Genomic DNA, 72,089 nt, shown 5'->3' with positions numbered 1-72,089 from the left:
CGCTGAGGCCTCATGAGCTTTTTCCTGACCATGTTCTCTTCTTAACATGGAGTAGTGAAGTGAAAGACATATAGAACTGTAAAATAAACTGACGTGAGATTATGAAGGGCAAAAGCAGCAATGGAAGGACATTTCCCAAGGAGAATAAAGATGTCAGGGAAACAGAAAGGAACCATGGGTAGAGGATAAAGAAAGGTCTCTAGAAAGCTAGACAGTAAGGTACAGGTTCTACATGGGGGGGAAATATGGAGTAGGGTGAGCTTCAACTAAAGATCAAGAAAGGAGAGTAATACACAGAGTGAGGGAAGAAGAAGAGATAAATAACACTAAGGATATTTGAGAAAGCCATAGGGAATCAAATACGCTTACATAAAAGACACACACAGACACAGAGTTTAAGTGCAGTTATAGCACTTGGTGGGTGGTGTCCTACCCCAAGCGCCGTAGACTCTCTAACACTTTAGTGTCATGGACATAGGAAACCTCTCTCCCAGCTGCTGGTCATTTGGTTCAAAAGGCTTCCTAAATAATGTGGGCTATCCACTTTATCTTGGTTGCCTCTCAGAACTTGAAGGTAAGACCCTTTTGTTAAGACCCTGCATATTTCAGACACAGAATTTGAAGAAATCTAGCTGAATATGACTAAGATGCCTCCTCCCTGAGGATTAGCCCTCATAATAGCCAATGATTCTGGGCAAACTGCCAACGGAGAAAAGCAATCAATAGTCCTACCCAACTGTAAAGCCTATGAAATACAAAGCCCAGTCTGGCGAGAAATTCCCAATAGTGTAAATACTACTATTCCAAATAGTAGTAGTTTGATAGTTGAGAGTAACCAACATCTAAGTGGACTTAAGCTTGCTCAGTAGGTGACAATTCATGACTAGTACAAAAACATCAAGCCAAGTACATGTGACTGGAGGGGTCACAGACCCTAGAGAAGAAGCTACTACAGCCATTTTCTTAAAGCAGAAAAATTCCGAATTATATTCTAAATATTTACCCCTATACACACAGAGAAAGGTAGTTCTCATCCATCACCAGGGAAGCTTCATTTTGCAGCGGATGCACACCCTTAACCAAAGCCACAACAGGTAAAAAGTGCAGAAAATAACTGATCATGGGTGCCCAACCCTAGGTGGTACATCTACAAGATAAGGCCTCACTAAGGCTCAAGGAAAGGGATGGAAGAGACCACGGGAAAGTTGTAAGAGCCAGAGAACCCCTATGCCTGCTGGAAAACAGTGTCTTCTAAGTAATTGTGACAGGGAAGTTGAAACCATGAAGTTTTAACAACATGCTTATCTCAGCAAGACTGAATGATGACGGCACTAGTCAACACTCAAAAGCAGAAAGAGGGAATTTCGCTCAGCCCTGCCCCTAGCTGTTGTCAGTCATGTGTGCTGGAAGAGGGAGAGTCTGCTTCCTCCAGGGGCTAATGCTATGAGATACCTCAGATGACCCCAAGTGGCCAGCCCTGAACACCTGTCTGTATATACAACCAACAGTAAATGGACTCAGTAGGTTACATGCAACCTCAGTAGTCTCATGCAACCTCCGACTTTATTCAGGGCATTATACTGTGAGGGTTAAGAAGGGTCACGCGAGTAAACTGTATCAGTCACATGTTGCTCCACCTGGGAGGAGCATGAGTGCGTGATCCAAGAACAATTCTGTGTTTCTGAAGAAATGGAGATCACAAGACCCTTGGCATCCTGGAGTTTTCCCACAAGCTCTGAGAAATCGACTCACACAACTCCATTCTTAGACCGTGTTCTGGCACAGTGGAAATGCTGGAAATACAATGGGTATCCCTGAAATTCTCAAAACAACAAAAGAAACCACATCAAAGTAAATTTAGAATTTTAAATAAAATGGTACAGTAGGGAAAAACTCCAGTGAAGCTGTGGACCTCTGAAGGCTGAGAATGCAAAAGGCCAATCCTGTGCTCTGTGAACAGGTAACTATTAAAGACCTGAGATGAAAGGTGGTTTTGTGACTTCATGTTTTAAAACTGTCCTGTTGGTAGTGTCTGTGACAGACGCGGATGAAAGAAGCTTCCACTAAGGTTATGAATCTGAGTTTGCTTTGTTAAAAGGCAGGAGAGTTGCCACCTTATGCCAGATTCTATGCTAAGCACTTTCCACGTAATAGCAGAAGTTGCTATCTCTAGCTGTCTAGGAACAGAAGTTCCAGAAGGTGGCCTCAAGAAAGAGAAAAACAAAAAGTTTTGGTCCTTGTCTTTGTTGACAGCTACAGTGAATAGTGCTTATACGTTGGAATATAAGTAATATGCTGTAAAGACCCCCACATAAGACATGAATTCCAGAAACCATATGCACCCAAATATATGGCCTGAAAAGTTTCCCTGGAGTTTTAAGAAACCTCAGGCTTAACTGGAGTTCCTGACCTCAGCGTGAAAAGGGTTTCAGGACTAGTTTACTGAAACAAAGTTGATGGTTTCATTAACCATTTTAGCATAGGCTTAAACATAAGAGTGAAAAGAATGAGGCTCTCAGAACAAAGTAAGACCCAACCTAGTGGACACGTGTTTCACAAAATGAGAAAGAGAAATCTCTCTTCTCTCTGTCTCTGTGTCTCCATCTCTGTCTCTCTCTCTCTCAAAAAAATGTATGAGATAGCGCCAAAGGTGCCTTGAATAAAATAAAATCCAATAAGTTAAATCCAAAACCAATATGGTTGCACCGAGGATTTAGCACACTTCCTTTTCCAGTAAATGAGTTTTCTATTGAGATCCCTATAAAACTGCAGTTACCACTCCTGAAGGAGAAGGAAAGGCATTAGGAGCTTGTTATCTGTGCTGGTATCCTCAGGGTGGAATTTTTGATTATGTAGTGCCCACAGGCCACAACTGGGTTCTCTGGAGAGCTGCTTTTCTCTTTATTGCCATGCTCCCCCCTCCAATTTTGTCAGCTTTTTTATCCTGCCTTACTTTCAGTATCTTGTTTTTGATATGGACTTACCATCAGGAGGAAAGACTAACCACAGTCATCCAAGGAGAAAGCAACATGCGGGGATGTGATCAGATTGACCTACCTGCTGCGACTGGGTCAGATTCACTTAGCTTCAGGACAGCTAGACTCTAGGAAACCATCTAACCCTCTGCTTACCCCAGAGTACTCCCACTCATTGAACAGGCAGTCTGTTTTCCTAATGCATTATTAAAATGAGAAAAAAAAAAACTCTACAGTTTGTTTTTCTTTGAATGGGGAACACATTCAAGTAAAATATCCTTCTCTTCCTAATGCAAATTCTTCCTTATAACGTACAGGCTTCTTTTCCACTATCCCTGGGGCGGGGGGGGGGGGAGTGGGAAGGAGACCACTTAAGTACTGCCTTCCCGTGCTTATTTTGTTACCTTGACATTCACTCTGGCAATTTCTCTTTTGCAAGCTAAATATAACCCCTGGTCCATAATGTTTTTCTATATCTATATATCTATTTATAGTTATATATAATTATAGTTATATATATGATTACATTGCGTGTTTATGTATATACATTATACATACAATATACAGTATATATAATGGTAATTTCCCAAGTCCTTAAATTATTCTCACTCTAAGTCTTCGAACATTTAAAAATTCCTCTCAAACTTTTACCCACATCCTCTTTAATATTGCAGATTTAGCCATGTATGTGGCTTGATAAGGAATTGCTCATAGCAGCACCTTTGTCCCAGGATTCACCCTTTAGCCCACCCACTGTATTTCAGAAGATTTAGATACTTAGTGAGTTAAGAGGTTCTTTCTGTTTTCAGAAGACAAAGAGAGTTTTGTGCTATTGCTCAAAAGCTACATGAATAACATGAAAACAAAGAGTTTCTCAATTACAATATGTCCTTTATGGTTTTGGAATTTGTGTTTGGTTTGCCATAATCCACCAAAATTCATCTGGACAGAAGGGCATGGGAAAGAGTAGTGGCTTTTGTTTTTTACTTTTTCAAGGGCAGTCTCAGAAAAATTAGCAAACAGGGATGGATGCACCCTCCCAGAATAGGAGTTCAGAGGGAAAAAAAAAATGGCTTTGAGTTAGGCCTAAAGAGAAACAAGCTTGGAGAATGCAGTTGGCTGTCACAAACCCTCAATGAATAAATAAATGAAAGAAAGAATATAGATAGGTAGGTAGATAGATAGATTCATACATACATACATGCATACATACATACATATGTACATACAAAGGTACATAGACAGATACATAGTAGGTAGTAAGTAGGTAGGTAGATCGATTTATATGGGGTCCAAATGCTTAGATTCAAGAGATTCATACTGAAAGACATGAAGGTATTTTACGGATGTTTATTTGTTCCCAAATATTCTGAAAAATCATTTCAAGAAAAGAAAATGCCTTTTGGCAGGCAGGATGCCCTGAGGGCTGGGTTATTCTTGGTGTGTGCTTTACTATTTTAAGGAAAAAAAGAAAAAGAAAGAAAGAAGAAAATGAAGGAAGGAAGGAACTTGGAGCTCATTAATATTATAAACTAATTCCAGGGAAGAAAGAAACAGAAAGGAATATCATTACATGCTAATACATATTGCAAACAGTTCCTAAGCCTGGAGGCACTATATTTGAAAATGATGTTTTCTTTGTTTGGTAAAGTGGTAGGGACATATAATTTAGGCTCAAAAGTCTTTTGTCTCATACAAAGAACAACTTCCTGTAATAAATAGGAATTATTCTCAGCATATAAAAGACTATTTACCTATTGAAAAGGAAGAGGCACAGATACTTCCCAAAGGAGAAAAAACAAATAACTCTCCATTAAATACAATGCTCCATCTCACTCCTGAGATAGTAACTAGAAATTAAATCTACATAAAAAGACTGTACTAATCAGATTAGTAAATATGAAAAAGTCTTAGGAACTACCATTGAGAAAGGTGTGCTTAAACAGGCCGCTTCAGAATTGCTGGTGAGAGTACAAGTAAGTACAGGCAATATGCTATGAGGACAGCTTTCAAGTATATACGCCCTTTTACCTAGCACTGTCTCTAAGTTTACCCTGAAGATATATTTCCACACTGGTGAATGTTTTATGTTTAAGGGTTTTAAATTGCAACATTAAAAAAAAAACACGCCACAAAATTCAAAACCATGTAACTCTTCATTAGTAGGAGCTGATTTGGATAAAAATAATTCATACAAATTATGCAATACCATTTTGAAGGAACATGAGATATTTATGTACCTATCTGGAATGACTTCCACACAAAAGTAAGTGAAAGAAGGTACAGAGAACCTTCTACATGAAACTGGTAGAGGTGGGATTGTATATAAAACTAAACTGGAGGTAGTAACTCTTGAGATAACAAACCTAATACTTTACAAGCAGACTGTCAAAAATGAAAGGGAGGAGACGAGAGACAAATATCGGAGACAGATTTGGAAACGACGACACACTGAACATGGAAACACTTTTTCAACTATAAAGTAATATGAAAAATTTTAAAAATTGGATGCACATAGCAATATTGAATAGTCCTTGAATGATCCTTGAAATGAAACATAAAGCTTTTATGCTGAATTTTTTAAATTGAAACTTGATCCTGAAGTCCAACAACTTAAGACTCTTAACCTGTTTATTTGCCATTTATTCCAGCTTCTACAAACGATGTTTAACCATAAACACACAAAGGAATCAAATTGGTGCCACATATTGAATTAGTAAACTGTGTTAGTGCCACAACTGAATATTTGACAGAGAGTAGCTGAAGGGGAATAAGATTTATTTTGGCTCACAGTTTAAAGTGACCCGGTCCACCATCATAAGGTGCTCATCACTGTAGGCAGGTATGCGAGTGGGCAAATCAGGATGCAGAGCAACAAAGCACCAGGGCTTCACCGGATCCGTCTTTTCACTCTGTACTGAACCCCAGCCCTGGGATGCTGACACCCACACTCAGAGTAGGTCTCCTTTCTTCATACAAGCCTGCCTGGAGACAGCCACACAGACACACCCAAAAGCGTCTCATTAATCCCCTGGGTATTTCTTAAGCTGACGAAGTTAATCAAATTAGCTGCCACACCATCATACATGACCTTCAAAGACAGCTGAGTGTAATTCAAAACACACATTTAATTTGTTAGTAGAGCCATGATCTCCAAGAACTTTACTGTGTGGATCTGATGACAAATGAGAGAACTTCTTAAAAATTTATCCCAATCATGGGAAAATTTTATGTGCAAGTTTTATGCTTCACATTGGCCCAAACAGCGATGAACATCTGCCTCAAATACATACTCAAATGTGGGTAATAAGGAGGATTCACTCATTGGGTCGACTCATTTTGACCAGTGGTGTGTGGGCCACTTTGCTGAATTCTGAGATGACGACTAGATCTAGTGAGAAAGGCTTCCACAGCTGTGCTTTGTACAAATGTGATCAGAAAGAAGGAAACAAGCGTCCAGGCCTCCTTCTGAAGGCACTTCAGAAACACGCCTTTCTTTCTACACCCTTCCTCTTCCTTCTTCTTTTTGAGCCCCTCACAGGTTTTTTTTTTTTTTTCCTACAAAACCGTGTAGAAATGAAGACCGTGAGGTGTATGCCTGGTCTGAGAAAGAAAGAAGCACTTTCCTCCCTAGGATTCTCTACAAAAGGTGAGCTGGTCTGCAGCACTGATTATTAAAATAAAAAGGGAGAGGAGTAGGGAAAAAACACATGACCTTTTTCGTGTCAGTATTATTATATTGCATTCACATGTCAATGAAATTCAAGAACTGCCCTATCGGCAGCTTATTTAAATTAACACAAGGATCCAAAGATAAATAGTATCCTATGTCTGTACTTGTGATTCAAATGAGTTCCCAATATGGCTATCTTGAATGTGACACATTTTGAAAAGTCCAGAGTGATAGGAAAGGAGCCAGAGGGGAACTCATAGAAAGTAGCACATCAACAACTTTGTGCAGATGGAGCAAATCTTGAAGGGCGCATCTAGGTGAATCAGTTTTGGAGAGTGGATAAGACCCAAGCAGGAGGAGTCCAGAAAAGGCTTTGAAAGCAGAAAAATGAACATTGAACTTCTAAATTCCACTGTCAAGCAAAAGCCCTTGCCTTTCCTGTTTATAAAGGTCATAAAAATCATTTGAAGATTTTTTTTTTACCATAGTAGTGAAACCTTCAAGGAAGCTGTTTAAGGAGGTTATACTCATAGCATGGTCCATACAGATGGAAAGTCTAGAAGTCAGTGCTACAAACATTATTTGTAGCATTTATTTAAAGAGCATTTGTAGCTCTTCTGTGGTGATAAAGATTATGATGAAGGCAATAGGGCAATAGCATGGAAATGCAAAAGAAAGCATATATTATAAAATATGTTGGACAGTAAAAATGGGCATGGCATAACAACCGGTGACTATGAGACATGAAGGAGTCAGGGTTGGGGTTTGGGATTTAGCTCAGTGGTAGAGTGCTTGCCTAGCAAATGCAAAGCCTTTGGTTCAGTCCTCAGCTCTGGGGGAAAAATAAAAGGAGTCAAGGTTGAGAGAACTAGAAGTCGAGGAAACACTTCCCCCATGTTCTTCTGAGTGTGCAAATACACGTACCTTCTTTCTCAGTCTGTTATCTGTTATTGCTAGTCACTCACACACCTCCTTTTCCAGACTGTGATCTGCTGAAAGTAAATATCACGCTTTGGTTGTGACATACATAGTACAAAATGTTGGTATGTATTCAACCATGAAGGGAAAGGGAGAGAAGGAAGGGCAAGATGCATCTGCTTCAGATTGTGAGACCAGCAAGAACCTTTATGCATGGTCAGTTGGAAGTTACAGAATATGGTTCAAAAGACAAATTTATATTTACACATTCAGATTCACTTTTTTCTAAGATTACCTTTAGTATAGTCAACTCAGTATGAACACCACATATACATTCTCAACACTAAGACTCAACTGGAAAACTATCTCTCACCCATGACTCCCTACTCCCATCAGAGACAAAAGTTTATTCCCTAAAATTACTGTTTCCAGTAAGAACTTTGGAGGGCTACCTATTAACAGCAAACACAGGCTTAAAATGCGTAACTTTGATCTTTCAGTGAAACTTTACAGAGTGATTTCTAGGTGAATAAACACGACTGTAGAAAGACTATTAAGAAACTGCTTATTCCTTCAAAGTCCATAGCAGCAAAGCCTTCTAGGGTTGAACCAATTCTAGATTCTCAGATATTCTAAACCAGAACACCTGAGCAAAGGAATAATATGAAGTCACACCCAATGGTAATGACAGATGAAAAGACACGCCCAAACTCTAAGTAACAAGAGGTAACCTACAAATTGCACAAAGATGGCCAACATGTTTTTCTTTTATTCATACCTTAATATGGTAAAAAAATTATATAAAAATATTAACAGTTTTTGTAAGTTGTGTTTTCATAGATATATGCACTTATTTTACTTTCCACTTTTATTTATTTATGAGTTTTTCATCAAACAACTACATCATGGGTAATGTCTATATTTTCAATTGAAGAGGATATAAATTTCATTATATTCAGTTGTGTATGTCTGGGGCACAACACATAATCTTACATAAAAATGTTCAGTAGTTATTGAATGGACAAATATTAAATACACATCCACATTTTATTGTTATGATTTAAATATCATTTGTGGTATAATATGGATTATATAATAATAAATACATATACTTAAAGCAAGAGTCATGGTAATCATAAGCACAGAAAGGAGTGATATGCTGCTAACATGACCTGCCTCTGAAGAAACAGGATCCCATCGGTCAGGTTCACTACAGCCGTAGAGATCCACCTTGTCACCACGTAGCCCCAGAAGAGCCCAGAGCTCTGCCAAGGGAAGCAGGCAGCATAGTGTGCTGTGTCTCAGTTGCCTCACTCTCACCTGCGGGTCTAAGAAGTCCAGGCTAGAGGCCAACAGGACTGACTCAGCTTCCTTAATCTGCCTGCAGGGATTTTAGTGAACCTCCCCCCGCCCCCACACACACACCTGTGAGTCCCTGCCATGTATGCTGCAGGTTTATGTCTCTCAAATCTTCATATGGTGAAATCCTAGGTGACAGTGTTAAACAGTGGGACCCTCGGGAGGTTATTAGGTCATAAGGTTAAGTTACTATAATTAGGATTTATGACTTTAAATATGAGACCCTGACAAATCTCTCATCTCCCAACACACGCACACGCACACGCACACACACACACACACCAGATCGGGGCAAAGCCATAAGGTTCCTGAACCTGGAGCAGACCCTCAATGGATAACAAGCAGTGTAGTATCCTGACTGTGAACCGTCTTGCCTTCAGAACCATGAAAAATAAATGTCTATTGCATATAAGTTGCTCAGCTACATGTTGCTTTTGGATCCTGAGAAACAACTCTATCACTAACATAGTCTGTAAATTTTATCAAATCATAGTTTTTGTTTTACTTGAGATTTACAAATTCTGAAACTAAAAGTCATCAAGATAGAAGATCAAATGAGAGATTATTGAGAAAACACTAAGTGAAATAAGTAGGTGTTAAAAAAATATGAAATGTGCTGATTTTATTCCTGGTGACTAATAGAAGGAAGTTTTTACCATAAATTCAACCTCCAACGTATATTAGATACTTCTGTGGTGTGTGGTAGGGTAGAAAGCAGATGTTCAGTTTGTTCAGCTCCCTCTGAAGGAGCAAGGAAACCCTATTCACCCCTACAGAGCCTCTATCTACCTCTGCAGCAGAAGCCACAAGAGACAAGGAACCAAATGGAGATGAACAACAGCCAGCCCTTACTATGGCTTGCTGTGCTCACCAGGGAAGTTGTTTGTCAGGTTCTTACTTATGAGGGAAAGGCCTGGCAATCCTCATGTGCTATAATCTACTCAGATTTCCCCGGCTCTCCACGCCTACAGCGCTATACATATCACCAGCCAAAACATATCATCTTGTTTGCAATGATTAAAAACTAACGCTTCAACTAAAACTACAATCTCAGGGAGAAAGAGATCCGTGCTGGACTCAGTTTCACCTTCAGCCCACAACAGAACATCTACCATGCAGTATGTGCTCAGCAAATAATTGAAAAGCAACTACGGTGGGACTCACACACAGAAGACAACAAAAATATCATGGTTCAGGTATGCTGCACATTATCTTTAAAGGAAGCTAAATGGTTTTAAAAGAAGCTACAGAATTGGGATGCCTGAAAGTATGAATTACTTTTGTTCACCCCAATGCAGAGAGAGGCTCTCTCCAGACTTCTTTCACTGACGTTATGGCCAGAATGCAGCAGGCAGCATTCTATCCTCACCATGAAATACCATCATCTGTTTTAGAAATGAAGGATAAAGCATGTTACCAAATTTGGGTCGACTCTGTAGCAAGATAATGTCTGATTTTTGGACTGAATTCCAAAGGGAATGTTTTTACAAGCTGTTTTCTGCCTCTAGAAGTGTTCTCCCCCATCTTTTAATATGCATCTGCAACCCCTCAATGCTTTCTACATTCCCCAATCTCCCTCACTACAACCAAAAGATGTACATAAACTTCTGAATTGATTTACATTGGTGAGGCTCTCTGGCTGTTTACTGGCATGTAATATATTTGCATGGCTTTTCCTACACAAATTTTCTTTGATAATTTAGTCCAGTGAATGTTCAAAGGGAAGAAGGAAAATTTCCCATGGCCATGGCTTCTGCCTTGCCACAAGCCCAACAAAAGACTATGTGACAAAATCTTTGAAGCCACGAACCCAATCAAACCTCTTTTCAATTACTTTCTCAGATGTTTATTTAGTCACAACAGTAGAAATCTATGGAATAACACATAGTTGTGAAGAAATCCTTAAGGAAAGACAGAATACTCAAAATGGCTATGTATGCTCCTTATTACAATGAGATGCATGGTAATTAAAGGAAGTTATTTGGGAGGGGCTATGAGTTGTTACATTATTACCTCTTGGGGGAACAAGAAACAGAGCTGATGTCTTTTTTTCATACAATCTGCAAACCAAGGCTCGTTCATTGTGGCTTGAATATGAAGTGCAGGCCAGCACAAATGAGTTTTGATGTCTGCTTGAAGTGGCGTCACAGCTTTATTTAGGTTAACAGCTATGAGGCATGGTTGAAATGACATTTTATTTTTTACATTGGGTGAGAGAGGGAGGAGAGAATGTGAAATATATAAATGATAAATATTCAATAAGTAGTGTCATTAAATGTGCTCCATAGCTTGTCTTAGCTAAATTTCTGTTAGAAGGTACATTCTTCATTAACATAGGAAAAGAAGCATTGTTCAAATTGTATACTTCCCTTAAAATTTATAATGGATTAACTGGGAAGGGAAAAGTGGCCCTAACAGCTCAATGCCTATATAGACTTGCAATCAGAAAACTGCTAATCTAGATAGCATAGTGCTCAAGATGAAGCTGATTAAATAACTTTTCTCAGAGTACCTTGCTCCTTTGAAAAACAAAAATAAAACATCCTTATGAACTAACATAATCCCAGAGAATTGAGAAATACCTTCAGCTGAGAAAGCATATCTTTTTTTTTTTTCAATGCAGTTTATTCAGGAACCTTGAACAATCATTGGACCCTGGGGAAAGCCAGCCCACAGCTTAAATAGCCTCTGGGTAGCCAACCCCAGCGTGCCATGTGGACAATGCAGATAGGTCCACATACATGGAAGCAAGCCAGATCTTCAGCCTTAGCCAAATGTGGAGTTGTTCGTGACAGAGAGCACTCACCATCGGGAAGGTGGAAGGAGGAAACCAGCTCCATCTTTAAGGCGCGGCATTACGCAGCTCTCTACAGTTCCCCCTTTTTGTTTTAGACGCATCAGGCAAGAGTAGAGGTCTGATCTCTGATATTAGAAATAAATTGGGACTTTGTACCGATGTTCATTTAGGTGTCATCCACCCAAAGAGCATCAGACCCGTCTGATACCTTTTTCTCAGAGGCGGGACCTGGGCCATCAACCCACATGCAATCAGACTTGCTCTTCTCTGGGTTGAAAGCGGCTGACCCTGAGTACAGTGCTTAGCCTCGCATCCTGAGCATAACATTTTAGCTTTTATGGTAGCCAACCATGCTTGGGGAGACTGTATATAAATAAATAAAAAATATAAGTAGAGAACTAGTCATTGGGAGGGTCGATGCAAAAAGAGTTGACTGTACCTCAGAGGAGGTCAGAATCTTTAGGATCTGAGAAGACATCTCTTTGTACTTGAAGGGACCTGAAGAGTCACCACTGACTCAGTTGGTCCCTTTTTATGTTTGCCAGAACTGTTAAAAAACAAGTTTCACTTTTCTGGAGCTTAATTGGGTTTTGTAGTAATTTGAGATTTGGAAACTGTCCAGAACACAAATGATACAGAATCTTGTCCCACCACATGGCCAAGTTATATTCATAGCCAGAGAAAAAAGAAGTGACATACAGAAAGTAGAACTAGCCCACAGAGACAGGTAGCATGGCTACAACTTGGGTCTTGTTGTAGGTCCTCAGATCTTAGCACAACTGACTCCATAATGGAAGTACCATTCCAGCTGTAAAACTTAGCACGTGGACAGTACCACCTGCCAAAGCTAAAACACAGGCCTAATCTGTCAGAGTCCATATAGTTCTGACCTAACCTTGATTTTTAGCTTCTGTAGTTCCACTTCTGAGTAACTCTTCTTGTTAACCCAGAACATGGGTTTTCTGCTTAAAAGCCCACCCTGAGAAAGGTTCTGGGCTATCCTGGGATGGTAAAAACGTTGTGTGGCTGGCTAATAAAGACTTTCTGTAGGCTTAAACCTATGTGTCAGCAGTCTTCTCCACTGAATACATACAACAGTTAGTGAACTTGGTTTGAAGGAATGACCACTTGTGATTAGCTAGAGACCAGCTACTTGCTACAAAATGGGTTAGTTCTCAGCATGTATGGAAACACCGGTAGGCCAAACTTAAAATACATTCAGAGACAGCTTTAAGGCAAACCTGACTAACCCTAACCAGTGTTAACAACACTTCCATCACCAACAAAACCTTTTAGTCAGCCTTAGAGTGTGGGTCTTTGCTTTCTAGGGCTGTCTTTCAATTCTGATCAACTTTCACATCAATGATCAAAATTCGCATCCCACACCATTAATAAGTGTATTTGGTCTCAGCTCTGAGCAGCAATTATCTTAACAATGGGCTTTGTAAGACTGGACCAAGGGAACAAGACAGAGGTAGAAACGGCAACCAAAACCACTGTTGAACCTTGGGTTTCTCCAGGTTATTATTGTTTTTTCTAGTAGTAGCAGTAAGGCTTGAAGCAGAGAGAGCTTTCTTTTGAGACTCTTAATTGCTTCCTAAAATTTTCAGATTGATTATGTGCTCCGAATGACTTAATTCTGTTGGAGCCTCATGCAGAACGGTCTAAAGAATGTCTCCTGTAATTTGTTTGACATGGCCTTCCCTTTGGGGATAAGATCTCAACTAGATGAAAGCACAGCCGAAGGTTAAGGCTTCACCGCTGCGCTCAGCTCCTCTCATTTTGAGTTTGTAGCCTGACACACCATTCATGGGTCTATAGTTTCTTGCAGTAACGCGTTTCCAATCCCTTTCCACCTGAGAAATTCTCATGTGCCCAAGTTATACAGGTATATAACTCAGATATCTAGTGATGGTGAAGCATAAGGAAATTTGTTTGAAAATATTTCTTTGACATATATATATATATATATATATATATATAATCATACTAATGAAAATATTCTCATTTTTTTCTTACATAAGAGTTAAATCTCAATTAAATGTTTGATACTGCAAGACAGAGTACCTGCAAGTTTTTCATAACTGATTTGATATTTTGATTTTAGAGTCACCTATCTTGCTACCCATAAATACATAGTAAAAAATGAAGAAATATGTTTGTGGACATTTCAAAAGTTTGGGGAAGTTCTATCTTAAACTGAAGCCCAAATTAATTTAACAAATTTTTCATGGAATTCAAGCCAGCAGTTTAAGCAGCAACTTTTAAAATTAAACATATCAAACATTCTAACACAACACAGTCCAAAGATGAACGAACCACATGCTAAGAAATGAGAAAAGGATAGCCATAAAAGCCTTCATTTTCGCTTATGGGGGGGATACAAAATGAATAAAGTGTAATTAATAAAAGTTAAATAAAAAAATTGTAAAAAATAAAAGCCTTTATTTTCCACAACATATAAGTCATTGTGTTTCTCTAAGAGCAAGAGCCATGCAGCTTGTGCAGAAAAAAAAGGAAAAAAAAAAAAAACCAAGTCAGGTAGAGTTTGTTAGTGTTGTGTTACATGATGGCAAGTGCATGTCATATCTCTAAGACAAAGCTTGCAGGGATGTCGTGTGTACTGTGGGAAAGCACGAGCAGGAATAACCCCTGGATTCATTTCACATGTGAACTTGAACTTATTTTTGTTTGTGGCATGTTTCAGAGAGCTTGTATTGTTGCCATTTTGGTGACCCACACAGATCATTATCCACGATTTAAAAGCTTTATCTAAAGCAGGGAGTGGCAGTTGGCTCATTATCTGCAGAAGCTACTGGTTGTGAAACTCTATCACTAAGGCAGCCACTACCAAGCAGAAGAGCAAGAAATCAGCAAAGCCAAGTGAGCAGGTGGGAGCTCTCCTGTGCTGGCTGAGGCCTCGGGGCTTTAGGAAAAGCTGCTCACACCATGAACTTAGCAGCTCTGCATCCCAAGTCACACAATGACTGTCTTGACAGTCAACATAAGTTACAAGATTAGTTTTTTAAAAAATAAATATATTTGTGTATAGAATGCCATTGAAATGACAATATCCACTTCATTGTAAATAAGGAGTATTTCTAAAGAGATTGAGATATGGAAATATTAGAGACAGAAAGAGATAGGATCTCAGAAATCTCTTTCAAAAAATCTTTGGCGAGGCTGGCACGAGTCAGAAGGTAAACAGTTGCTGGGCAGATGTTCTTGGAGAAGGATTATTTGTTAAGGTTACATTGGCCTTTGTACCAGGATGCAATCCCGGAATAGTCTTTTGTGAGCCATTCCTTTGTTATGGTTGACACAGTGATCTCATTTTCATGTTTTCAATATTTTCATATTTCAATGCAAACAACTTTTGCATTGATTAGTGAGTCAGACATGTTCTTGAACTTGGGAGGCTATTACCTGCCATGAAATTTATTCCTTGAAATTTATATGAAGTTTTCCAGCTTTGGCGTGCATGTCTTCAAAAACAATCCTCACTCATACTTAGAGAGATGAAAGGTATGAATTAGAGAGAATGAGAAGAGTTCAGAATCCTATGCAGTGTGTGAGTAGACCATAAAACTAAAACACATTCATCAAAGTTACAATATAACAAGCTATGGATAGCTTAAATTTTTTTAAATAGTCCCATAAATCCAGAAAAACCTTAAAACAATTTGCCACATCTCACATATAAAAAAAAATCTGTGAAAGGGGCTAGGGAAGTAGCTCAATAGTAGAACATCCACTGATCGTGAACAAATACCTGGGCATGAGCGGAGCGTAAGAAGGCAAGCAACATCAATCACAACCAACCGATAATTCTTTTCTTGTCAGCACTGCTAATATTGTTTAATTCTTTCCCTTCATTCAGACTTAAAAAAAAATTATTTAATGCTCAACTAAAAGGAAGCTTGATGGTGTTCAATCAGAGGATTGACCTCGTGCAGGAGCAAATTGATACCCTATGGCAAATCGCTCAACCTGGCTGTCAATGAAAATTTGCTGGACTTTGAGTCACTAGCATATAACATGAGATTTTTTCCTGTGCTGAAAATCTGTCTAAACAATTGTCGAGCTATATTTTAGGTAATTGGACTGGAGAATTTGATACTACGATGGAGCAGCTGAGAGTGGCCATTGTCACAGTAAATTCTACCAGAGTGGACGCAGGACTAGCCACAGGATTATCATCATGGATTGCTGCAGCCATGAATCATCTGAAGGAATGGGCGGGCATGGGAGCGTTAGCAGGCCTTCTGGTGTTGGTCTCCTTGGTTTGCCTGTGGTATATATGCAAGATTAGAGTCTCACAACAGTGTGATGCAGCCATGACCATTCAGGCCTTTACAGCCATTGAAGCAGGACATTCTCCCCAAGCACGGTTGGATACCATAAAAAGCTAAAATGTTACGCTCAGGATGCGAGGCTAAGCACTGCACTCAGGATCAGCTGCTTTGGACCCAGAGAAGAGCATGTCTGGTTGCATGCGGGTTGATGCCCAGGTCCCGCCTCTGAGAAAAAGGTATCAGATGGGTCTGATGCTCTTTGGGTGGATGACACCTAAATGAACATCGGTACAAAGTCCCAATTTATTTCTAATATCAGAGATCAGACCTCTACTCTTGCCTGATGCGTCTAAAACAAAAAGGGGGAAATGTAAAGAGCTGCGGAATGCTATGCCTTAAAGATGGAGCTGGTTTCCACCTTCCACCTTCCCGATGGTGAGTGCTCTCTGTCAGGAACAATTCCACATTTGGCTAAGGCTGAAGATCTGGCTTGCTTCCATGTATGTGGACCTATCTGCATTGCCCACGTGGCATGCCTGGGTTGGCTACCCAGAGGCTATTTAAGCTGTGGGCTGGCTTTCCCCAGGGTCCGAGGATTGTTCAAGGTTCCTGAATAAACTGCATTGAAAAAAAAAAATTCTTACCAATTCTAGGTTACTAGAAACCTCTCCCTGTTAGAGTCCCTTCATCCTTTCAAAACTCCCATAAGGCACCATGATGTGTGACTATAACATTTACAGATACTTCCAGAAAGACATTAAAATAAAGGAGTTTAACTGTGAAGAAGATCTAACCCAGCCATAATTAAAGATCAGTGAGCATTTTTCACTTTTATGGCATATATAACTGAAAAACTAGAATTATAACGATTAATATTGTGCCAAGATGCCTTTACTTTCTAAGAATCTTGGGCAAATTTTGAGCCCTCCAATAAAGACATATCTATACAAATATAATTAAAGACAAGATTTCAATATAATTTCTTATTTGGTAATCTTTCCAATGTAAATAAGTAAAATAAGTATGTTTCTTTTGGATGTCCTTAGACTGTGTGATATCCTAAAGTTAAGTAAATTTCAGAAATTTTCCAATTTAGAATTTGATTTTGGAAAACCTATCAAAATAGGCTAACAGACCACTACGAAATAAAATCCAAGATTTAAGAGGAAAAATCCCAGAAAAGTCATATAGTTTTGGAAAAAACCCTCTCTCTTTAAAAAAAAAGTAAGTTTTAAGTTTTCTTAAATAATAAAACACAAAATAAGAGCATAAAACACAGAAAAAAAACATTGACAAAACACAGAAGTGTGCTATATAAATACCATACAGATAGTATGAGAATAAAATAAAATGTTCTATTACAGCAGTGATGACTTAGGGCCCTGTTAAAAATGGAACCATAAGTCTGGGATGTGACTCGGTGATCATGCTTGCCCAGTATGCTTACGACCCTGTTTGGATCCCCAGCACATTGAAGAAGAGGAGGAAGAGGGGGAGAAGGAAGAAGAGAGGGAAGAGGAGGAGGAGGAGGAGGAGGAGGAGGAGGAGGAGGAGGAGAAATACAGTCAGAGTCAGGAGGCTGAGTGTGGTTCACATCTTGACTGAGTCTCAGCTACTTGTTGCAAGCAATTTGCAACATACTTATATGTCAGGTTATGTTACAATTTACTATGGAGAGGGAAGCCTATAGCTGTAGAGAGAGGCAGCTGTGAGCCAAATGTAGTTCAGCGTGTCTTAGCCTGTCCCACTTCCTTTGGACTTTCTTTAGCTCTCTTTTCCAGGCACTCTCCTTCGGATCTTCCAGGATACACTGAAGTCTTACCTACACCTGTGGTGATCTGAAAGACCACAACCGCCTTGAACCTGTGGCCACTGGGTAGCAAATCACCAAAGATCACAGTCCTCTGAAGTACCTGGGCCTTCCGTTCATCCTCACTTACTTTCTGGTCACGCTGACTAAAGTAGTGGTAGGGTTTGAATTAGTTTATAGCCAATTTCACCCAAACTATTGGCCCCACATAAATTATTAAATGACCTGTGCTGATGTGTTTGCTCAGATACTTTCTTAACCTTAAAGTCAAAAAAAAAAAAAAAAAAAAGCCAGCACCTTCTACCAAAAAGTAATACCTTGAAGCATTCTTTTATTGTGATTGGCAATAGATTCTTCTCTAATACAATACATCCTGACCACAGTTTTCCCTCCCTCCAATCCTTCCAGCTCCCCCATCCACCCCGCCCCCAGATCCACTCCTCCTTTGTCTCCCATTAGAAAAGAGCAGGTCTCCTAGATACAAGAAGCAAACATGACAAAACAAAATACAAGGCAAAAGCCCTCACAGCAAAGCTGGACAAGACAACCAAACTGGAGAACAAGAGTCCCAAGAGCAGGCAAAGGAGTCAGAGACATGCCCACTCCCACAGTAAGGAGTACCACAAAAACACCAAGCTAACAGCCACAACATAAGCCCATGAAGGCCCTGTGCTTGTTGCTTTAGCCCCTGTGAGCCCATCTGATTCAGTGGGTATTGTTCTCTTGCTGTCCCAAATGCCCTCTGACTCTCCTTTCATTCCTGCACATTCTGTGATCTGGAGGGACCAGATGGAGAGCTCCAATTTAGACCTCTCCACAGAATGTGTGGCTGTGGGTCTCCATATCTGCTCCTGTCTGCTGCTGGGGAGAGGCCTCTCTGATGAGGAAGCCTTCTCTGAACAAGGCATAGACCTGTGATTCAAGCAGAATATGATTCAGAATCATTTCATTAATTTTTAAGACCCATTGTGTGTGCTGGTACTCTAGGTCTCTGGGCTAACCAATCTCTGGTTCCTCCTGGCCATCCAGGCAGTTCTTCCCATGATGTGGGCCCCTTGAAGCATTCTTTGAGAAGCTGCTCCTGAAGCCAAGCAATCTCAAGCTGATGCTATTCCATTCCAGCTTTCTGATTCTTCTATTACATTCTACTCATAACAGTCTCTTATGAACATGTTGGATTTACAAATTTATTCTGGCAGCTTTGGATTCTGGCAGGAAGAAAGGCCAACACACACACACACACACACACACACACACACACACACACACACACACACACACCGCTTTATGTTCATGGAGACAGTGACATGAGGACTTCAATTATAAAATGATCACAGATAATTAGATCCATTCTGTAGTTTTAAAACAGGAAGAAATGTTTTGCAAATATAGCTGTGAGATGACTAAAACAAAAGAAGAAGATAAGGCAGAAGCAGAAGTTGACTTCATTACTGCGGTGGCCGATGGCTCACATTTAGGGAATCTACCCCTGAGTGTGATGAAACTGGTGAGAAATGAGAACTGAAAGCTGAACAGGTCATTGGGAGGCCCTCAGGAGCCACTAATGCTGCTCATCTGCAGCGAGTTTTCCTTAAGAGCAATCATTGCAAGAAAGCCTGACCCATCAATCCCTCTGACTTCCCATCTCACCATATTGTCTCATATGAGCACCCACCACTGAGGTGCTGTCTGCCATGAAGCACGGAGAGAATCCAGCAAAATCCAGTGCCAGGCTCTTGCACCTCCAGACTTGAGAATTACATAAGCTTCTTTCCTTTAAAAGTTGCCCAGCCTCACATCTTCTGTTTAAATGGAATAATACCCTTAGCTAATTCTTCACAACTTATTTTTTAGAGAAGACCCTAAATTAAAAAAAAAAAACTGAAATCAGTACGCATAGGTTTTTTTTTTTTTTAATTTTGCACCATTTTTTATACTTACTGGCTTTTTTGATTTGTTGTAAAGTGAGTATCTCTAGAATTCTAAGGTATTATAATGGAGACCACAAAGAAAATATAAAGAAACATGGGGAGAAAGAGATCATAGCTGCACTTATATTTTGGCTTTACATGCACTCATGTGTGTGCTGTATCACTTTAAGGAAGCCAGAAAAAGTTCAGAATGAGGCCCAGAATAATGAGATTTCCAGAAGTCACACTACTGGACAAAAGGGGGCTCACAACTTTTTACTATACACCTTCCATTAAAAATCTAGTATAAACTATATACTAGACACATATATACATAGTAGTATAAACTAGTATAAACTATATACTACACACATATACATGTCAAGTTTACATGTATCTTATTATGCTGTACTTTACCGAACACATACAAAAATGGAAATTTTTTTATGTGATAGAATCAAAATATTAAAGAGAGGAGTACTAGCACATAACTATAATCTCAGCATTCAGGAGGCGGACTCAGGATTGCAAGGCCAAAGTCATACCCTTGTCTCTAAAATACATACACATGCTTAGAAGCTCAGTTTCTTACTACAAGAGACTTCCCTACATACTCTGCAAGTTTCCCTGGCATTCTTGGGACAAGTAAGATCAGAAGACATATACCTTTGAAGTTCAATTTACTATTTAAAATCTAACCTTCCACGCCTGAATGGCTGGATTTATACTATACTTATGACGGAAAGCTTTCTCCGGGCTGAATAGCAATACTGGGTTTGGAGTTAAGGTGCAGTTGTTTGGAGGTAAAACGAAGTAAGCCAAAAGCAATTTTACCTTGACGCGGACTACTAGCCAATCATGATATTTATTATTAATGTTTATGAAAAGCATAACTGATTGTTTTGTATCCCTTCAGTGTTTTTGCTTTTGCTGTGTTCTGTTTTAACTTTTCAGGGGAGGGCTCTTGCTGTATAGTGGAAGCTGACGGGAACACCCTCGGCTTCCTGGGTTCTGGAATTACACGTGTGTACCATCAAGCCGGGCAGGTTGCTCTCTAACATACCAACCACACTGTGCATCTTTTAAAGAGTAAGTGACATACATGCAGACAGAACGTCAATGCACATTAAACAAAAACAAAAACAAACAAACAAACAAAAAAAAAACAAACCCAGGTGGTGGCAGTGGCAAGGGCATTTAATCCCAGTACTGGGGAGGCAGAGGCAGTCGTATCTTTGTGAGTTCGAGGCCAATCTGATCCGCAAAGTAAGTTCGAGGACAGCCAGGGATGCACAGAGAACCCCTGTCTCAAAAAAATTGCACACACACACACACACGCACACACACACACACAAACACACAGAGACAGAGAAACAGATATTGAGAGAGCATCTCGCTGTATTTTTCCTCTGGATGTCTGGGTTTTGGGGCCTGCCTCACAGCAGCTTTGAGTCTGATACCTGACACTTGTCGTTGGTGTGACGCCCTCAAAGCCAGCAGAAGAAACCAGTTGCTAGCAAAGCTGGGAGAAAACACCTTGCTTTGACTTCACAGAGGTGCTGATTGACATCTCTAGAACAGTGTGTGTTCTCATCTTACTCTCTTAGCTAGCTCACGGGCAACACCACTGCCACAGATAGTAGCTTAAATGGGTGAAATGTGTATGGGGAAAGGACAGGAACAGGGTTGCATCAGAAATGGAAGATCTACAGAGAATGTGTGTTCTCCAGAAGAGAGAGAGCTCCATATAGCTTTTTACCTGAGAAAGGGCTGAACTCCGGATACAATAAAAATTGTTGAATGGGTGGGGGGGTCGTTAATGGTATAACTTATTTCTAAGATCCATCCACCTCCTCCACCTGAGAAAGGACAGAGAGGGAAGGAGGGAGGAGGAGAGAAAACAGGGAAGGGAACTAGGAAGGAAAAGAGGAAGGCGCAGGGGGGTGGGGTAGAAAAAGAAAAGACCGAAAAAGAAAAAAAGCTTGGCGCTCTATTTCACTCTATATTTCTGAGATGACCTAGTTCGGCAAGAAGAAAAACCCTTGCAAGGCTCTGTGCCAGTAGCAGCAGCAAGCATCTTGTCTTCAGGAGAGGACTCTCCCATCCCACTGTAGCCGGGGAACTACTCAGCTACACCGGCCTCAGAGTAAAGTAGCCTAAGCAAAGAACGAAAAAGAGGATCAGCTCGGGGGCAGCCTTCAGACGCAGACTGCTCTGAGCAGGGAGGAGGAGAGCGTGGAGTCTCAGATTATCACTCTGTGGCTGGGACGCAGCTGGCTTTGCATAAGGACATTAAATATACAGTACCATAGTTTGGTCCTGGGCCCGGCCTCCAGCTAGTGGCACAGAGCCATTTGCCTCCGCCAGCCAAGGCCTGGCCCTGGCTTCCACGATACCGGGAATGCCCCACGGTTCGCCTTCACACCTGTTAGGGGGTTCTCCAATCCCGTCGCCGACCCAGCGGGAGCCCCCCGCAGCGCTGGTCCGTGGCTGCGGAGACGACCAGAGGGGACTCGGCGGCGCGCTGGGCCTTTCGGAGCGGACCCCTGTGAGCCCGGACGCGGGAGGCTGGGCGGGGCGGGGGCCCTGGAAGGCGGGAGAGGTCGAGCCGGGCGGAGAGGGGTATGGGAAGGGCCGGGGGAAGGGCAGTCTCTGCTCGCGCAACGCCCCGGGAGCCTGTGGCAGAGGCGGCGGGGCTGAGCCGCGGAGGGGATGGGGCCGCCACCCGCCTCGGCAGTCGTCCCCACAGCCCGAGCATCGCCTCCCCTCGCCGGGCCGGGCCACTCCTTAGGCCGCGCAGGGTGATCGCGGGCGGCACCTCGCCCCGCACTGGAGAGGAGGGCTCGGCAGGGCCACGGCACGGGGACTCCTCGCGTCCCGAGCGACCCGCGCGTCTCCGGAGCGCCCGGAGACCGTGATCCGAAGGCAGCTGCGTGCGCGCCCCCCGGGGGTGGGGGGTGGCCGGCGGCCGGGAAGCGGCGCGGGGCTCGCTCGCTGGGTCCCCCGGGAGCCCGGGGAGCCCATGGCGGGCAGCGAGGTGGCGAGTGAGGGGCCGACGCGAAGGGGCGGCGCGACCCGGGCACCCGGGCCCCCCGGCGGGCTGCGCGGCCAGGCGGCCGCCCGCTGCCCGGAGCCGCTGTCCGCTCCTGAAGCTCCGGCCGAGCGCGGCGCGCTGCCCGCCTGGATGCGCCTCTATTTCTACGGGATGCACGGCATCACCCTGGACGTGCTGGTGTCCTCCGCCAGGCGCTTCGCCCGCAGCCTGGATCTGCGGATGCTGGGCTTCTCTTCGCCCTACCGCTGCCTCCTGCACTCGCTCACCCACTTCGCCCTGGAGCAGCTCTACCTGCAGCGGCCGCGCTGCCCCAGCGCCTTCCTCTTCAATTTCCTGCTCTACCCCTCTGCGCACGTGGGGCTGCAGACCCTGGCCGGCCAGGCGCTGCTGCTGAGCCTGGGCGGCGGGCAGGGGGGCGCGGCGGCGCCGGGGGCGCTCGACCTGGCGCTGCAGTACGTGCTGGCGCTCTACCACGGCCAAGTGTTCCTGAAGCGCTTCTTACGTTTGCGGTACCCGCGGCGGCGCGAGCAGCGCACCAGGGACCCGCTGCCCGCAGCCCCGGACTCCAGGATCCTTTTGGAGGCTGGCGATCAGGGACGAGGACCCTGTGGCCCAAGGGGCACGGAGGGAACCCCGAGCCAGGGGCTGCCCGACCTCCTCCGCTTCCTTTTCTTCGGAATGCATGGCTTTCTGGATGAGATCTTCTTCACCTTCTTCTTCAACGTGCTGGGGCAGGGGGACGGGGCTAGCAGTGGCCACACTTCGCTCTGGTCTTTCTTCATGTACGGCAGCTGTAGTTTCGTGGTGGAGAAACTCTACTTCCACCTGCAGTACAGCCGTGGCTGGGGCACATGGAAGCGGGTGCCCATCTATGTGATCTTCATCTATGCGTGGGAGTTTTCCTGGGGTCTGGGACTTCGCATGTGTGGGGCCTGTTCCTGGGACTATTCTCACTATCCACTTAACTTTATGGGCCTCATCACGTTGATGTATTTACCTGGCTGGCTGTTTCTTAGTGTGTATCAGGACCTATTGTCCAACGTGTTGTGGCGGGTACAGTACGTCCCAACGAACTAAGATTGAGGAGAGAGAGAAAGAGAGAGAGAGAGGAAGTCTTAGAACCTGAAAAAAAAGGATGCAATTTATTTTTACACAGTTTAAACGAGGTGGTTTTGTTCTCAGTCTTTTAGTTTTTATACACTTTACTAAACTCTTCCAACATGTTCTCCTTGACATGTTAGTTTCACGGACTGTTTGGAATCTGTATGTAAAGTTCAGTACTTTGAAATGTTACCCAACAATAACTCAAAATATGTAACTCATCGATAATTTAAACCTTTACGAGGCCAAACAGCAAACCACTCTACCTTAACCTAGGAAACGGGTAGTATCCACTTAACCTCAATGAGTAGTAGCTATTGTATTTCTGTTCTTCTATGGAAGTTTTCAGATCAGAGAACAGCGACTTTTACAAGTTTATGGCTTAAATGGTCTGTTTACTTTCTTTTTAATGCGATTTCATATTACTTTCTTGCCATGTTTACCAAAAGTGGCTGGAACGACATGTCTTGTACTTCCGAGCTCGTAAGCCTCAAGCCCACATCTCTTAAAGTGCCTCTGTCCAGCATGTAAGTGAGAGGGAGCTGGCAAGCGTGGAAACAACCGATGAACACATTTTGACACGAGAAGTCCTCTCTGTCAACTCCCACAGGTGACACTCGTCTTGGAAATGATGCTTTCCAGTGTTGGCTAGCCTTAAACTACGTGTGTTAGCGTTAATCAGACCCTGTGTCATCTAAACTTTTTAACTGTGCGATAACTTAATTGTTTACCTTACAAGTCCCAGGACCAGGTGAAATTATACCACCCCAATGGTGTTCTAACTCTAAGAACCCCTTTTCTACATAGAGCGTCAGAAATAGAAACAAAACCTTGGAATAAAATGAATCTGAATTCTCCCTCTAATTACATTAAGCCTCCTTGTTTTCTCTATTCACTGATGTGTTTTCCACCAGAGTTCACTTTTCTTTTCCTCCCAGGCCCAGAATTTGGGGTCAGGCCAATGCAGTAATGTACCGTATAAATCCATGATGGGCTTTTGACAGCTTATGATTAATTAATGTCTAAAATCTCCAAAGTTAAATGAGATGATGAAAGCCATTCTAAGAAATTATATCTAATTGATTAATAATGTACTCTGAGGGTGTTTGTTGTTTGATTTTATTTAGAAGAGCAAGTAGGCCGAGTGTGGCTCAGCCAAGAATGACTAATAACCTCTCAGCTTTCAGTACAAAGATAATTAGAATGTGTATTAATGAGTTTGAGTCTTCCACTTGCCTGTGCTGTAAAAAGGGATGTTTCTGTTTCCAAAAAAAAAGTTTGATATGGAAATGAAAAGAATGTGCGTTTAGGTTTGATGTCAGACACAGTTTTAATAGTGTTATGTTAATCCATCCTCTGAGGTCCTGCACTAAGTTACCTGTGAAATGAATAATGGCAAATTATTCTCATCACTCAAAGTTTAAAAGTAAGCTCTATGTTTGCCAAAGGTTTCCCCTAAGTTCTTTATGACACATGTCACAGGTGAAAGGTTTCTGAAATGCTTGAGGGAAGAAATGTACAAGTAGAGAGAGTAAAGTTAGAGAGAAGCTGGACAAGGTACCTGCAACTCAGATGTGACATCTGCACAGGAACATGAGCTAAATGTGACACCGCTGTGCAACCCACATTCCTGTGAATGCTGAGTCAGCCCCATGGCTGCTGAAATGCCTCTTAAACTGTCCACACTCACTCCCCCACATGCTGCTCTCAGACCCACGGAGGAAACTCCTAGCCTTCTCCGGCTCAGGAATCCCCCACTTAGGAGCACATGCCTTTTATTTTCTTTTTAATACTACTCCCATCAAAAGGACAGAGCAAGGCTTTCACTTCCGAGGCTTATTTAACAGCTAGTTACCCAGACACCTTCCAAGACTGTGCGAACATAGCAATGGGCCAATAGACAAATATCTGTCCTTATAAAGCTGGAAATATGCTGTTTTGATTTATATGAAATTATAGTCCCCCCCCCTTTTTTTCCAATACTGTTGGTTTGGTAATAGGTGCTGAGCAGCAGGAGTTGTAATTCTCCTCAGTCCTGTTTCTGGACCATCACACTTCGTCATTCCTAAGAGAAATAACCCAACCAGCAGTTCCTGTCCTGGTTCTTCAAAGTGCCAGCTGTGTATTCAGGAAGCGATCAGCCTGTCCAGGGTATCGTTTTAGGACCTCCCATTTTGTGTTCGTTCCACTTCTTATGGAAACCGTTTTGCTTTGAACCTTTGAACCCTCAAGAAAGGAAAACCATCAGATCATTTAACTTTGTTATTTATTAGTAGTTTAGAGGTAGACATGATAAGGCAGTATGATAGTTAATATTTAAATAGCATTTGCTATCTGACAACACGTCTCTCAAGTGTTTCTGTATATGTATTATATGATATCAAATTAAGGACACATTCTTATATATTATGCCTTAAGTGAATATACATACAGTATATATTTTAAGTACATATTTATATATTTGTTTATATTCACTTAAACTTGCAATGATCCTGCTTTTATAGACAAAGGCAATAAAATGAATACCCAAATGGATTTAATAGCTACTCAAGCTACCCAAATTATATAGCTTTTGAGCATTTATATTTGAGTTAGTTTATTCTAAACAGCAGCTTGATGGTGCCTCAGTCTACGGGCCTCACTTATTTGGATCTTGTTTGGACTGTTTTTTCTTTGACTGTTAGGCACAGACATCTGTATAAAAGAAAGACATTGTTTGCAAAAGGCCCATGTTGCTTTTTTAGTACATAGTACATAACAGTACATAACAAATTCATTAAATATCAGGACATATAACTGACAATCAGCATTTAAATGTGATATCTTTATATTTAAGCAACACTCTATAAGGAAGTTCCTCCTATAAGCTAAAATTATCTACAACATACAAATGTAAGAAGAGTAGTCTAAGATGCAAGGTAGGTCATATCACAAGCTATGAATATACATAAAATTAATCACTGCTATACATTAAATGTTGACTTAAAGCGACTATCACTTTAGGAACTAAACACCCCAAAAGTGAGAAAATGTTTAGGTACGTTTGGTGGTACACAACTGTAATCCTAGTACTGAAGTTGCTGAGGTAGGGGGATTGCAAATTTGAGGTCCCCCTAGGGTACATACTGATATCCTGTCTTTAAAAAAGCACCAATTTTCTAAAAAGGAAAAAAAAAACAAACATTTATTCTGAGTTCTACTGAGAAAATACATTCTTAGTAGAAAAACATAAAAGTACAAGTGTGCTTAATATATATAATGTCTAAATTTATTTTTAGAACTTCTTGAACTTTAAGTAAATTCTATTAATTTCTGTGAATCTAAAGAGGAATATAAGCTCTTGAATTTTCATGTTAACAGTGGATACAGAAGTCCAGATATCAAAGAAAAACCCCAATAAAGTTGCTAACACATTACATTATTTCAAGTATTTCCATGATTCACTGTACGTTATTATGTTGTTTTTTGTTTATTTGTTTGTTTTTTATAATTGATAGTTCATATTGCAACCAAGCAAAACACACAGTTTGGAACAATATGAATCATTTTGTTGTTTGAAAAACATGCTTAATTGGCTAATCCTATCTTCTAACAAAAATGTAATATATATTATATGTTATAAAACATAATATAAATGTTATTTATATATTATATTACATATTATATATGTATATACATATATATACATATGTATATATATATATGGAGAGAGAGAGAGAGAGAGAGAGAGAGAGAGTTTTGCAATAGTCATTGTCAGTTTGGCAGACCTGGTTCTGTTTAAGAAGGATGGAGAAGGTGGACGGGTTTGGCTCCGCCTTCCATTTCAAAGGTTCAGAAGACACCTAAGCAAAAGAAGGCTGCATTGATCACATACTTGATAGTGAGCCATGGGACTGAAGCAGCCGCCACTGTAATAAAGTCACTGTTTCTGCATATCAAAAGGCAGTTACAGCCCTTTACCTTTGCGATTACTTTAGAACACACTGAGAGTGCTTATTGATGTAAGACCTTTATCTAAGGAAAGTAAAGGGGAAAAGACAACGTCCCTTCCCCTCCCTCCATCAAAGGCATGAACACCTACTTTGTGGTGCCACGGGAGGTGGCAGTAAGAGATAGTTCTGCTGTGGTGCCAGGGCTATTTTTCCTACTCACTGAGTTGGTAGCAGAGGAGGGAACAAAAGTAGCAATTGTGTGTGTCTACTGAACCCTATTCATTAGACTTGGCCTGGTTCTAATTTTCACAGTGTAGCAGCAAGCCCTCACACAGGCAGTCGATTCCAGTCACAAGCAACCCAGATTGCAAACTGCTCTGTGATGTGTGAAGAGAAAGCTTTCTGGTGGGAACACTTTCTCATACTGTAGGAAAAGCGTAAATATGAATAATATTTTCCTTAATTTTAAAATAATCTTTTCAAAATTACCAGGCAGGGAGGGTGGAGCAGGAAGGCCTGTCCTTGAGATAAGGAGAAGGCTAATTTTCTTCTTACCTCTAAAGTTTCCTCATAAGGGAAAACTTATCAAGAAACAGTTTTCCAAGCTGGAAATTAATGTGAAATTTACTATGATTAAAGAGATTTAAACTTTGAAAGAAACTACATCACTTAAACATAAACACTGGGCCTCTCACCCACAGCAGGAGTTTGTACTTCTGAGGGGTGATTCCTCAGCTCAACTTTACTTACTATTCCACTTTTCATTTTGCCACAGAGACTAAATAGAAAAGAACACTATCACCAACAGAGTCACAAAGTCCAAGCTTTCCCAGGAAAGGAAATTAGCTTCCAAAATATTAGGAGTCAATAACTTGACATTCATCCTATGGACTTTTTCTGTTTTGTGTTGTTTTATAAGAAATTATTCTTCCTTCCTTGAAAATTTCCATGATGGAGGGCTTTCAGAACTATTATGATTATTTCAGAAATAAGTGTACAAGTGTAGTGGGTTAAACGCAGGGGCTCTACATGAGTTGCTGGGGACTCCGCATAGTTAAGTCTAGGAAAAGATTTGAACCCTCTATTAGCCTACAGGACACCATCTGGGGAAATTACCTGTTAACTTATCCAGCTAGACTAGAAAAAGTCTAAGTGTACAGAAATATGGCTCAGTGGGTAAGAGTTTTTGCTACACAAGCATAAGGACCTCCATTTGGATCCTGGCACCCAGATACAATCCTGGGCATGGCCGTGGACACCTGAAACCCTAGCCCCACAAAAGTTGACAAGTGGGTCACTGGGACTTGCTGGGCCACAAACCCAGCTTCAGATTCAGTGTTAAACCTTGTCTCATGGGAATAAGGTAGAGAGTAATAGTCCATACACTTGGTGCCCTTCACTGGCCCTTTCTCATCATGGCGATTTCTACAGGCAGCAATGCAATAGGAACAGAATAATAAGGGAACTAGCAGAACACAGTAGAGGAAAGGATAGCATTCAAGAGCTCGGGAGACCCAGATGTGTTATTTTTATAGCTAAAATATTCCTCAAAGATAACTGACAGTCGGAGTCTTTAAAACAAAATTTACATTCTTTAAAAATATGCTACATTTATAAAACACTACATGTTTTGTTAGGTAACAAATAAACATTTTATTTTGTTACTATTGACCAGTAAACTTTTTCTAATTTGTATAATAATAAGGTTACAGGCCATGTTTTAATAATATGGCAGTTGAAGTTTCTCCTCCAGTGTTTAGGTGAAGAAACCACAACTAGTTATAAGTCAAAGATCAATTCAAAGGACTATAAATCTTGAGACCAGAAATTGTCTACCTTGCCTGCCAATACCATAATTTCAACCAGATCTTCTGGACACATGCCCGCCTGCCATCTTTTTTATCATAGTCAATAACAGAGGTCATCAAATCTACTCTGACCTCCACTGTCAAACTATGTGGTCCAACCCCATGATTTTGTTAACCAGAAAGTTCCTAGGAGGCTTGACCTTAGGATGAAGTCATGGAAATATGAGCATTAAAATTACAGCAAGAACAGAGCACTATGTGCTCAGTGTTGTCAAGTTCAGCTTAAAGAATAAAATAGCAGAATCTATATGTATTTTAGGATCTTCAGAAAAGCAAGGTGCAGATAGGGATAGTTTGTTAATCGCTTTTCCATTGTGACAAAACACTTGAGAAAGTAATTTACCAGGAAAAAAAATGTTTATTTTTTTCTCCTGGTCTCAGAGGCATCCTGTCCACAGTCAGCTGGGTCCATTGCTCCAAGCCTGTGATGGGGAAATGGCGTGGGGGGGGGAGAGATAGCCAGGTGGCGGGAGTGAGCGCTGGAGAAAGCTCATCACCTCAGAGCAGCCAAAGTGTACAAAGAACACAAAGGAAGGATCCAAGGATGAGCTATGCCTTTCAAAGCCATACTTGTGTAAGCTGCTTTCTCTCTTAATAGTCCATCAAACTGCAACATTAGAGCCCTCATATTCCAGCCTCCTCTCAAAAGTCCATCAACTGGCAGCAATGATCTTAACACAGGAGCATTGCAGGGTACTTTATATCCAAACCATGGCAGGTGGGAATGTGCTCCAGTTAAATAATTTGAGGAATAGGACCTGTATGAATGGCAACAGTAAGGTTAAGTGACCTCCAGTAGAAAGGAAGAGATAAATGTGCAGCTTGCACATTTATTAGCTTGCAGCTAATACAGAGTTAAAGAAGCATTGACATAATCTAAATGGGAAGAATTGTGCCAACTTGCATTCCTGTGGGAAAGACTGCTCACCAACCAAGAGGCAGAAAATACAAAGGGAAGAGAATATAAAGCCTTAGATTTAAAGCACAGATACGAACTACTAGCTGCCCCTACCCTTAATTCTCCTGTTTGTCTGAAGAGACAAAACCTGTTATTCCCATTTTTATATGTGTCAAGCTGGGACGCAAGAGGGTAATTGTCTGTGCAAAGGTCACAGTAGCAGAGCCAGGACGTGTACTCGGGCAGTCAGGGCTGCAAGCTGCATTTTCTAAATGCCACCTTTACAGATGGAGGGGAAGGAAGGGTCACAGGAACCTAGGAAACACAGGGAGAAGGACCTGAGACTAGCACTGTCTTGACTCTGCTTGCTGCCCCGTTCATACCCCAACACAGAAACCAGTGACACATTTGAATTCATGCCTATTCGAAGAATTTAAAGATTTACACAATAACTAACTTCTGGTTTTTCTTTAATTATTTACTCAGAAAAGATTTTTGAGTGCCTACTGTGAAACAGCTATGGAAGTGTTCTTGGCTGAAAAAAAATAGCAAGTCTGAGATATATTCTACTACTGAGTATTGCATTGGTTACTTTGCACATCTGTCATCAAAATGCCACGCATTAAGACAGGGAAAGTGTATTTAGGCTAATAATTTTTCAAGATTAGCTCAGTCTGTGGTGGCCTGACCATAAGCTCTGGTGTTCTCTTGTAGTCTTGACAACAGGAACACGTGAGAGATGTCATGGAGGACAAGAAGTAAAGAAGGGGCCACTGACAACCTAGACTCCTGGACCTACCCCAGTGACTGTTTCTTCTGCCTTTTAAAATTCTGCGACTCTCTCACAGTGGCACTACCATCCGGGAAACAAGCCCCCAGCCCATGATACTGGGGAGAAAACCTCATACTCGAATAACAGTACTTTACAACATTTGTTACCAGAGGCGGTCACAACAAAATACCATGGACTGGCTACTTTAAACACAAGAAAATAAATTTTCTCTAAGTCTTATAGGCTACAAGCCCCCGACTGAAGGATGAGAGCACCCTTTTCCTGGTTTGCTAATCTCCTCCCGAGCTCATTCCAAAATTCAAGGAGATTAAGCTCTCCCATAGCTCATAACAACACTAATCCAACTATATCACATCATCTCTCTCATGATCTCACTTAACTCTAATATTTCTGTGAAGATCCTACCTCCACATACAGGGACTCTGAGGGTTAGAGCTCACAATTCAGTGCATTTAGTCTATGATCCTTATGCTCTTCCAACACAAGCACCCTACGAAGTGATAATGCTTATTATGATTACTGTTGCTACCCACAGATTGCAGATGACAACAGAGACTTTAGGCACCACACAGAGAGGAAGGGACAGAGAGACGAGGAAACACAGTCCCTTCTAGCATAGGTCCAGGCACTATTATCTGTCTCTCAGAAAGTCTGAGACTGTGGCATTAGGTAGGAGAGAACAGTGTCCCTGAAAAAAAAAGAATTAGCCTTTTCTCTTTCGTCTGTCCTTTCACCTTTTTTAAATCTAGTTGTCACTAGTTTTTCAATCCTCTCCAGAAATGAGTTCTATTCTGTTCATGCCTAACTTCAAACCTTTTTCCACAGATTCTAATCACTCTCTTGCTATTTTTATTGTTTTTTCTTAGTGTAATCTGTTACACAGGAAATTATCTCTCAGGGAAATGTGATCAGAGACTTTCTGTCTCTTAGCCCTTGTGGAGCTGATCCGGCTTTGGAGGGTACTACAGTCAGAGCTACTCCGGATAAGAGTTTAAAATATTTTGCCAGTGGTATTCAAGAGCACAAAATCAATTTCCAATATATTATAAATGGGTTACTACATTCCCATTCAATTTATAGGCTATTTATTCCCATTTCAGAAACATCAATATCTAATGCCATGTCTACATGGTCTATAAAATAATCCAAATATTCTTAGCTGTCTGGAGGTTTACAAAGGGAGGTGTAAAATAGAAACCATGGTCTTTGGATCGCTTAGCCAAGACTTTTAAGTTTTTATTTATTTATTTATTTTAATGTGTCTGTCGATTTGTCTGTCTTTCTGCCTACCTGCCTGCCTGTCCGTCTGTTCATACAGGCATATTCTTGCCACAGTGAACCAATCAACAATGCCCAAGAGTCAGTTCTCTCCTGCCACACTGTTGGATTAGATCAGACTCGAGCTGTACGACCTGTCTGCAAGTGTCACTACTAGCCACGCCACCTCACAGGCCCTGGAAGATATTTTCAGATTCACAATATCTTATGTCACTTTGGAATTTATATATAATTCAGGCATCTAAACGATTAGATACCGCTGTTTGGGGTGTATGAGTTCCTTTCTCTCCTCCAACCATAAAGAAACTGATTCCTCAGATTATACTTTGCCTGAAAAACGTTACCCCCCAAACACTAAATAATCATCTGAGGGTATGTTTTCCACTGAAGCAGCTAGGGAGATTTGAGGAGGATAAAATTACATATTTTTAAAATATTGCCATATAAATTATATCTTTGGACATTATGGGTATCTTCAATGTAAGGAATTTGTTAGATCAACTTGTAGTTTCAAAGTTGTTTAAGGAAGTAAGTAAAATTTCTAGGAATGGGAAAGGTCTGTATTGGAAAATTCGTTATTCAAAATTACCTTTCTAAAACAACTGAGTTTGTTTTCCATGCCAAGCATTACCTGGATAGGCCTGTATGATTTGATTCTAACAGCTCCACAAATGCTCATGGCCTGGACCCCAGGGAATCAGCACTTAGAGATAGGGTTTGGAAGGTAATTTATTCAGGCAGCCTCTGAATCATTACTATACGAGACCATTGATGCATTGATAAGGTGATGGTATAATTCAAAAGTAGTAGAAGTTTTGGACAGTTGGAAGGAAGTAGGTAAACAGAAGTGTTTCCTGGAAGGGGACATTCTATCCTCAGCGCCTTCTTCATTCTCTGTTTCCAGGTAACCAAGAGGTGACCAACTTTACTCCCTGCATCCTTGCAGAAGTCTATTCTGACTTGGCCGTGCGCCCAAAGAATGGAATCAGCCAAGTGTAGACTGAAACTATTGAAACCGTGGGCTAAAATGAATCTCTCCACTTTAAGTTGGTTTTCTTCAGAATTTGTCAAATGACAGAAAGGTAACCAAGTGAATTAAAAAAAAGTAAGAAGAAATAAAAAATAAAAGGAAAGGACTGTTCCTAGGTAGAGTGGAAGAGAAAGTTTATTGTAGATATGTGGGAGAGCAAAGCCAGAGGCAGGGACTTCTAAGAGAGTTCAGAGTGGGTATGGCCAGACTGAGAAGTCCCACCTGGGGAGAGGGGAAGGGGAGGAGTGAGGGGGGGAGGATGAACTGGGTGCAATAGCCAGGAAGCCCAAAGACACAGAGGGTGAAGGTAACCAAAACGGTTGGGTCATATAGGGAAGAGCCTCCCAGCTCCCTGGCTGGAGAGTTCAGGGAAGAGGTTGGGGTAAGCCAGCCAGGAGGGCCTGGTAACAGCAAGAGGCTGGGAGAGCTAGGTGGCCAAGTCCACTTTGATATGTTAAGTAGACACCTTAGCCATTTGTCCCAGATTTGAAACCTAACAATAGGCTCATTCACCAGACTAGGTGAAAACTGGTAAAAAACCCAAAAGTCAGTTTCATTCCAGTCTTGGGCATAGAAGCTACTGCAATGAGAGATGCTCTATGTCTGCATCATTCAATATCCACTAACCTCATGTGGCTTATGGACATCTGCCCTGTAGCTCCTGCGCCTGGCAAGCTAAATCCTAACACAGCTTAATTTAGCTCATTTAAAATGAAATAGTCCGAGTGGGGTCCCTAGTAAGGGGAGCAGGGACTTTCTCTGGCATGAACTCAGCAGCAGGCTCTCTGATCACCTCCCCCTGGGGGATGCAGCCTTGCCAGGGCACAGAGGAAGACAATGCAATCAGTCCTGATGTGACCTTATAGGCTAGGGTAAAATAGAAGGGAAAGAGGAGCTCCCCTATCAGTGGACCGGGGAGGGGCATAAGGGAAGAAGAGGGAGGGAGTGTGGAATTGGGAGCAGACAAGGGAGGGGGCCATAGCTGGGATACAAACTGAATAAATTGTAATAAATGATAATAATAGAAAATGGGAAAAATTGTAAAATTTTACATATAAAAATTAAAATAAAATAAAATGAAAGAGTCCAGGGTCTACTAATCTACACAGCTATGTAGCTCATGCGTTCACTTTCTGGGGCCACAAACTATGTGCTTTAAAAAGCATATGTTTGCTATCTCATGGTTCAAGAGGCTAGCAGTATGGGAACAACTTGTAATCAGTTCCATGTCCTCCGGGGCCAAGAAGGCACAGTCTTTTTTTGGTTTTGCTAGCTTCTGTTATTACCCAGCAGGCTTTGATCGTCTTCGGTTTGCAGAGCTGCCATTGCCCTGCCTTGCACAGCCAACTTCTCTTTCCTTTGTGTGTTTCCCTGTCTGGGTGCTCATTTTTTCCCACCCCAAAACACCAGTATGACAAAATCCTATTCCTCAAATGAATAGCATTAGGGGATGAGTTGGGGAAGCTTTCCTTGGCCCACTCCTGGAAAAAGCAGCTGGGTAAAAGGTATTTTAATTAGCACTGAAATCCTCATGTTATCACACCAATTTAGAGATTAATTGAGAGGCACAAAGCAACTTTTGGGAAATGCAAATTAGATGACTTTAAACAAAAGCAGATCTGGGCAAGAGAAAATAAATGGACTTAAAAATTGGTCATAGCAAGTTCCAGAACCTGGGGTCAGTAGGAAAATTAGCTGCACTCCTGAGCAGGGAACACAGGCTGTCTCTTCCCCACTCTCTGCCACCTCCCTCATGCTGGAGGCTACCTTTCAAAGTATGTATTTTTAGCGAAGAAGGTAAGACACCACTCCTAATTGGCAGCTTTCAGGAAAGCACTGTGAGCCAGGCTGGGTTAAGAACCCTCCTAGGTGAACACAAAAGCTCAGAGTAAAGATCTAAGCTTAATGGTCAAAAATTCTTCAATGAATTGTTAGTTTTCTGTCTGAGGATGCTCTGGCTTCCAGGGCTGCAGTTTTCAGCCTACGTCGGCGTGTCAAGAATGGGTCCCAGCCTGCATCCACACAACAAACAAGTCTTGGAGAACCCATCTAGCCATAGGCTACAGAAGTCCAAACAGGCAGGAAGGGAGGCGTTAGTCATAGGACTATCTCCTAGTGGATGAATGTGTATAGCTCCACAGAAACACTGTGTTTCTCTTACCTGTGAAGTCAAAGATAAAGGACATACTTATTTAAATGAAAATGCTAGCACACGAAAACATGCCAGTATATTACCTACTTATTGAAAGTATGTGTTTACCATTGGTAACTCTTTCTTGTATTCGTTTTCGGTTCCTCTCATCACTTTGCACCAGGCAGCAAGTGTTTCATACAACTGAGCGCTTGTCATTTTTTTCACAGACTAACGTATTGTAAAATACTTTGATTAAAATTTTCACATCTGAAATGTCCTGCCTGGCACAGTGGCACACACCTGTAATCCCAGCACTCAGGCAGAGCTCTGTACGTTCAAGGCTAGGCTGCTCTATAAAAACGTGAGTTCAGAACAGCCAGCGCTACACAGAGAAACCCTATCGTGAAAGAAAAAAAAAAGTTCTTGCTGTCGGTCTTAGCTCTCTCTGCCCAACATTCTAGTCTGGAGAGGAGAAGGTCACGCTGTAGGGCAGAAACTCATTGTCCAGCTTACTTAAGGCCGTTCTTTCCGGCTCCAGTTCCCCAGGAAAGTCTGTGTTTTCTCCAGGAATTGGAGCTAAGAACGTTCACTCCATACAGGGAAGTACAAGATGTGGCTGTACACTCACTCAGCTGGGACATCAAGATTAGAAAGGACAAGCAAGTACAGCGATTAAAATGCCACTGTTGGGGGTGAGAGGGCTCAGCAGGTAAAGGTACTTGCTGCTGCAAGTGACCTGAGTTTAACCCACAGAACTCACAGGGTAGCTGGAGAAACCTGATTCCTGCAGGCTGTCCTGGGTTTTGTGGCATCTTGTCTTTCTCTGTCCTTCTCCCTCCCCTTCTCCCTCCTACCCGAACTACCTCTGTCCATACCTAGGTACTCCCTCTCTTTCTCTGTGTCTGTCTCTCTGCCTCTCTCTCTCCTTAAATAAATAAATAGATAAGTAGAAAAATAAATGTTAACATACAATAAAAGACAGCTATGGAAAAGCTATGATTTTAGTACATTAATGAACCTGTGTCTTTAGTGTCCTCTTTTGTAGAGCAGAGAAAATGAGAGAACCTACCCCAAGAAGCCATGTGTCATTGAAGGATACAGGGTCCTTTTTGCAAATTCTTTGTCTTAAATAAAAGAATTTAAATTTAAGAATGGACAAAACGGGGAACACAAGGATTATTCTCATTGGAGCTATAGCCAGAAAATAGGACAGTGAATTGTCTCTGTAGCTTCCAGAATGGGCAAGATGCACAGAGAAGAAGGAAGAAGTTATATTTTCTGAGAAAGTGGGCAGGTTCAGCAATGGAGCTGCAGCCACTGGGATTTCAGAGACAACAGGTGTGCCTTGAACTTGAGGTGAGTAGCTTTGGAGTCTGGCCTATGTCAGGAAAAGGGAGAGGAAAGGAGTGCAGGGAGCTATGTTACTAAGCCAGCAGACAAAACTGTCAGCTACTACTCTGAAGGAGGGGCTTTGGGGGTATTTGTGTACATAACTGATTTTGGCATTTTTTTTAATTTTATATTATATTATTGTGGTTTTAATATTAATTAATTCAATTTACATCTTAGCCAGAAGCTCCTCCCTTCTCTCCCCCCCCAAGTCCCATCCTCCCTTCCACTCTCCCTTGTACATCTCTTCTTCCCTGTAGGGGAGACCCCTACCCAGACACCCCAGTTCATCTATTTATTCACATGAGGACTGAATTTATCTTCCTCCCCTGTGTCCTGGTAGGGAAGTCTCATCAGGGGAAAGTGATAAAAAGCAGGCAACATAGTCCATGTCAGAGATATTCCCCAGTCCCCTAACTAGTGGGCCAACACGAGGCCAATATGCTCATTGGACTTATTTATTGGGGTCTGTGCATTGTAGTATGTCTATCCTGTACAATATGACTAAAACCTGCTTATAAGTGAGTATATACTATGGGCATCTTTCTGGGTCTGTGTTACCTCACTCAGGGTGATCCTTTCTAGTTCCATCCATTTGCCTGCAAATTTTATTATTTCCTTGTTTTTAATAGCTGAGTAGTATTCCTTTGTGTAAATGAACCACAGTTTCTGTATCCATTCCTCGGTTGAGGGACATCTGGGTGGTTTCCAGATTCTGACTATTACAAATAAAGCTGCTATGAACATGGTTAAGCAAATGACTTTGTTGTACGGTGGAGCATGTTTTGGGTGTATGCCCAGGAGTGGTATAGCTGGGTCTTGAGGTATTGCTATTCCTCATCTACTTTCTCAGTTTTCTGAGAAAGCACCAGATTGATTTCCAAAAATGGTTGTACAAGTTTTCATTCCCACCAGCAATGTTGGAATGTTCTCCTTTCTCCATATCCCCTCCTTGATCTTAGCCATTCTGATGGGCATAAGATGGAATCTCAGACTGGTAAAGCAAAGAACACTATCATGAGAATGAAACAGCAGTGTAAAGATCAGGTAAAGATCTTCACCAATCCTACATCTGACAAACAACTAATATCCAGACTATATAAAAAAAATCGTGAAATTAAACACCAGCAAACAAAATAATCCAATAAAAAAGGGGGGGGGGATACAGAGCTAAACAGAATTCTCAACAGAGGAATCTTGAATGGTGGAGAAGCACTTAAAGAAATGCTCAAAGTCCTTAGTCATCAGGGAAATACAAATCAAAATCACCCTGAGAGTCCATCTTACATAGTATATTATTATTGATGGTGATGATGATGATTATTTTAGATTCATGTTTGTATTCTAATGAAAGAATAAAAGGATGTGGATTTGGGTGAGTGAAGAAATGGAAAATCTTGGAGGAGTTGAGGGAGGAAACATAATCAAAATATACTATATGAAAAAATTTATTTTCAATTAAAAAAATCAATAAACTGAAAGTAAAGAAGGAAAAAAATAAATAGTTATCCCTACCATTTTATTGTCTTGTTCTCCAGAACATGATATTTCTTTTTACTTTTTGGCTCTGGCATTGTCTTCTTTAGGTTGTCAATCAGAATTTCCTAGGTGCAGTAGGTCCCTGGTATTGCCTGTACCAAAAGGCTATTATCAGCCACTGGCCATGCCAGGTATTCAGCTTATTATTGATTCCCAGCCATATTTTCATCTGAGGATGTCACTATGTTAATATTTATATTTTCTCAAAGGTGGAGACACCTGCTATCTCCATCAAAAAGAATTCTACTGAACATTGATCAAGCCATTTTTGCCAGAAGATACTGACATATGTATTCATAAGTCCTCAATGTGCCTGGGAAGCAGAAGGCTCCAAATGGCTATTTTTATTTCCTTTCTTCGTGCCTAGCATTCCTCCTGTATTATAACAAATGCACAACATTTGGAAAGAGTGTTTGGATTTATAATGCCACCAATCAAGCATCCAGCCAGAGGACACACACAAGTGATTAAAACTCTGCTTCGCTGCAGGAACACTGACTGTGAAGAATAAGGTCAGAAAATTGTTAACGGGAAGAGGAAGAGTGAGTAAGACAGAAGAAGCCTGAGCAGCAAACAGGACCTGCCCCTGCTCTGCAGATGCTCCCATAAATGAGCACCCCCAGCAGGCCCTTTTCCTTAACCTTGCTGAAACTGAAAGGTGTCCGCTTTCCCTCCTTCACCAGGTTCTTTTGAAGTGCGAAGTTTTCTCTTAAGCTTCAGGGCCTGAGTAACTCATCTGTCCCCTTTATTATGCCACAGTGTTTGTGATCAAACAGAATTCAAGAAGACAGAAACTATCCTGTCAAACAGTAAACAAAGGAACTCATAATATCCCAGTGTTCTCACATGGCCTCAAGCCTTCGGTGTCCTGGAATACTCTGGGGCTTTGAAATGGCACTAAAACCAAGCTGAATGAACAAAAGAAAACAGAAGGAAAGAAAGAAAGAAGGAAGGAAGGAAGGAAGGAAGGAAGGAAAAGAAAGCCACAGTAGGCAAGTGTGGCGGGTGAATGCATCCATCTTGTTACAGAAGGCCATGGCACAGCCTTGCCTTCTTAAGTTGTCAGAAGGAGTCCTGCACAAAATTAAACCTGCTAACTTTTAGTAGTGGAATGGCGGGGAGGTGCTCATTAAACCTAACCCCTCCCGAAAGACATACAGAAAGTTCATAGCTGCTGGGAGAAAGAGAGATATTTTTATTCAGCGGTATAGCTGCCCACAAGCTGTCCTGTTCCTGCAAGAAACCCCTCACCTAACCCTTCCAAACCTCACAGTTTCACCAAGCTACACTCAAGTGGAACTGCTTCTTTTGCCTGTTGTTAGGGTCCTATCCAGAATGAGTAGATGTTTGTTCACATTCTCAGGAAAAGTCATACAACAGTGTCTTGTAGAGTCATTATGATACTATTAAAGTTTTATTTTAGATGTCCTAGCACTGCCCTGTAAATAGGTAATAAAACAATTTCTAAAAAGGTTACATGGTAAATATTTTAGGCTGTGGGGCCATTCTGTCTCTGCCTAAAATATTCTGCTCTGCTATAGTGTGGGAGAGAAGCCATGGACAGTCATCAGGGACTGGGTGTGCAGTGCCCCACTGATGGTATTTATGAAGTGGGAGTTGACTGTTTAGCCCAAGGGCTAACAGTTGCCAAACACCGACTTAGTGTAACATTCCTCAGACTTGTGCCAGGTCACAGCCATCTCCTCAGCTTTTACAAAGTCTAGAACTTTGTATAATCACATTTACTATAAAAACTAAAAGTTCACTCTTTAAGTGAATTATTCATTAGATACAATTAATATCATTACTATAGAAAGAAAACTAGAATTACTCACACAAAAAATGTAGACATTATCACAGATGTCATGGAGTTCCTTCTGTAGGTTCTTGGTCTCATTGATAGAAGAATTAAAAAAAAATATACTTAAAGGGAACTTGAGAACAATGTATATATATCATATATATATCATATATATTTATATATTATATATAAAGTTTAAAAAAGCAATCATATATCATAGTTAAAGAAAAGTGATAAGGTAGGCAAGCCAGAGATCTCAGCAGCTGCCCACGTGAGGGAGGAAAGAGGATAGAGAAAAATTAGACTTCATTTTTATTTTTATACAAATAATTACTTTTAGTTTTTATTTAGAACAGTGTACATAATATGTGTGTACAATGTATTGTATACCCCCTCCAAATTCTCTGTCTCCCACCCCTGCTGACTCACTTCTTCCCAATTAGTATCCTCCTCATTACACCAAAAAATAATACTTTTTAAGAGAGTGCAAATAGAAAGATACGTAGGAGGACACAGGGCACAGTAGGACAAAAGAATGAGGTGCCATATCATAGCGTACCTCCCTGCTATCATGTATCATAGCACTACCTCCCTGTCTGGCTAACTTGGGTCCACCCTTGTAGGCCAACCAAAGAGGAAATATTTAATCATAATAGCACTTGGGTTAGCCTTGGAGTCAGTGAAGAGTTGTTCCTGGTGGCCTTGACCTCAGGATGTAGCTAGGATGGCAAGGCATATCTCAATATGCTCCCAGTTAGCTTTGGTTCAGGAAGGAAAAGCCAGTTGAATTATTGTGCTTAACATACACTTTCTTTTACGATTTTACACTTCTTTTATCTTTGTTTTGAGACCTTCATACATGAGAGACACGCTTCACATTATTTCCATCCCAGCTTGGTAGCCAGGAAAGAAGAATTAAGAGCACCTGTAGCCTTCAGCTCACCGCTTAATCATACAAGTTTCCAGCCCCCAGCAGCTCGTCTTAACCTTGCAATTAGCCACAAGCATTCTGTGGACCTTCCCCTTTTACTGGGAGGCCTGAGCTGGTTTCACTGTAATCCAGCCACATTGTTAAACATGAAATACAACCAGCTTGGAAAGCCTCTATCATAACATTTGAAGTCTGCCCACACTTACATGTTTTATCCTCTGATTTCTTATCGACCTGGGTGTTACAGACCACTAGTGAAGCAGTTTGTCTCAGTTGAAGCTGTTGCGTTGATATCCATGTCTTAAACCGTGCCTGGAGAGGAGGTCAGTGATGAAAACAGTTGCTTCCAATCAGCCATCCCCTATCTTTTGAAAGATCACGGACAGCCTGTGTCAAAAGAAAATGAACAGTAAGGACACAGGAGGATGGATTGGGAGGGTAATAACAGAAGAACACTCACTGAGCATATGCCTGGTATTTCTCGTTTAATACTGAAAAAAATATAAATGTTTTATTTCCTCGGATGAAATGATAGCCATTCCCAAGCCTTTCTAGCTCTTTCGGAACCCTTTCTGGCTGGTGAAACTCAACTGTTCTGGCCTAAACCCTTCTTCACGCTAAATGGTTCAAACTGGCTTCAGTGGCTGCAGAGTGAATTGCTCTGCCTGGCCTCAAACTAATTTGGGCAATATGTTTTCATCTCCGGGCTCATTCTCATTCTCTGACTCGTTCTGTCTTCACCTGTGTCTAGCTTGTCCTCTCTGGAATCTATTACTGTAAAACTTTCCCAGTAAGAAACTCTCAGTAAAAAATAAAAAAAATAAAAGTTAAAAACACCAAAACAAACAAACAGACAAAACAAAACAAACAAAAAACATTCTCCTTCTCTTCTCTGAGCTGTTCTTAAGTAGTCTCTCTTTCTTGTGCTGTTCTTGTGAGAGTTGGACCTATCCAATCTGATTCATTCTGAAATTTTTCTCTGCTACTTTGCTCCTCAATTAGTCATCACTTTCAAACATGGCTGCTTTCTTCTATAAACTAAACATACCTTGAAACTAAACATACCTTCACCGTTTGGGTTAGAGCTGTGAACTAGCAGTGTGTCAGATTGTACTGTCATCTAGAGCATAACTGCATTCCAGCTGAATCACATAGACCTAGAAGGTCTTTTTGGATGTAATCCCATGCCAGAGTGCAAGGAGTCTTATGAAAGAAGGGGGAGATAGAAAGACTGGGAAGGGACAGAAGCTCCACAAGGAGAGCAACAGAACCAAAATATCTGGGCCCAGGCGTCTTTTGTGAGACTGATACTCCAACCAGGGACCATTCATAGAGATAACCTAGAACCCCTGCACAGATGTAGCCCATGGCATCTCAGTGTCCAAAAGGATTTTCCGGTAATAGGAACAGGGATTGTCTCTGACATGAATTCATTGGCTGGCTCTTTGATTAGCTCCACCTGAGGGAAAAGCAGCCTTACCAGTCCACAGAGGAAGACAACGAAGCCAGTCCTGATGAGACCTGATAGGCTAGGGTCAGATGGAAGGGGAGGAGGCTCTACAATATCCCCCATCATTGGATGGGGGAGGGGCATAGGAGAAGAAGAGGGAGGGAGGGTGAGATTGGGAGGGAATTAGGGCTGGGGCTAAAGCTGGGATACAAAGTGAATAAACCGTAATTAGTAAACATAAAATAAACATTAAAAAAAGAAATAGTTCAAAGAGAAGCTAGAAGAAAAGCATGATCCAATATATCTTCTCTAACTTAAAACAGGGTACCTTTTCTTCAACATAGCCTTCTGCATTCCTGTAATACAAATGTACTAAAAAATTTTAAAAATAATTATTTAATAATAAACTTAAATTCATATTAAAGCAGCACGTGTACGAGAACAGCCAACTATTGATTTAAGACTGCTATAAAAACAGTGGGTGTAAAGAAAGAGACGGTGCTTTCTTGCCATTGAATACCTTCTAAAAAGTGTTGTGGCCATGAAAGGCGTGTTAGTTTTCCAGTAAAAGCTTCTGCGCTGCTTTCAAGTTTTTACTTAAACTACAACTTTTCAGCGAGGTTGAGTCACTCTAAGCACCACGTATGTAACTGCACCTGCCCACACGGCTCCAAGAACACCTGACTCTCTTTTCATTTTCCAGAGAACCTATTGCTGTTTTGGATTCAGTAGTTGCTTGGTTACTAGAGTTCATTATTTATCTCCCCATTAAAACCTCCAAGAGCAGAGAACTTTGTCTCTTCTTATGCAAATATTTCTGTTGTCTAGACTAGTGCCTCCTTCATATTCAAAATCAATGTATACGTGCTGAATAAAATGATCAGGAATGATGTATTTACAAAAGGCCTTCCCACAAAAACCTCTAACTCCATCAAGACTGGAAAATTAGAATGCTAGTTCATTAATGATGCTGGTTAATTACCTCATAACCACTAGCATTTTTAAATGTATAAGAATTACATTATATAATTAATAAAATTCAGATAAAGTAAAATTCTTGAGTTTTGGAGATAGCTCAACTATACATGTATATCTACACATATTTTTATAGAAGCTTTTGTAGTAGAATATTTTTAATGATTCTTTGAAATTTTCACACATGTCTACCATGTATTTTGAGCACGTTCACCCCCAACTCCACCCAGATTCACCCATAACCCTTCAACTCCTCTCATTTCATGTTTTTAATTTTTTATTTATTTGTTTCTTTTCTGTTTGTTTGGTTGGTTTGGTTTGGTTTGTTTGTTTGTTTGTTTGTTTTGAGACAGGGTTTCTCTGTGTAGACTTGGCTGTCCTGGACTCACTTTTAGACCTGGCTGACCTCGAACTCACTGAGTTCTGCCTTCTTCTACTTCCCCCAGTGATAGTATTACAGGCTTGCACCACCACATCCTGCTTTGATTTTTGTTTTTTTGTTTGTTTGTTTTTATTTTTAATCCACAGTGTTCAATTAATGCTTCCCATATATTCATAGATGTGTGGTCCTTCACTGGATCATGGCCAACCTACCAGGAACCACACCTTAAATGAAACTGATCCTCTGTCTCCCAGAAGCCATCAACTATCTATAGTTCTTCAGCTAGAGGTGGGATTGTGAGCACTTTACCTCCTCCAGTGTCGACTAAGTCAATCTTGGATAGGTCTTGTTCAATCAAGGACAGCTGTAAGTTCATGAATGCAGTGGCTCTGTTGTATACTGAAGACAATGTTTTGCTCTGGTCTTTCCCATTCTCTGGCTTTTTTTTTTTAAGATTTATTCATTTATCATGTATACAGTGTTCTGCCTGCATGTACACCTGCCCAAAAGAAGAGAGACCCAGATCTCATTATAGATGGTTGTGAGCCACCATGTGGTTGCTGGGAACTGAACTCATGAACCTTTAGAAGAGCAGCCAGTGCTCTTAACATCTGAGCCATCTCTCCAGCCCCAGTCTCTGGCTCTTAACAGTATTTTGACTTTCTCTTCTAGAATGATCCCAGAGCCTTGGGGAAACATTCTTATGATGCAAAAAATTCAACCTATGGTTTATTACTGAGCCAAACCTTCATTCAGAATCACAAAGTAAACATAAATTTGAGGTCTTGGGGTTTTTCAATTAAATGTCTTTTTTTTTTATTGTTATTAGTTTTGTCCTTCTTCTCTAGAATTTCAAGGTTAGTTTTTTTGGAAGAATTTTAGTATTGATGCTTTCCAGACTTGACCAATATTCAAATCGGAAAAAAATGTGTCATATAGTTTCAATAAAATCATCTGTAAAAGTGAGAATAACAAATATGATATGACTAACAAAAGAACATTGCTTTATTCATTTGAGCAGCCTTGAAGCTCAAATTCATTTAATGCTATATGGTACATATTTCATAATCAGTATTTGATGGGTATCTATCATAGAAGGCTTATCAAATGCTTCATACTCTAAATGTATATTATGATGTGTCATTCCTAATGTCTAGTAATCTTACTTGGAAAATAAAAAGATAAACAATAGGTCAATGTAGGATAGATAGATGGATATTGTGGTTCTTGTGACTAGCTTATTAATTTCTGAAATTCCAAACTCTCTTAGTCTTTATTTCTGTCCTTTTTGCCAAGAATTTATTTAAGTCCTAGCATAATTCACATCAATTTATTTTTTGGAAAAAGTGTGGGAAACGTTCTCCTTAGTGAACTCTTTTATTACAGAAGTTAAAAATCGTCAACACACCAGGGAGCTTGAGAGTGCTGGTTGTTGGTTGTAGACCTGAGATACCAGCAACGGAACCATTGCTGAAGTGGGCGTCTCTGTCCCAGGAGTTTCCAAGTGAGGAGTGTTTATTTCAGTTTTTTGGCCACCTTATTTGTACATGGATCCACCCTTCTTTCTTCAGATTTAGCAGATTTAGCAGTTTGGATAGAAAATTCCCAGGCAATTCTAATGAGCAGCAGACTTTGAAGACCACTTTTTCTGAGACACTTAGCTAGAACCAGCATTACCTAAGTGATCAGGTGTAGGGGAACTAACACTGTAAGACAGGATTTGTTAAAGAAAAGTTAAATATTTGTTGAAAAAGTCTCCTTAATGTTTTACTTTTCATAATGAAAGCTGTTAAGAGCCAGCTGTTCAGCTATTTTATTGACAGCTTAACTCTCCTGTTATACCTGGTTTCCTTGAGCAGGGTGTTGTCAACATAGCTGCTTCATCAGTGCCTGTCTGGACAGTTGTCATGGCCACCTGGGTGCTTGGAACACTTTACAGGCTCCCTAAGGAAGCTCCACTGTAGCTGAGCAGGCACAGTGACCATAGCTGTCGAAGAACTTGTGACTTTTGCTTTAAGACTATTTCAGACAGCATTTACCAGCTGTCTGACAGCATTCACCAGCTCCAGGAGACATTACTTCAGATATGTGGAAATCTCTGCAGGGCCCTGCTACAGATAGACTTACTCATCTTACAGCTGTTATCATGGGGTGCTACCTGGGTAGGACACTTCTCCTGATGATTTAACAGAAAGTGTGATTCACTGAAGGAAGGCCATGCACATGCCCCCGTTCTGATTGGTAGAACTTGATCATGTACACAAAGCTGCCCTGCCAATTTTGTAAATGTATAATCTTCTGCTTTTTCAATCTCCCAAAGTCAGTACAGAAGACCTCCATCTTGTGCATGACCCTGACAGAAAAACAAACAAACAAACAAACAAAAATCTTACTCAAATGGTCTTTTAAACTCCTACTGGAGATTTATATCAAAGATGGAGTAAGGTGAGCTGGCTGCCCAAAGACCAGAGAACCCCTCAACGTTTCCAGCCCTAAGCTCCCTACCCCTCCCTACAGTAACAGGCAGCAGGAGAGTGACTCAAGGAAGTAACAAGGACCCGAAGCTCTTGTGTCACTTGGCATCTCTAAGGTAGCTGAACAGTTACAGAGAGCAGCCTGGCGTAGAGAGTAGAGACTATAAACGGTTACAGAAATGATGCCAAGGAGAGTGGTTGCAGAAAGCTGAGAATATGAAAAAAAAAAAAAGAGAAAATCTAGGACAATGAAAGATAAGACTGGTAGAAAACTCCAAAATGCCAGGCTAAGAACTCAGGTTCAGGAACTCCACAAGCTGATGAACTGAGCCATTGGCCCAGGGAGCCCTGCAGAGATTGACACCCCTACAAAGGGCCATACAAGGACCACCTTGCTCAGAGGAAGACAATGCAGTCACTCCTATGAGATGTGATAGGCTAGGGTCAGCTAGAAGGGAAGAGGTCTTCACTTATCAGGGGACTAGGGGAGTGATACAGGGGGAGAAGAGGGAGTGAGGGTGAGACCTGGAGGAGATGAGGGACTGAATAAATTGTTTATTCACAAAGTGAATAAATTGTGGTAAAAATAAATAAACAAAGAGAGAGAGAGAGAGAGAGAGAGAGAGAGAGAGAACTGAGGTTCTAGCAAAGCTTGGAGTTGTTAGGCTAGTTGCTTGGTAAAAGATCACTAGTACTCTAGTTATAGAGCCTCAATGCTGAGCACCTAGAATCATCGATCTTTGGCTTTAAAAACCTAGAATCATGCATCTGTGTTTCTCATGGCCTCGAGCTATAAGCCTATGGGTTTGAAGCCCAGCCTCATGTGCTAAGTCCAAGGGAGCTGCTCCTTGCCAACCGAGGTTTCCATTACAAAAGGGAAAGCTCTTGAGGTACAGCCACAGCCATTAAGAAATACAGCCGAATTTTTCCTTTGTATATAATAGATCATTTAGAAAGAAAAATAATGGCTTCTACTTCACAGATTCTAAGAAATTTCTTACTTTAATCTTATATGGGGATGTATCTTATAATGGATGGGTTTTTATGGTTCAGTTGAGAACATTTATTGCTGGTGTTCTTTATGATGTGTGAAATGACAGTGCCTCTTTAATTGATGCCATAGTAGATTCAGAGATATGCAAATGATGCAAGTTCTAAATTTCTTCCATTGTTCTTTATAGTCACAAACCTATCTTTCATGTTTAAGATTATGGCAGCTAATAAAGGCTTTGGTCACATGGAGGAATCAGCCGCGAACATGTAAATGAAGCTATTCCTCTTCCCAGAATGGAAGAGAGAACCGCTCCTTCTCTTTATATCACAGGGAAGATCAGTAGCAATTAGTATGCTGTGATAACAAAAATTTTTTTGAGAAAAAAAATAAATCTGTGTACAGTAACAGGGTATTCTAAGCTCTCAGTTTAATGTGGTCCCAGAACCATTTCCATAATATAATTTAAAAATTATTCTAAATGAATTAGAGGGGATGCGAGCTGTTATTCCCATATAACAGCCTTTACTTTACTGCCTTCGCGAAAGATTTCTAGAGCTAACCAGAATTCTCCACAGAGAAATCTCAAATGACAAAGAAGCACTTAAAGGAACGCTCAGTGTACTTAGCCATCAGGGAAATGCAAATCAAAACAACTCTGAGATTCCATCTTACACTTTCAGGATGGCTAAGATCAAAGCTCAAGTGACAGCACATGCTGGAGATGATATGCAGAAAGGGGAACCCTCCTCCATTGCTGGTGGGAGTGCAAACTTGTTCAACCACTTTGGAAATCAATCTGGCCCTTCCTCAGAAAACTGGGAATAACCATACCTCAAGACGCAGCTATACTACTCCTGGGCTTATGCCCAAAAGATGCTCCACCATTCAACAAGGATATTTGCTCAACCATGTTCATAGCAGCTTTATTTGTAATAGCCAGAAACCAGAAACAACCTAGATGTCCCTCAACCAAAAAAAAAAAAAAAAAAAAAAAAAATGGATACAGAAAGTGCTTACACAATGGAATACTACTCAGACATTAAAAACAAAGAAATCGTGAAATTTGCAGGCAAATGGTGGGAGCTAAAAACAAAAAAAAAAAAAAAAGAGCGAGGCATCCCAGAATCAGAAAGACACACATAGTATATACTCACTTCTAAGTGGATTTTAGTCATATAGTACAGGATAAACATACCATGAGGCACAGACCCCAAGAAGATGAGTAAAAAAGAGGATCCAAGAGAGGATGCTGAAATCTCACTCAGAAGGAGAAATAGAATCCACAGAGTTATTGGTTGAAGAAAGGGAACAAGGTAGGTGGGGGAGCACAGAGAGAAATAAGGGTGTAAATCAGACCCTGGGAGAGCAAGGGCAGGATCACAGAAGGCCTTCAGAGAAAATAGAAACTTTGCATAAAGGCATATATTCGACAGGCTGGAGACCAAGTCAGAATAAGCCTCTGTGAGGATATGAGGGGGACTCTAGCTGAGACTCCTAGTAGCAGGGGTCATGGAGACTGACGAGGACACCCTCTAACTAGACAACACCCCTAGTGCAGCGAGGAAAACACCAAACCAAACACAAAAACTTCGAGCCAAAACTTTCCCTGTCTGTGAGACCTGCAGGGACAAAAATAGAACAGATAAAGCAAAGGTTGAGGGAATGTTGAAACTATGCCTGGCTCAACCCAAGACCCACCCTGTGGAAGAGAGCCAATTCCGGACACTACTAAAGATACTCTGATAAGCTAGCAGACAGGGAGACTAACAGTGTTGTCCTCTCAGCGGCTCTACCAGCTGTGCCTCAAAACAGATGCTGACACTCACAACCAAATAATGGGGGATGCATATGGAGTCTTGTGGAAAATAGGAGGAATGAGTAAAGGATCTGGAGGTGACAGAAGTTCCACAAGTAGACCAACAGGGCCAACTAATTGGGTCTCAGAGGGGCCTGTGGAGACTGAAGCATCAACCAAGGACCATGCATGGACTGGACTTAGTCTTCTACAAATATGTAGCTAATGGGCAGCTCAGACTTCATGTGGATACACTACTAAGAGGAGCTGGGGATATCTCTGACATGGACTATGTTGCCTGTTTTTTATCACTTCTCCCTGATGGTACTGCCTTAACAGGCCACACAGGAAAAGGATGAGCTCAGTCCTCATGTGACTTGAGCTCAGGTAGGTGGGTAGGGGGGCTCCCCTTTACTGAAAACTAGGGGGGAGTGGAGGAAGAAGGGTGGGATTGGGAGGAGAGGGAGGAGGAGACTACTGAATAAACATAAGTCAGATCTTGATCCATGTCTGCAATGGAAGCAACACATATAGTAAAATGCTTCAGTCATATCTGGACAAAACCTGTAAACTGCTGATTTGATCCCGTTAGCTGTATAAAAGTGAAAGAGGAGACTCACAGAAGAATGCAGAGCAGAGCATGAAGATACAGAGGCGTGGCTGCAGGACCAATGCTCTTTAGCAATCACAGCTTAGTGGATGGCCTGACAGCCACGGTGGAAAGCAATACCCTTGTCTCCAGAAAGTCAATGCTTTTAAGGTATTTATGTTATTTCAGTATTTTAAAAAACTAAATTACCTTCCTGTTCCATTTCATACTCCATTTCAATGACAAGTCTGGGTTTTTATTTTCTTTTTATAGAAGTCCTGGTTGTTTTTCTTTTCTTCTTTTTTTTTTTTCAGCTAAAGTATGTTTGACCTTGGGAAAATGTTTGATCTCAAGTATCTCCTTTTCACTCCCTGACAGTTATTTAAAGAGATAAAAGCAAAACAAAACCCAGTTTAAGCTGCTTTCTCAAGACAGTGGCATAAATCCAAAATGATGATCAAATCTTGTGGTGGTCTTGGTTTGACAACCATTAGAAGGAATCTAAGTAAGTCTGCCTCAGCACAAGAAAAGCAAAGAGCTTTTTTCTCTGCTTTTCCCTAAGTATGCTATCAGTCTAAATATGAAACATAAATAATAAAGCTAACTGCATTTTCCCATCTGGATGATAGTAATGGCATTTATCTATGCAAAGATTGTGTTGGGGAAAAAGTATTAACTCCAGGAATTGAGGACTTTGGGACTAAGGTAAATATGACTCACTATGCACCCAGCACCAAAAAAAAAAAAACAAAAACAAAAACAAAAAAAAATAGAGCAAGTAATGCAAAAAGATGAAGAAGTTACAGGCATCTGTTCATTACCAAAGACTATTTAGAAAGAACAATCTGTCAGACTCAGGGGGAATTCTTGATAGACACTTGGGTTGGACTAGGACAGCTGTGGACATTCTTCAACAAGTTCTCTGATGTATGTTCTATACATGTCTCTAGATGAGCTAGACATGGCTTGCTATAGAAACCAGTGCACCTGTTAGGATGTTATCCAGTATTTAAAATGAACCACCGACCACCAAAATAATGTGAATGAAATCTCACAAAAATAATACTGAGGGGAGAAGGCAGGCAAAGCTGTACTCAGTATGTTGTTCTGTACGCACATGTATGTAAAGCAGAAGGACATATATATGGAAATAGAAGTAAATTATGATTAACTTAATGAGAATGGGAATATGTAATAAATACCAAGTTTTTTAGTTATTCTTCGTGTGTGTGTGTGTTGTTGTGTTGTGTGTGGGTATAGTGTAAATGCAATGATGCTATAGTGTGTGTGTGAGGCTTGACCACAACTTTCGGGATTCAGTTCTCCCTTTCCACCTGTGGTTGTAGATTCTTCCTTGCTTTGGCCATGATACACTTCTGCCTGCTTCACCTGTCCAAGTGTGTGTCCGTCCCGGCTCTGCCTTGCCCCTCACAGTGGGAGTGCTCAGGATACAGATGTCACATCATCTGACTGGCTTACTGAGTTCTGGATCTCAAATGTTGGTATAATGGGACTTTCTTCAGACTGCCAGCTCCCACATAACGATACAGAGGACTTTTTATTAATTATGAAAGCTTGGCCTTAGCTTCAGCTTGTTCCCAAATAGCTCTTATAACTTAAATTAACCTGCTTATAGGTTCATTATGTCTTCTCAGTCCTGGCACCTGTTTCTTCCTCTGTGCCTAGCTGATGATTCCTTCCTGTGGCTGATTATTTTCCAGAGTTCCTATCTCTGCTGGAAGTCCTCCCTATCCTCCCCTGCCTCAGCTCTTTATTAAACCAATCAGAAGGCGATAAAGGGAGTGTTTACAAGATATGATTCAGCCAAAGAATAAGAATTCGAAGTCCGGCCTGTAATCATCTCTCTGCTGGTACAGAAATCAGCATTTGCACAATACAAAGACAGTCTTTATACAGTGCACTAAACGATCACCCCAAACTCAGCTTGTGGAGTTGGCAAAGTACATGCTTTTAATCGCTGAGAGATCCTGCCAACCCCATGACCTAAATTTTAAAGTGTACAAGTATGACCTATGCATTTGTGAGTATTTGTGTTCTGTGAGCTTAAAAGGTAAAACACGTGTAACAATAATAAGCACCAGTTTGATTGTGGTTGCGAACTGATAGGAATTCAGTCTTGAGATCATCTAGAAGAGCCACTGATTTTTAGTTAAAGTGATAACGTAACATGACAGTACACATCTCTGACTCAGAGGTGATTTGTCAGTAAAGTAATCTTTCTCCAGAAAAATGAGCTTTAATTTCCAGATAATGCTAAAATTTATCTGGTAGCCTTTTAAGTAGTTTTAAATTTTATTATCTTTTCTTGATTTTTTTTCCATGAAATAAAAAGTTGAAATTATTCAGCACGCAGCACAAAAACTATGTCATTGTGTGATGTCTCCCTTTCTTTGTTTCAGTAGCTCCTAACCACCACTGTACACAGTATTTGCTGATTTTTTTTCCCCACAGCCAAACCTTGGAAACCTTCACTTTACTCACTTCACCTCTACACCTCTCACACCCCACCTCTGTCTGTCTGCACTCACTGAGGCTAAGCTAAGTCAATATTAATTTGTGTGTGTGTGTTTCGCTTTCAATGTAGGCTTGTAGGTAAGAGAGAGAAGTGGGCGCAGTGACAGTAACACAGAGATAAGTGAGGAAGACAGCAGTGACACTGTGTGCTTCACCCAATGCCATTCTGAGCAGGGCTGGGCATTGCAGGGTTTAAAAAACCATCGTCTTTTAGGTGTTTGCTTGTTTGTTTGTTTGTTTGTGGTTCTGTCATAGCACATTGTTTGGACATATAACCATATAGCTTAGGCTGGCTTCTAACTCGTGGAAATCCTCCTGCTTCACCACCCCGATACTGGCTTTACACGAACGGGCTACTGTAACTGGATAACTTTTACCCCATAAATTATAAAGATCTTACACTCTTCAGTTTTACAATCTAACAGCATTTTCATGTTCTTTTAGAAAAAAAGAGGTTAATCTTTAGGTTAATCTTTATGGTGCCTTGCAGGCAGGTCCAACACAGGCTATACTTCAAAATGACAATACAGTTTGGAGATTTTGTCCACAGCTGTTCAGTGTTTCCATGGGATCTGGCTGGATATCATTCCCCAGTGCCTTCAGGACCCTCTACCAGGCCTCCCTCCATAGTCACCCAAAAGGCAGACATCACATAGAGAAAAAAGTGTCTCCTGTCACAAAACAATGGCACTTGACACTGTCACCTTCAGAGACTTCAGTAAAAGTGGTTTCTGCCTATGACAAGTTTTTGCCCTGGAAACTACAGTTGCAGCTGATTGGCAGAGCTGGGAATAGAGTGCCCAGTCCCTGGGCAGTGTGAATCTCACTCTAGCCTGCAAGGGACACCCAGCAGAAACTTCACCGGAAGTCTCTCCTTCTGTGGAAGAGCCATCCTCCCAGATCTCAAACTGGGCATTGACCAGGTTGTCTTACTCAGCCTGTCAGACTGGACCTGGTAGAACAACATGCTTCCCCACGTAGCTGAGCTTGGAAACTGGTCACTTCGGTGTGTTGGAGTCCTTCCTGCTGGGCAGCTGCAGGCTGTACCTGGGCTGCCTTCCTTCTCTCTTTTTATTAAACTTCTTTTAAGAGAAGCTAGTAGTGAGCAACTGGCTTACTTCAGTTTTCACCCTGAGGTCAGTTTTCCTGATTTCCTAATATTAAGGCTTTTAGGAGAAATTATATCACCTAATGTTCTCTAGACATAAAAAGAAAAACTTAGCAGCTCAGCTGTTTTACACACTGTGGAACTTTTTAACATTTCAGTTTCTTAGGGTAAACCATGGCTGAGTGCTGGTGTCCTTCCCAAATGCCTATGCTGTGATCCTAACATTGAGGTGCTGTTACGAGGTTCTTAAGGAGATGGTTAGGCCTTGAGGGCAGAACCTTTATGAATGGCATTGGTGGTTTCATAATGGAGGTCTCTAGACCCGTTTCCTTCTAGTATGTGGGGCATAGATTAGAAGCTTCCATGAGCAGAGAGAGGGCCCGGAAATTGATTCTATTGTCATCCTGAACTTTCTGACATCCAAACATATAAGAAACAAATCTCTGCTATTTAATAGACTAATTTAAGGTACTTTGACGCAGTAGCCCAAAATAGGGTAGTAAACACTACCGTCTCCTTTTTGAGTTTGCAGAAACATAAAGAAAAGGAAACAAAAGGCTTTAGATAAAATTATATAACCCAACAAAGAATACAGTCTGTTTTGACACGGATCCTTAATATAAAATGTGTTTTGACATCATTACCTCAAAAAACATCTGCATCCCCATTTGCCACAGTGTCCACAAGCCAAGATATAAAGACAAATTTCATGATGTGACAAAAGAATAGGGAAAGAATTGGGAAATCCTACCATTTCTAACAACATGGAGGAAAGTGAAGAAAGACCCATTCATAAAGAGAAGCACTCCCTGATCTCATTTATGTAAGACAATCTAAATGGTCAACTTCACATACACAGTGGTAGATGCCCAGTATTGGGCTGAACAGCGAGGTAAAACGGAAATATGTTGGTCAACAAATAAAGTTTCAGTCATGAAAACGAGTCATTTCTGTAATATAATCAGAACAAAGTGACTATGGCTAATTCTGTATTGTATCATGTACTTGGAATTTGCTAAATTGATAGGTCTTTGTTTGTTTGTTTGATTGTTTTGTTTTTGAGACAGGGCTTCTCTGTCCTTGGCTATCCTGTACTGGTAGATCAGACTGACCTCACCATCACAGAGATCCACCAACTTCTGCCTCCCTGAGTGCTGGGATTAAAGGTGGGCACCACCATGCCCAGCAGCTGATAGAACTTAATTAAGTTTTATCTATGACAAAAATGGCAATTATGTGAAGTGATGCACGTTAGTTTGATGGCAGTTATTTTACAACACATGCATATACCAAAACACAAAATTGCTTAAGTATGTATTTATGAATTATATCACATTATATATAATTGATTCCTTATCTAATATACATATATATCCTGTTAGTAACAAAGCTAGAAAATAGGAGAGGAACAGACCGGTGAGAGAAGAGGTAAAGGTGGAAATAAGCTAGTTAAGAAGTGACTTAACCATCCTGTCCAAAAATTATAGCAATTCACGATAAGGTTAGGAGTCCAGGCATGGTGGGCAGTCATCACATTCTGAGCAAATTTGGAAACAGGGCCTCCAGGATACCCTTGTACCTAAAATACCAGTTATTGTCTAGGCTACAGAGCAAATTCAAGGTCACCTGAGTAACCTGGTGGGACTCTGCCTCAAAATGAAAGCCAAGAGTGCGGCTTAGGAGCTGCCTCCAGGGTTCAGGGTTTGAACAGCAGGAACAAACCTGAGATTCAATGCCACTACACCAAAGAAGAAGGATTTAGAGCAAAACAGAGCTCTCACCAACAATTGTATGAGGAAAAGAAGGAAGGGGTGCAGGGAGAATGAGAGCAGGAAACCAATGAGGTCCTTAATTTGTGGTGCGTTTATCATTTCCTTCTGAAAAGGGGTCAACTAGAAAAGCTATGAAGTTAAAAATTGTCTCTGGGGGAGGAGGGGCCAGCTATCCCAGTGAACTTTCAGTAGAGCCGTTTGCTGATAGGTTAGAATGTGCCTGACCTGTGTCCTCAACACAGAAGACACCTCGCTTAAGTGCAGAGGATGCCTTTCGACTTTAACCCCCCTGAGAACAGACCCTCAAGGAAAAGTGAGTAATCTTAGTCTTTCAGTGGCCACCACAGCTACTGACCGTGTTCTACACATATCTTTTGTCCTAAGGCACCCAGTGTTCATCAAAGAGAAGGACCAAGCTCGAATAAATTATTGATGACTTCAAAGAAAAATCAGTGCAAACAGCAAGTTAGGAAGTTATTATATTTATTATATTATAATTTATTCTAGTAATAAAAAATTAGGTAGTAATTAACCATCATTCTAAAGTATTTTTTTGGTCAAAACATTTTTATCCAGTTTGCACAGCGCTCACTGTGCACACTGGACATGACATTCACACTGCCTCACTCCTCAGTCTGCATCCCTTAACCATGAGAGAATAAGTTTTAAAAATAAAGAGTAACCTTGCTGTTTTTAACCCATTCTCGGGTGTGATTTGTATGTCTCCAATTGCCAGAGTTAAGAGGTTATCACAAACACACCTTAACGTTAATTGCATTATTATCAAGTTGATGGGGTCAGGGTATGTATGATGGCTACTCCAGCAAGATCCCAACCTCACATGAAAATCTTGATGTCCCATTGAAGAAGGGATTCCTTCTCATTCCTTAATGTGTTCCCACACTTCTTATTTATCGTCTCCACTTGTCCTCAAGTTAATCCCATATATTGGATAGGACGTTGTAAAAGACAATGTTACCATAAATGCTACATAATTTAGGTAGAGTCAGTACAGTGATGCTATCCCTAAGACAAAAATTTTCTATCTTTTCCTACTATAAATAGATTATACTTTAAAACACAAGAAAACAAATATTTTTAAATGTGCAAATCAATGAGTATTGTTAAGTGTTTTCACCACTGGCTACTATCAAGAACCAAACAGTTCCAGGAGTCGGTTGTTTTTCAAGGGCATGTCAATTCTTCTGCTTCCTGCTGCAAGATTTACACATTCTAGATTTAGTCTAGATTAGATTACTCCTTCCTTACTCTGCCTTCCTGCCTGCCTGCCTCTGAGCAGCGAGCCTCTCATACTTACCACTGTTATTGCATGCTGCTGAGGAATGTTCCAGCATATATCGGCACTGCAGACTACTTATTCTTTCATCAATTAATGCACATTTGGGTTGTTAAGTTTGGGGCATTATGAATAGAGCTATTATGAACATTCACAACAAGTCAAATGTAGGGACATACATTTTGTGTTTTTTTAAATTTTTATTTATAAATACCTAGACTTGTAGTGCCTAGATGTATGCTCGTAAGAAAATGTCATGTGGTTTTCTAAAGAGAAGGCTGAATTGAATTCTTTGAGAGATGAGTTTTTCTATATCTTGACCACCATTGGAGGCTCTATCGGTCATAGTGAGTGTGGGGCTATCACTGTGCTTTAGGTTTTCATTTCATTATTTCCATTTAATCATCAAAACATGGTGAACTGTAGAGATTGGAAGTATTGGAACTTATTTTCCAAAATTATAGACAAGTTAAGTTCTCTGTGCCTGAGGTTCATCATTCTTAAGCTGTGGCTAACAGCAATTCCAACATAGGATAATTTTGAAGATAAGTTAAGTATTTGAAAAAAAAATGTCTGAGGCTTTGTAAATGATTAATGCATGTGGGCTATTTTTGTTGTTATTATTTTAGCTCTTAAGAGTTCAAATGTTTGCTTTTAGGTCACATTGTAAATATGCAGCTGTAAAGACACATTGTAAATATTGTAAAACACTGAAGAAGGACTGTAACAAAGAACAGGTTAAGTGCGTGTCAACTTCTTCTGTCCTCAGGTGCCCTAACAGCAGGAAGCAAAAGTTCTGGTTTAACCTGGTTTCTATAAACATAAGGAGGAAAGTCAGTTAAGGGCCCACAGATCTTATCTACCAGGGTTCAAGTTAGAGGGGAAAAAATAACAACAAAGATAATTAGAAACTTCATTGTACATTTCCCCAAGAGGGAAAGGAAGATCAAGGAAAGAGAAACATGCTGTTGAGTACAGCAATACCAGGAAAAACTGAGAGCCAACAAGAGAGACTTCATGAATGGCCCTAGTAATGGCGAGTGGTTACATGGATAGAAGACAGGACAGAAAGGATTAGAATTACATCTAGACAAACTGAAAAAGACCACAAAGAAGATGTTGGAAAAATTAATTTCTATTTATTCATTTTACATCCTAGTCATAGTCCCTTAGCTCCTCGCCTCCAGCTCCTACCATCCATCCCTGTTACCCTATCCTTCCTCTCTTAATCCTCAGAGAACTGAAGCCCTCTTCCCCACCCTTAGCCTACCAAGGTGCATTAGGACTGAGTGTACCCTCTTCCCCTGTGGCCTGCTGAGGAAACCCCACTAGGGGAAAGTGATCAAAAACCAGGCATCTGTGTTCATGTTAGAGTCAGCCTCCATTTTCTCTTACTTGGGGACCCACAGAAGGACAGAATTGCCCTTCAGCTATATCTGTGTTGGGGGACCTAGGTCTAGTCCCTTCATGGTCTTTGGTTGGTGCAACAATCTCCACAGACCACCTGGGCCCTGATTAGTTGGCTCTGTTGGTCTTCTTGCGGAGCAACTATCTGCTCTCGGTCCTTCTATCCTTACCCCAACTCAAGAGGTTAGAAAATTAAACCAGATCTGGGAAAAGTGGAATCTGAGAGATTTGGGGGACCAAAAGTAGAATCTTTCTAAAATATACCAGTGTGGCCAAATAAATTGTAAGCTCCATCAGACCCCAAGAGAGCCAGCAATTATTTTGGTGATAGACAGAGACAGTCTAAAAATGTGACAGAAAGAGGACCCAAGTCTTTGGCAAATACCTCCTGGTAACTAAACATTGTGGTCTGAGGGACCTCGAACCTCATGTGCACATGTACACTTTGGTTCCTAGCCTAAATACCTCCTCTGCGACTCTTTCTACTTTCACTTCTGACCTTGTTATTCAACAGCCTCAGCTCCTGGCTTCCATGTCCACCTGCAGTAGCTCTGTGCCCCTTCTACTGACAGCTGGGCTCCCCATGCCTGCTCTTTGTCCTTGTCCTACCTCACTCTCCTGGCCTTTCCCAAGGAAAAGCACAAAGTGTATTTAGCTCCTTTGTTTCCTGTGAAAATCACGGCCTGGGTTCTGTGTCCACACCCTCTGGTACTCCTTTCCTGTCAAGCAGATAAACTTAGCTGTCCCTGTCTTCTAAGGCACTGTGTCTCGGTGACACTAGCCAAGTCAAATAAGTGTGTTCCTTAGTTCTTAGCGGCACACAAAAGGCATCCCACTTCACAGGAGATTTGTGACATGCCAAAATCTTTTGAGAACTCGACTGATTCACAAAAAAATGCAAAGTGCTTGACAGTGTGGCTGTGTTTGCAATAAACATGGCAACTCTAACTAGCTCACAGATCTGAGCTTCAGAAGCACGTTCTTCTGGAATGAAATGATGTGAATGAAAGTGCAGCATGAGGAGCCATCTCTTCACAAGGCCCCCTTGGAAGTAGTAGTGAATACTGACTGTTTTCAGGTGTAGATATTCCACGTCTGCTATTCTGCTTTCCTCATTTAAAAGCTCTCCTACAGGAAACTGGGGGTTAACACACAGGAGAGTGTTTTAAGACTCGCTGTTTACATTCTTAAATGTAAACATTTAAGAGGAAGGAGGTTTCAGGTAAATTATTTTCTCATTATTTGGCTGACTAAAATAACTTTCTAATTTATGTTTGTACATGCCTTTAAAGAGACAAAGTACCTTTAATTTCATGTATACTTGAAAGGTGGATGAGAGATACCAAGAAAACCACTGATGCCGCTCAGAATGTCCATCTCTGTGACTTTCACTTTATCCAGTTTAATATAATATTTTATTACTTCTGGAAATTTCATGCATGGATACAATGTACTTTAATCATATTCACCCCTACTCCCCCCCGCCTAACTCCTTTCAGGTCCATCACCTTCCCCTTAGCTCCGTGTGGTGATTTGAAAAGTGTCTTCCATAGGCTCACAGGGAGTGGCACTGTGAAGAGGTGTGGCCTTGTTGGAGAAAGTGTGTCTCAGATCACTTCCCACTGCCTGCTGATACAGATGTAGGACTCTCAGCCCCTGCAGCACCGTGTCTGCCTTCATGTAGCCATGTTTCCCACTATGCTGATAATGGACTAACCTAAAACTGTAAGCCAGCCCAAATAAATGTTTTTTTTTTCTTTATAAGTGTTCCTGTGATAATGATGTCTCTTCACAGCAATAGAATCACCGACTAAGATACTCTCCTTCCCAATTTCATGTATGTTTTTCCTTTTAGCAAGCCACTGAGTCCAACTTGTGCTGACTATATACCCAAGTATGTGGTTGACCTAACAGAGGCTACAAAGATACTTACCCTCCCTCTGAAAGCTAGCAACTACCATCAGCTTCTCAACTAAGGGGTAGGTCCAATATCTATGACAATTTGTTGACTGGCTTAGTCTTGTTGGTGTCTTGTGCAAGCAACCACACTTGCTTTGAGTTCCCGACAGTTCACTGCAGTTGTCCTGTCCTATCAGAAAAAAAGTTTCGCTACAGTCCTACCAGCGACCTATGACTGAGATGTCCACTAAACCTTGGGAAGATTGGCTGTGATCCTATTTATAGGTGAGAACCCACAGACCCTTATTCTCTGTACTTGGACCAGTTACCACTTTCTTAAATACTACCTACTCTCTGCTGAACAAAGAAGCTTTTCTGATGAGGTTTGAAATCAGCATAGCTACTTTTAACAGAGGAAAGACTCTACCCACTGGGGCAGGCTGCATGAGATGCTTTTAGAGTTGAATCATAAAAGAGTCCAGGGTGTTTTAAAGGGTGTAGTTGACCATAGCATCACCCCCACAGGTTCTCAAGAGTAGTGGATGGGCAGGAAATTCAAGTTGGTAAGCTCAAGAGCCTGATCTTTGGCTTCTGCTCCATTTTGTTCTTTACCATGTTGACCCACAGAATGAACCTTAAAAAATTAATTTTTTATGACCTTGAGATAGATTGATAAGATAGATTTGCAGGTAATGATGGGAGGAAGGAAATTTTGAAGTATAATCAACAGTTTAACCAAGTTGGAGTCAGCCAGAGTCAGTCATTTCCAGCAGAACAGGCTTCTGTGGTGATTATACCTGATAAAATAAATACCTCTTATGGAATGAAAAAGAACACAGCACATTTTTAGATTACAGATAAGCACTTTGCCTCCATCCCATGGGCACCTTTACAAAAATCAGTCTCAATATTTTTCTGTTCCATGTTCTGTCACCTCTCTACACTTAGTCTCCTGAGCAAGACGCCATGAAAGCCTTTGCTGAATTCAGTTTCATAAAACTAATTTCATTATATTTCAGGGCAATGTATTTTCCCTTGGGCCTGACAATGACTCACATGTGCCTCCAATTCCAACATTGAAACAAGCAGGATCCTGCAGCCCTGGGCTAAGGAAGGCCAGTAACTTTCAATGAAGGCCCACTGAGGACAGCAATAAGAGGAATGATTTTAAAATATTTTTACCGTCAGTAGGATTATTGCTATGATAATCCTGACCACTTGTTTGTCTTAGTTAATATTGTCTTTGTCATGATGAAACACCATGACCAAAAGCAAGAAGAAATGAAGAGGAAATGATTTATTTGACTTCTGCTTCCACATTACAGTCATCATTGAAGGCAGTTGAAGCCAACACTCAAGCAGGGTGGGAACCTGAAGGCAAGAGCTCTGCTTACTGGCTGGCCCCCAGGGCTTGCTCACCTTTCTTTCTTATAAAACACGGCCCAGAAATGTCTCCTCCCACAATGGGATGACCCCACACACAATCAGTCACCAGCCACCCAGTCTCGTGGAGATATTTTCTCCACCGAAGCACCCTCCATGACAAGTTGACATAAAACCAGCCAGCATGTAGTTCTGAAAATTCTTCCTTAAACTTTTGTGGGGAGTACTTTACCACAGAAACGAACACAGTGCCCGTTCTCCTCTTCTCAAACTAATACACTCCTCCCATCATTGAAGCTGCAGCTCAGACATTATTGTCAGTGTCCATGAGAAATCAGGTTGCTCCTGCCTCTGAAGTCACACTACCCTTGCTATCTCATCAGATTTTTCAGTTTGGCTGAAGCTCCTACCCACTCCTTTATACAGAGATGTTAGCTACGTGTCCACAGGTAAGCATTCCAGAATGGTCTGGGAACCGTGTGCATGAATGGGAGTATTTTGGAAACAGGAAGAAAAACAAAACAAAGTGTGGGGAAGTCATTTTCTTATTTTTCCAAAGTAATTTGGGTGTCTAAATAATCCTTCATGTCCACTAGGATCTGTACAGGCCCTGGGCACTCATCAGTGATGGCAAGTGCGAGAGCAGCTCCCCACTGGGAGGTAGTCTATGACTGCAATTAGTATACTATTATCAGACATGTATACAAGATATGTTGTGATAGAATAATAATATGCATAATTATCTATTATTATGAGAATATATTTTGTGTCCTACGGGACAGGGAGATGGCTACATTGGTAAAATAACTTGCCACCACAAATGTGAGCAAATGAGCCTGGAACCCTAGCATCCAAGCTCCCCAAATCAGTGCAATCCAATATCAATAAAGTATTCTATCTCATTTTTCAAAAAAGAGGTCGGTGAAGAACAATTGAAAAGATAGTTTATGTTGACTTCCGGCCTAACCACACACATGCACAAGCACACATCTAGACACATGCTCACACTTGCGCACAAGTGTGTACACACATAGCACAACATGCCACCCCCACACAAGAAAACATGCGTATGTGTCCTGCCATTAACAATGGTTAGTTACTTCAAGATTAGCTTAAGTTTTAGAAAATGTCCAAGAAACTAATAGAGAAGAAAGAAAAACATCTTTGGCTTTGCTTTCTACCACGAGCGACAGCTCCAGCTACTTTTAGCGTGACAACATGGTTGCCAATGGGAGGAGCCAGGAATGCAGACATTCACAGTACATATTGTTTTTCCAAAATGATATGGAATTTTTTAATTTCATGAAAGGATAGGCAGGATTGAAAAGGATACCTTTATCAAACTTCGATCTCTTACCCAGCAGCCTAGGTTTAAAAAAGCAGTAAGGTGTTTACCGCTGAAGTGCAGATAGCCCAGAATAGGTCAGGTTAGCAGGTGAAACGGGTGACCTCGGTCCTCCTATGAACTGAACTCAACTGTTTCATGACAATTATATTTGAAAATTGTTCTGATTCATATGATGGGAAATGTGATGCCTCGGAAGGTGAGTCCTCTGGTGACAAGTTTTTCCGAAGCTGTAAACCTATCCTGCACCTTCTGAAAGAGAAACGCTCTGCAGATAAAGGTCAGAGGACACTTTGTGATCAAACCAATCAAGTGCCTACAGATGCATTGAGGTGCGTAACTTCTAACCCAAACAATAAGCTGAGTAAATTTCTTCTGGGGACAACTGGCTATCATTTCGGTTTTCTAAAATAAAACAGCCTCAAGAACACAGACCCGTCACTGTTGAAGGAACCCTGGGGACTTGACATCACTGTCTTAGTGTCCCTGTAGCTCTGGGATTAGCTCATGCTTATTGTCGTATGTCAAAACCAGGCACCAGAGAAGTTAAGGAGAGGCAAGCCTTTAAAGGGTTTCCCCTCTCTTCAGTTGTCAGTTTTTCCTTTAATATATAAATACAAAAATGAAGGCATATACAAACCTAAGTGGTCTTTGGATCACTTGAACTCCATGGTCTAATGTTTAGAAAAGGTATGTTAGACAGAGTTTTAGATGTGGTTCTGAACCTGTAATGAGAACAAGTGTCTGAGTCTTCACAGTGTTTTACAATATGGTCTCATGGTGGCAGTATTGTGTTGAGAGAAGAAAACGGGGCCTTGGAAACAAGGTCAGTCTGAAACAGTCGAACTTCTGGGGTGAAATACTTTGAGATTCACTGTAAAGCACACAGTGCTCAGCCAGACAGAAATGCTTCGTTCTGAGAAGTCATGAGCAGTGATTGGCACTTCCTTCCGTGCTGCTGACTCCGGCATTCACCGCCTCGGTACATCCCTGTACTAGTGATGGTTGAAGTTGATTCTCACCTCTGAGAACACAGGGTGCATACTTTCTTTTAACTGCTCAGGCCTCACACACTATTTGTGCACTACCTATGGCAGGTTTCTTTCTTCTTTCTTTCCTTCTTTCCTTCTTTCTTTCTTTCTTTCTTTTTTTTTTCTTTTTTGTTATTTAACAGTGAATCAGAAGGGTTGTGGAGGGTTTTTTTGTTTGTTTCTTTTTTGTTGGTCTTTTTTTGTTTGTTTGTATTTTATTAGTTCTTTGAGAATTTTGTACAACATGCTTCCCAAAACTCTCCAGATCTAACACCTTCCCTTCCCATGCTACTTTGAATCCTTTTCTTTTGCTCTTTTGTTTTTGTTGTTTTGTTTTGTTTTGTTTTGTTTTGTTTTGTTTTTCTTTGCTTTGTTTTGTGTGGCCCTCCACTGTAGGTAGAATTGTCAACTTATTGAGGGTTGCACTATTTAAAAGAACTGATTCCCTCCAAGAAGCCAAAAGCTTCCAGTAGCTACTCACTAGGGATATGAGCTCATGGCTAGCTCCTCTTACCTTCTAGGAATTGGTCTAATGTGGGCGGGCTCGGATAGACTTCTCTGTTTTGTCATGACTGCTGTGAGTCCACACATGCAGATACATCCAGAAAGCCGTTTCCTTGGAGTCATCAACATCCTCTCTGTCTTAAAGTGTCTACCCTTCATTTGCAGTGGTGCCCAAGTCTTGGGCAAGGGGCTGAAGTACACAGCTTCTGTCTTCCTTTAGGGTTTCTGTTGCTGCAATGAACTACTAGGACTAAAAAGTAAGTTGAGGAGGAAAGGGGTTATTTGGCTTACACTTCCACAGGACTGTTCATTATAGAAGGAAGTCAGGATAGGAACTCAAACAGGGTAGGAACATGGAGGCAGAAGCTGATGCGGAAGCCATGGAGGGGTGTTGCTCCCTGGCTTGTTCCCATGGCTTGCTCATCAGGGGCATTCTTCCCCATTATGGGTAATTTTATAGTGTGTGTGTGTGTGTGTGTGTGTGTGTGTGTGTGTGTGTGTGTAGATTCTGCAGCTGTAGGATTCCATGTGAGTTCTTAATAAGTGTTATGGTTTGAATGTAAAATAGCCCCTGTAGGCTGATGTGTCTGAATGCATAGTCCCCAGCAGGTGACACTGTTTTGAAAGTTATGAAACACTGCTGACATGAAGGCTAGCTGGAAAAGGGAGGTCTAGGGAAGCTGATCATTCAGTGGTGTTACCCTTTTGATCCCGACCATACAAACCATATCATCTGGGCCATATAAGGACACATCACCCGTGTGCTTACCTCATTGTAATGGAGCCACTTCAGCAGGTACACCATCCCCACACTGACAGTCTGAATGAAATACATCCCTCACATAAGTTGCTCAAGTCAGGCATCTGTTGAACTAATTAACATTCTGGTTTCCCCAGAAAATAAATAGTAAACAGAAGCAGTTTTTATTTTCTATCTTTTTAAATTTAAGGACAAAAAAAACAAAATCATTTATAATCATTGATATCCTAAAAATTATATAGCTATATTGTTCCAATTTCTTTCTTGAATCTTTATCTCTTGTGTAGGTCATTACCTTGGAGTATGGTAATCAATTTCCATAACCAGTCATTAGATTCCCTGAGGGTGCTAAGTTTTTTCAGATAACTGATTCATAAATTTAATATTTGACATGACTAAATAACACTGAGAACAGTAATTCGTATTTTTGGTCTAGTTAAACATGTTCATGTTTTAAATGCATCTCAGTTTGTTTACCACTTCTCCAAAAATAATCATCAAGTCAATTCTGTATTCCCAAGGCAAACCTCAGCTCACCAATGAGAAGTATTGGAAACCAGGTCAAGGCTTTTAAACATCTGAAGCTTATTGGATAGCACCAACTCTGCTAGTATGTCAGCTGACTTCGGTTGATCTCTCATCTTCTCAATGCTTGATCTTCTGTAGGTGAGGAAACAGGTAGAGAAGAAGAGTAACTTACTCCAAGCCAACAGCTTACTAACGGCTAGACTAGGAATGACTGGCTTTCTCCTTGACTCCAGCTACAAAGGATGGGGCTTCTAAAAATGGTTTGGATTTGTGAGTTACTGAAAAGCTCTTACTGATGTGTTGTTTTCTGCCTCAAACATCAGCAGTTATATGATGTATATGTATGTGTCAATTTATACTACTATTGAAAAAAATTGATATGAAATGCCATTTCAACTCTTGGATGAACAGTGACTGCAGAATTGGACAAATTCTAGTCGGTGAATGAACACCTGCTGCTCACTGTTCTGCTGGTACTAATCAGGGTTCTCTACAGGAACAGAATTTACAGGATGAATATATATTACAGGCTGTGTTCCAGCTCCTCCAACAATGGCCATCTAGCAATAGAAGGTCCAAGTAGTTTTTTAGTCTACATGGATGAATGTCTCAGCTGGTCTTCAGTATATACCAAAATCCCACAGAAGTCGGCTCACATGCCAGGAAAGGAATGGGCTTTGCAACAAGAGTGAGATCAAGCCGTGTCCTTTATATAGTCTGTTAGCAGAAGGTGTGGCCCAGATTCAACATGACCTTACTGCCTTAAAATATCTGGATTAAAAGTGGGTCACCTACTTCAAATATTTAATTAAGAAAAAAAGTTCATCACAGGGGAACCCAGATCCTTGGGTTTTAGTTAGTTCCTCATGTAGTCAAGTTGACAACCAAGAATAGCCATCACGACTCTACTATTTTGATAGTTACCTAGGACGAAATATTGGAAAGATAATTTGATCATATTTTCCTACATTCCTGTGGATTTTCCCTGTGCACCAACAGTTCCATTTCCTCAGACACATTGTGCCAAGATATAGATGTCGATGGTACTAGCTGTAAGATTTTCAAAAAGAAAAAAAAAAATCTAGCAAATAGCATTTCAGTCAGTTCTTTCTATAAAGTTACAATAATGGTACATTGGAGTATGCTATGGTCACTATCAGATGTACTGGAACAGGCACTCAAAACATATAATGAATAGGAAGAGTGTGTTATAGAAAATTATTGACTACATAATTCAAATTTGTGGTCAATATACCTACATATTTACATCCATAACCATAGAAATTTTCATGCTATACAGCTATCCTGAAGCTATTTCTTGTAGCGTGCAGGAGATGCGGTGCTTTGAATAAGACATTTTTCCCATGATACTCTGGACTCCCAGTTAGTGGAGCCAGTTAGGGCAGGCAGTTCATTTGAATGTGGCGCTGCTGAAGCAAGCATGACTGTGGAGACGTTCATTCTCTGCCTGAGGTTGTGAATGGGGCTCTTAGCTTTCTATTCCAGGAACCATACATGCCGTCCTCCCTGCCGTGGCATCCTCTTATCCCTTCCTTCTGTAAGTTGTCTTCACTGTGGGGCTATAGGAAAGCAATGGCAGAGTAAAGAATTCTGAAGGAAACATTTGGATTTGGCTTCTCATTGTGCAGCCATGAGTTACATTTTATTTACAATGCTAGAAAAGATTTCAGAATAACATAATAAAATGATTATTTAAGGATCTCTATTTAAAAAATAGCAACATTTGATGAGCAAAAGAGTTAGCTTTAATATACTTCCTTTAACTGAACCGTGAATACAGGTAAATAAAGGCTATACATAAGCCATACCTCATTCAGCACTATCACTCTGTCACCTCATTTTGTTTCTGGAAAGAATTCAGAAGGCTGGAGAGATGGCTCAGAGAATAAGAACTGTTATTCTTGAGGAATTGGGTTCTGTTTCCAGGACCCACATGGGATGACTCACAACTACCTATAAACTTCAGTTCCAAAGAAGTCAACCCTCTCTTCTAACTCCACTGGCTGGTACCCTCATACAAGTGGCAGGCAACACACACACACACACACACACACACACACACACACACACACACACTGAAATAAAAATTAAATATTTTTAAAAGAGACCAGAAGCAAAGTGAGAGGAAGAGCCTGGCAGTAACTTTTTTGTGTGTGTATGAAGCATTCAGTGTAACTGATCTTTGCTTCACAAAAAGTTGAAAGCTAATTATGTTCACATCAAATGTCGTTCATGATCCTGTGGAAATCTACGATCTCATGGAACAAGTGATTGCAAAGACTGCCAGTTCTTCTCAGTTCCTTCTTCCTCTCAACCTTTCCAACCTCCCCTCCCACCACCATCACTCCCCAACTTACCCCTCTCTCTCTCTCCTTCAGAGGTAAAGAAAATAGACTGTCTTCAATTTTATTGATGAAGTTTTACTTTCATATCCTTAATCACTCTCTATAAAATATTAATTTCATCCAAATGTCAGAACATTGTGTAGTGCAGAATAATCACGTTGAAACAATCTTGGCAGTTTTATGATTGAAAATAGAATAGAATATTGGCAGTTACAGTGTTGAGCCCAGGAATACCAATCATGAGCTCAGAACTCGCAATTCATATAAAATTGCAATGGTTATTGTATTAGTCAGGGTTTTCTAGAGGACTAGAACTTTTGAGTACATGAGGCTAGATCTCTCAGCTGGTCTTCAATACACACCAGAATCCTGAAGAAGTAGGTTCTAATGCCAGTGAAGGAAGCCTCATCAGAGTGAAAGCAAGCAAGCAAAAAGAACAAGGACCCTTCTTCCATATTCTTTATATCGGTGCCAGGAGAAGTTGGCCCAAATAAAAGCTGGATCTTACAACCTGAAAATGTGTAGATTGAAGGAGGATCTTCCTACCTCAAAAGATCCATATTAAGAGTGGGCCCTTCCATGTTAAATAATTAAATTACGAGAAAATCTCTCATAGGAGTACCAAGACAGTTGGGTTTCAGCTAATTCCAGTTGCAGTCAAGTTGACAAGTGAGAACAGTCACAACCCTACCTCTTGTCAACTTGACACACAAGCATATCTTCTTACGTCTTACTTACTTTTCAAACAAAAATAATAACGGGGTCATAATTATGCCAAATACGATATAACTATTCACATGCAAACACATTATATATTTAACCAGTTCATATTTATGCCTAATATACTGTAACTATCCTTTACACAACCACAAATGCATTACATATGTTAGAATAAGGGGCAATGTCTCTTGAGAGATTTTTTTTTTTTTTAGTATCTTTAACCACTGATACTTTGTCTATTGAAGTTTTATTACAGATAAAGAAATTAAGGAAAGAAAACACAAATATCTTTACAAATATACCCTTCAATATGACAAAGGCACTCACATCAATTAAAATCCTCATTTCTGCAGCTGGTCACATGGTCTTAACTGGTATTTATAACTGTCTTTATTTACTAACCATTACCTATTTCCTCCACGTTCAGTAAGCACCTCAGCAGGTCTTAGTTTATTTCCTGGAGCTGTGACCCATACCTTCATTCCTGAATGGTCTGTGCCCTTTGCCATCCTGCTTTAATTAGGTTGTTGTAGTTTCCCACTGACATGAATCAGAGACATATACTAAATACCAGCTGGGAATTCCAGCCTCATGGACTGAATAGCTACTGGATTGTGAAACCTTTCATTGGTAGACAGCCCTTATGGGCTAGAAGGTCCACAGTGTGTAGGGCATTCTGATAAATCCCCTTTTCCTCTATGCATAGATACACTCTTATAAGATTTGCTTCTCTAGAGACCCCTGACTGATACAGATTTTGGTACCAGAAGTGGGGCTAGAACAACAGAAATATAAGGATATTTTTTTTAAGTAGCTGAAATAGACTTTTCTATTTGCCAACACCTACATTAATTCAAACCTCTGGAGTAACTACCCCACCCCTGGGCCCAGAAGCTCAGAAAGTACTGAAAGCCCATGGTGTAAACTAATTTCAATCTTAAGGAGATAATTGTATTTAATTATCTTGATTCACAAATTGTGAAATTCAAGAGATTTGGTGACTCTGTATATAAAACTTTTAAAAATTTGTGAGGAAAAAAAAAAGAAAATTGATGATGTTGGTTGCTTAATCCTAGCATCTATGGATAAATTGACAAAGAATGAGCTCCACCAGTTTACAAATGGGCTCCCTAGTAAGGGGAACAGGGGCTGTCTCTGACATGAACTCAGTGTCTGGCTCTTTGATCACCTCCCACTGAGAGAAGAGCAGCCTTATCAGGTCACAGAAGACAATGCAGCCAGTCCTGATGAGACCTGATGGGCTAGGGTCAAATGGAAGGAGAGGAGGACCCTCCCCCAATCAGTGTGCTGGGGGAGGGGCATGAGAGGAGAAAAGGGAGAGAGGGTGGGAATGGGAGGGCATGAAGGAAGGAGCTACAACTGGGGTACAAAATGAATAAATTGTAATTAATAATAATAATAATAATTATTATTATTATTATTATTATAAATTTTAAAAAAGAATGAGCTCCATAATAAAAATTATCCAATGTCGGGCATCTCAAAATATGGTGAAGAACAACAATGAACTCAGTGATACAACAGACCTGCTCCAGATGCACATAAAATCTAAAGGTTTTTAAGCGTGCCCTGGAAGAGAATTTTCTCTCCAGCAGCTACAGAGCTAAAGTTGGGGAATACTGAACCAAAGCAATCATTGTAAGGTTAGCTGAAGTACAGTAAAAATCATGTAAGCCCTAGCCTCAGAGGATGTCATCCATTGAAGTAAGGCCATTAATTGGTAAAGAATGGGATCCTGTAACTTGGAAGGGGAATGTGAAGAAGAATCCTACTGAAGCTGAGAACTTTGACGTCTCAGATTCTCAAGAGCTTATCTCACCTGACAAAGTAGTCTTTTCACCTTCAGCACAAGATATACTTCCACTCCCAAACTCGAAACACTGCCCTTTCCACCTTTCACTAGGGAAATTAATCTTTCATTGTCTGCCAAAGTAGCTGTGACTTTCTCTGAAGGAGAATGCCAGGGAAAACAATGCTAATGTCCTGCAGGACGTCAAGAGCTATAAGACTAAGTAGGTTCCTAGAGGAGACGTAGAAAGTATAGTCCATGAGGAGATGTACTACACTACTAATAAACTTACTGAATTTGTGAAATGACTCAAGCTGAGGTCTAGAAATACAAACAGGAATGGATTTTCAGGATGTGAGATAAAGGTGGAACACAAAAGTGGGTTAGGCTGAGTTTATTGATATGGACCCTTCAAGTGGAAAGTGTAAGTTTAATATGAAATCTCACAGATTTTTAAAAGGTGTTATAAATTTGTTTGAATGATAGGCAGAAGCATTTATCAAAAGATGGCCTTCTAAAAAAAGAGTTGGAGTTGCCTGATATCCCTTGCCTTAGTATTGATGAAGAGATTTAAGGCTTAGAGAAATTGCAGTGTTAGAAAGGGTGTGATGAAACAGTCTCAGAAAAGACCCCTGTGCCCAGATATATTTGGTCCTTGTGGAGCTCCTGTCCTCTCTGGGTCATACTAGCTCCCCTTCTTTCATACGACTTCCTGCACTCTGCCCAAGGTTTGGTTATGAGTCTCAGCATCTGCTTTGATACACTGCCAGGTAGTCTTTCAGAGGCCCTCTGTGGTATGCTCTTGTGCTGTTACTTGTTTTCTCCTACTTCTCATGTCCATCCCATCTGTCTTTCTAAGTGAGGATTGATAATCTTAGCTCGGGTCCTCTTTCTTGTTTATCTTTTTTAGGTATACAGATTTTAGTATGTTTATCCTATCTTATAAGTCTAGTACCCAATTATAAGTGAGTATATAGCATGTGTGTCTTTTCGTTTTTGAGATACCTCACTCAGGATGATCTTTTCTAGATCCCACCATTTGCCTGCAAATTTCATGATTTCCTTGTTTTTGATTGCTGAGTAGTATTCCATTGTGTAAAAGTACCACAGTTTCTGTAACCATTCCTCTATTGAGGGACATCTGAGTTATTTCCAGGTTCTGGCTATTACGAATAAAGCTGCTGCAAACATGGTTGAATAAATGCCCTTGTTGTGTACTTGAGCATCTTTTGGATATATGCCCAGGAGTGGTATAGCTGGGTCTTATTGAAGCACTATTCCTAATTGTCTAAAAAAGTGCCAGGTTGATTTCTATAGTGGTTGTGCCAGTTTACATTGAACCAGCAATGGATGAGCGTTCCCTTTTCTCCACAACCTCTCCAGCATGTGTTGTCACTTGAGTTTTTGATCTTAGCCATTCTGATGGGTGTAAGGTGAAATCTAAGGGTCATTTTGATTTGCATCTTCTTGATGGCTAAG

At 40.9% G+C, this 72,089-nt stretch overlaps 1 protein-coding gene across 1 annotated transcript; it reads left to right on the top strand.

Moving 5' to 3' along the window:
• Positions 1 to 22,749: 22,749 nt before the first annotated feature.
• Tmem229a (transmembrane protein 229A) lies at positions 22,750 to 27,309 on the top strand. Its single transcript, XM_021660058.2, has one exon. It carries the CDS (start codon positions 22,760 to 22,762, stop codon positions 23,867 to 23,869), a length of 1,110 nt encoding a protein of 369 aa, XP_021515733.1. The 5' UTR covers positions 22,750 to 22,759; the 3' UTR covers positions 23,870 to 27,309.
• Positions 27,310 to 72,089: the final 44,780 nt, after the last annotated feature.

The sequence above is a fragment of the Meriones unguiculatus genome, chromosome 21 (assembly GCF_030254825.1).
Source record: "Meriones unguiculatus strain TT.TT164.6M chromosome 21, Bangor_MerUng_6.1, whole genome shotgun sequence".
In the NCBI taxonomy this organism is placed as follows: Eukaryota; Metazoa; Chordata; class Mammalia; order Rodentia; family Muridae; genus Meriones; species Meriones unguiculatus.
This window is presented reverse-complemented; position numbering and strand designations above follow the sequence as displayed.

Bases quoted from the DNA above. Each gene is read 5' to 3' on its own strand.
- Tmem229a (XM_021660058.2), top strand. From the start codon at position 22,760: ATGGCGGGCAGCGAGGTGGCGAGTGAGGGGCCGACGCGAAGGGGCGGC.